The sequence below is a fragment of the Dicentrarchus labrax genome, unplaced genomic scaffold (assembly GCF_905237075.1).
Source record: "Dicentrarchus labrax unplaced genomic scaffold, dlabrax2021, whole genome shotgun sequence".
NCBI classification, from domain to species: Eukaryota; Metazoa; Chordata; class Actinopteri; family Moronidae; genus Dicentrarchus; species Dicentrarchus labrax.
The window spans coordinates 18751524-18823612 of record NW_026136710.1 but is presented as its reverse complement, the minus strand read 5'-3'; the positions used below and the strand labels follow the sequence as shown (position 1 = coordinate 18823612).

Here is a 72089-nt window from a genome sequence, read left to right as displayed (position 1 = left end):
GTCATAACTGTTTTTGCCCATAACGTAAGTCGTCTTGCAGGTATCGTGCGTGGAACAGTTCAGTGATCTTGAATTTTAGTTTTAGGAGAGCTTGAAAGGTCTTGTATGATATCAAAGTCATTTTTGTTTTGGGACTAGACTTGCAGAAGTTGTGAGAGGATGTGTGTACATGTATGACCACACACATTTTCGCAACGTCTGCCTTCTGTCTAGAGTTCCAACATCATTTCAGTTATGCCGAGAGTGACTTTCCTTATACAGGTGCTACTTCTGAACTACTTGTGTACTTGCGTGTGTGGGCAAGGAAAGAAAAACAGTACACCGTTTTGACATTCCACATCCTATAGTTAATTGTTGCTGAGGCTTTCTGTTCAATTATCAGCCAATGATTTTAAACTTGACCATCTTAGTTTATCTCAACCACTCGTGCATCATTGTCCAGGCCCATCACAATACAGTTAAAATATGGGAAACATTGTGAAGCAAATTAAATTGTATGTAGCAAACCTCTGAAATTTTATTTGAATGTTTATTTTTATCTCTGCAGGACCTGGAGGTGACATGCAGTGGTGCTTCTCTCAGGTGAAAGGAGCCATCGATGACGACGTAGCTGAAGGTATGAGCTCTGCCAAAAAACATTTACTAAGTATTTATAAGCGCAAAGCACAGATGGGAAGGTGGACATTTTTTTTTTTTTTTTTACAGTTATTGAGTAATACAAACAGCTTGCAGTGAGTGAGCAGATAGCACATCAATATCTTCCTCATTTGTTCCATTTCCACCAGTTAGATGTAGCATAATTTGCTTTCCGTCGTTTGGTGAGCTGTGATGCTAGGCATTTCAGCCAGGCACACCTTGCAGCAAGACAGTAATATAATGGGTCTTAACCCTATCTGTGACTGTCAGTTGACTTGCTCATCATGTGTGGCATCGTCGTCATCACCATCATGCAGATGACTAGAGACAAAGTGCCATATTTGAAATGTTTAACTCAGAAATTTTGCTGCTCCCTTGTAACAAAAGTCTCTGTGGTTCCACTCCTACGTTCTGTTTCTACTTTTATACAGCAGCCTGTTTTCTGAATCCTTGGCTGTGTATTGGAGCTATGTGTTAAGGTAGTGCTAATGCAAACCTAACACTTCCTGCTGTTGCTGCTTCACATTAAATGCTTTCCCCTGGCAAGCCACTGAAAGACTCTTACTGCTACGGGAAGCGCAGCCTTATTTGTCCCCGAGGTTGGTGTCTGACTACAAAGTCCTTGTATAGTTGATTTTAACTTGTGCTGTGCTTTCTTCGTGGATTCTGATCTCAGTTGCTCATGGTGCGGAGCGGGTGTCCCAATTAGGCAACAGAGCCTTCAGTCGGCCAAATATCTGGTAATGGACAGACGTTCAGAGAAGCTGAATGATATATTTGTGAGGGACTTATAAGACACCGTAGATTAAACTCACAACAGACATGATTTATCACAGGAGTTACCACAGCAGCTGCAATGTCCCACTCTGCCTCAGTGCAAGGTAAACAATAGCACAATGCTACACTGTTCATGGTATAAGGTATTTTACCTTGAATGCTTGCTTACACATGTATTCGACTGGATAGTGCAGTACGTCGGTGGATCATTTTTCACTGCGTTACATTTAGTGACCAGTTTATTATGTACACCAAGCTAAAACTAATGCAGTCTAATACAGCAGTCCTGCAATAAATCCGGCCACATTGAAGGTTAAAATGTTTTTCTAGAAACTGTTTTAGAGAGGTGTTCTTTCCTCATTAATGTGAATGGGGTGGGGAAAAAAGAATAGAAACACCTGTCAATGTAACATAACACAATTCAACCGCAGCACGAAATGCATCCTGCAATATGACCATACAGCTGAATCAAAACATCCCTATTTATAGCAGGGCTGTAGGCTGCATTCGTTTTAGCTAGGCGTACCTAATAAACTGGCAGTTCAGTGTACATCAAAACAAACCAACCATTTTTGCTGGAGTCCTTTTTAATTATTGTATATTGTTTGATTTTTAGGACACAGCACTTTAGTTGGTCCTTTTGTCAGAGTATGGTTGGTGGCTGTTCCTGAGATGCAATATTTTCACCACACCTGATGCACCTTTTGAGAGAATATTTAGTATATTAAGTTTTGAAGCCAGTGATAGAAATTGTCGTTGTAACTTAGTGTTTTTAGTCTCAAATTTAAGAGAAAGAAATTCCTATTTAATTCCGTCACTTTTTGTGTGTAGTCTATAGGGCTGTCCGAGTCGAGTAAACTGTAATTCGACGAGAAGAGTCTCAGTCGACGCAATTTTGATTAGTCGCAGAAAAACAGCGTCAGAGGGAAGCTGTGCCTTGTCACCGGGCCGAGTACCAGGGGCTTGTTGCTACACGGACCTTTTCTCTTGTAACACAGCACTGCTGCATGTGCTTAAGTGTGTGAGCTGCTGCCAGTAGCTAGCTAGCAGTCCTATTACTTGACTGTAAATGGGCCGCAACCTTAAAGTACCGGGGCAGGTTTGTTTACACCACTATCATAGGAGCTTTGGACTGCCGGGGATCCGGGCTCAGCAGCCGCCCAGTGGCCACGACACCGGGACGGAACACCGCCTCCGACACCATTGGAGGCCAGGTGATTAACAGCAGCTCCGCCCAGGACTAGATACAGCGGGTTCAGGCAGGGACAGGAGGAGCGAGGTTGTAGCGAGTTGATTTGTAAGTAATGTTATACATCATCCATCGTGTTGATAAGTCGGAGAGTATTTGTTGGAAGACATTTTTCTATGTTTTGAAGGAGGCTTGTGTGATGTTGTACTCTGTTGAAATTGTTTATTTTAACGTTGGACAAATAGTCGACTATTGGCTTGAATTAACAACTACTCGTCCACTAGGAAAACTTAGTCGGGGACAGCCCTAGTAGTCGAACACACTAAAGAACGCCATGTAGCTGGAATTTAAAGACTGCCAACGTGCTTTACATTATGAAAAAAAAGGTACATTATCCTCTGCATTAATATTGAATGTGTTTTAGTAATGCGGGAAGTTGCTTTGCTGTTGAGCTTTGTTTTTATACCTGTGATGGGCATTGCTCATTATTTTGTAAATTTTATAGGCTAAATTGCTTAGTTAATTACATTGAATAAATTAAATGATTGCTGATGGTTAATGAAAAATAATTACTTTCTGCCCTAATAGAAGAGCAGTTTTCAGTATTTCCTCTCAAGTAGCCTTGCCTCTAGTTAAAATATATTACCCCCTACTTTGGGCCTCAGGGAGTACGACGTACACAAAGACCTCCTACTACAACCTTTTGCAGCATTGTCTTTCTGCTCCAGTGGGCAAAAAAGGGTTAAATAAGTGTGTGAGAGAGAGCGAGAGAGAGATGGTTTATAAAGCAACATACTGCTGCTGGGGGAACGTGTAAGGCTGTCTGAGTGAGGGGGGGAAGAGAAAAGGGGGAAAAACTAGGTTACTGATCATTTTCCGTCTGCTCTACATGCTCTGACATCCTTCTGCATCTCCGGCCTACACGCTTGTCATCTAGCACCCTGATTCCAAGAAATCCAGGGTTAGTTGGGATTAACTGAGTGGTGCTCGTTGTCTTTGGTATTGGAGAAAAAACGGTTTTATCTCTGTACACAATTTAAAAATAACACTATTGCAGATGCTAGTTTAAATGTTTCTTTTTGTTGATATTTTTTTTGCAGCGGACATCATATCCACAGTTGAGTTTAATCACACAGGGGAGCTGCTGGCCACAGGAGACAAGGGTGGGCGCGTAGTCATTTTCCAGCAGGAAATAGAGGTACAGCTGCAAGTTTGTCTTCTGTTGAGTTTTATTCCCCACACACTATTCATTTCAGAAAAGATCACCCTCTGAACTCAATTACTCAGTTAAAAAAAACTGATGATTTTATTCTGAAAACTATTCTGTAAGCAAAAAGTTAAGAAGTGAGAGTTTTTAAGTTTTAAATAGTAATATGCTTCTTACGTGTGCCAGTTTTATTTCTTAGTAAAAGTAGCTGTCACTTCTTATTTAAGAGATGGGTATGTCTTTTTGGAATGAAACTTGTCAAATATAGAACAAAAATGATCATTGTTGGCTTGTTCTTCTCTAACGTCGGCTCTTTCTTTATCGTTGTTTGATGTTTCGCCCGGTTCCTGGCAGAATAAAAATCAGCCTCAGTTCCGGAGCGAATACAATGTTTACAGCACTTTCCAGAGCCACGAGCCCGAGTTTGACTACTTGAAGAGTTTGGAAATAGAAGAGAAGATCAACAAGATTCGCTGGCTTCCTCAGAAGAATGCTGCCCAGTTCCTGTTGTCAACTAACGGTAAGTAAGTCATATTTGTCATCGGCAGTCTGTGGAGATTTTAATTTTAAATCCAAAAGGCTGACATTGAAACCCTTTTTAACAGAAACTAATTATAGCCCCTTTCACACTTTAGTCAAAACAAGAGCTGAGAGAGTAAACGAGCTGGAATTTCAGAAAACATAATGTAGGGATTTCCTCTGCAGGAAATCTTTCTGGTAATTTGAATAGTTATAAGTAATGTTTTTTTCCGTTGTCTACCTCAAACACAATATATCCAGGCTCTCCTTGCCTTTCTCGGACGATCCGGTATGTAGGCATTCTTTGCAGGTACTTCATAGAGGACCGATAGCGCTGCACAAAAAGTTGTAAAGCTTAATAAAATCTGCGGCCATAGACCAACAACTGTTTTTAATGAATGCCAAAGGGGACTTATATCGATTTGAATATTGCAAAAAAAGAAAATATTTTCTAATATTACTATGTTTACTGTCCGAGACTTCGCTCTGCCCTGCCTGTGTCTGTGCTTTCACCAATGTGAGTAGAGCAGGTACGCGAAGACAGACACGGGCAGGCTTGTTTACTTTTTATAGATGAAATTGTGGTCAGTCCTAAAACAAAATCCGAGATTAACGCAAAAGCAGCGCTTTGGAGATACAACTGGGTAGAAAATTATGACTTTATGCATAGAGATGTACTCTTGGGTTTGTCATAAGTACCAAACAATAAGTCTGATAAGTCAGGACCGTTTTTAAAGGGACAGAATTATTGGAAATCGTCGCTTGAAAACCGGCAACATTTGATGTGAAATTTGGGGTCAGTAGAAATTTTGTTTAAACTCGTAGATTGCCATTCTGAAAATTTCCTTTTAGCCATTCCCATTTTATATTACCACCTTTTTACCTCTAAAATGTAACCGTTGTTTGACCCCTTCACTGCATGCTGAGGATCTTCATTTGTCCTTTTCAAAAGAATTAGTGCTGTTGTTATTTACATATATATTTTGTAATTTTTCACAGATAAGACAATCAAGTTGTGGAAAATCAGTGAACGAGACAAGAGACCAGAGGGCTATAATCTCAAAGAGGACGATGGACGCTTCAAAGACCCCAATAATATCACATCACTGCGGGTCAGTCCTTGCATTGAACACAACCTGAGGGGGATTTCAGAGGGTGGGATTACTCAGCCAGACTAGGGTTTCGACACAGAACTGAAAATAATCTCTTCACATTAATTTGATACTTGATATAGCGAGAGAGCGGTGCTGCCCAGTTTAGTAGGTTTGCTTCCGTAGGTAATGCAGACTGCTCAGATTACCTGCCCAGTGGCTATACTTATGGTTGATGAAACGTATGAACCGACCTGAAGACCCACAGTTATTCTGGCTGATTACATTTTTTTTTTTAGGTTCAGCTTCATTGAAACTGCTGGCAGTTTGCTGAGATCACCAAATTATACATTTAAAAGAATCCTATAGGTGTAAGTTTTCCTGCCCTAACAGGTGTGACAAAACTAACAGTTATCTAACAGGACTAGCTAAATGTCAGTCATGCTAACACTGTCCTGAGATGTCTAATCAGCCAAAATAACTGAAAACACCTTATGTGGGTTTAACATAGTTGTGTATGGCGGCTTTTTATGATGTACAAGATATAAATGGTTGTGCCTCAAGGATCTAAATACCAACCAAACTGCAAAAGTAATAAACATGGGTGTGTTGCAAGTTACAATGGACTACTGGTTTGACTTCCTTTTCTGTTGCTAACAGCAGAGATAACTCCCATCTCGCAATGTGTTCTGTTACAGTTGCTCTTGAGCTAATGTTTGGACTTCTGTAAGAATCAAGGAATTCAGCCTAAAGCCTCATGTTTCACACTTGCATGTTGGCACAAAATTGAAAGAAAGGCAGTGAGAGTTTAAATGCAGTTTAATTTTTAGTTAGAATTAAGAATTGCTTGTGCTCCTGCACCCAACAAGTGCAGCACAGATGATCGATTTCACATCTGTTATTATCTTATGGCCTTTGTAGCTTGCTGTATTGATTACAAAGAAGCAAATCTGTTTGTCAGACTCACCATTAGATGAATGGCTGAAGGAGGCAGCTGAAATTCATCCTGTACAGAGAGGGTGTTGATGCTTATTATTTCATCTAGCTAACTGAATACATAGAATACTGTGTGACACAGTAGCATCTGCTACAAGCTCTGGTAATTATAATCAATGAAGAGCTTTGTGACAGATGAGAAATGAGCCATGAGGAGCTTTCAGAGCTTCAAAATCTATACCTGTCTTTTATTATGAGTTTTAAATTATATCCTGTTTGTTCTTGTCTCAGGTACCAGTTTTAATACCCATGGACCTCATGGTGGAAGCCAGTCCACGGAGGGTGTTTGCCAACGCTCACACCTACCATATCAACTCTATCTCAGTCAATAGTGACAATGAGACCTACCTGTCTGCAGACGACCTCCGCATCAACCTCTGGCACCTCGAGATCACTGATCGCAGCTTCAGTATCCTTCAATATGTGGGCATTTGTGTCTGTGCACTTGACTAATCAGTGAAACTCTCATCTAGCCAAACAGAAAGGTCTGGCTGAATCCTTTATCATTCTCAGAATGATCATCTGTTGGCACCCATTTGCAGGCACCCTTGCCTTCCTTTTCCTTTATTTTGCACAAAACAAAAAAATTGTGTTAATCGTTTTTAGCTTAATAGTGTATATGAAGGGTAGTTTAAATTGTTATGAAATGGGGGGGCAGGGGTGGCTGTGGCCCTTTGCTGTGTGTCACCCCCTTCCTGCTTCCTGTCACTCTTGAGCTGTCACTATCAATTAAAGACAATAAAAGCCCCCCAAAAATGTATTGTTATGGAACAACTAGAAAAAAAAAAACCCAAAATAATCTTGCGGGCCGGATTATGTTATATTTTGACGTCATTTTGTTGGCCTGAGGGAGGGGGATGGAGGGCTGGCAGTTTGGGATCCCTGGTTTTTTTTTGGGGGGGGCAAAAACACAGACTTGTTTGTATTTCTTTAAACTAATCCCAACCATACTCTTGGGCAGCGCTATGCCCAGGATGCAGTGACAGTACTCTTGCAAAATAGCATCAGAGGATATCGGCAGGGGAAGAGAATTCCAACTGAAATAGTCGGCCAATGGCAGGCTTATACACACAGCCTACTTCCTGTGAGTCAGTATAATGCCAGACTGATCAATGTCAATCTCAGGTGGAGCCAAATGTTAGTTAACACCAGAATCAGCAGGTTTTTATATTTTCATCACCTGACATGAAAAAGTGATATTTTACACTCAAAACCTTCGATGACGAGAAGGGAGAGGATAATGGGAAATTAACGATGTTGAGGTCAAAATAATTCTGTACGCAAGTGGAAAAAAATCTGAATGGGTAGTAACTGTCAAGGCATCCCATTAGCTGTCTTTCATGTCTAAGTAATGAATACCGTGAAAACACTTACAGTCATCTTTGATTTTTATTTTGTCTCCAGACACAGCACCATCGTTAGTCTGATGATGGTTTTTGTTTTCTTTTTTCGCTGTGCGAATGCTCTGTCTCTCAGGGACATTATCAAACATTTGACACACTGCTGCAAAAATGCACTCTACACATTATCAGGCTTACTTAAACCAGGTAAGTCATCCTAATCACTTCAAAGGTTTATTCCTCTTAAGCCTGCTCTCATCAGATATTGTTGACATTAAACCGGCCAACATGGAGGAGCTAACGGAGGTGATCACAGCAGCAGAGTTCCATCCTCATCAGTGTAACACCTTCGTCTACAGCAGCAGCAAGGGAACCATCCGTCTGTGTGACATGAGGGTTTCAGCGCTGTGTGACAAGCACTCTAAATGTGAGCACCTACTTTGGTCACGTTTAATCACCATTCCTCTACCTAGACAGGTGTCTTAACTACTTGATTCATTCAGCTGAGCCCTCCTGATTGTCAATGAACTACACTTTATCTCATACGATCCCTTTGGAGAATAGATGTAGGGAGGCACACACAGCAGGGAGGTAGAAAACTATTTAGAAATAAAACTACTTAATTGATACCAGTCAAATTACAGTTTTTAGAGGTAAAAGTATATGTGGTGGATGTCTGTCAGCTCTGGGTAACATGACACATATTCCAGTGAAAAAGAGCAGCTAGCAGTAATAATCTTAACCAGTGGTTCTCAAAGTTTACAAGATTTATGATATTTGTTGATTTATTGTTTGATTACAGTGATTATCTTTGTTTTATTCAATGTTTTCAAACATAAAAACAGAAGAAGAAAGCAATATAAAAATCTATTACAACCTTCAATACCAAATTATGCCACAGCTATTGTAAATGCATGACTACTCACTGTTGATAGTTGTCATAGTAACACAACATGCTTTCTGGCACTGGAGTTTTCCAGGAGCTCAACAGTCAGAAAAATAGTGGCGTTGGAGCAAGCGATGGAAAGATTTGACTTGGTAAACAGTAGATCAAAGAAATGCTGATAGATCTCAGTCCACACCAGTCTGATCCCACCGCCAAAACTAAGACCACACTGAACACTGCGGACTAGCTTAACAGTCAGTGCTTGTGGAAGAGGGATACGCATTGTTTTCAATAGTGCGTTCACTGTGGTATTTTGCATTCCCAACATCATATATGTAGGATCTGGCTCCGTCACATGAAAACAGGACAAGACACTGCCTGTTAGTGGAGCCAGACCTTCGGGCTGTGTTCTCTACCCATATCAGTGTGTGCACAACAGTAGACTCGCATGTCCCATTACAATGCCTGCAGCCTTTTTTTTTGGGGGGGGGGTATTTTGCCTTGAACACCCTTTTTTTTTATTTTATTTTTTTTTTTTTTTATCTTATTTTAATTTTTATCAGTATGTATGACACTACTCCAGCCAATTTGCCATAACCCCTATCTGGTATTATATTTGTAACATCAGTATGTATGATGTAGTGTGTGTGTGTGTGTGTGTGTGTGTGTGTGTGTGTGTGTGTGTGTGTGTGTGTGTGTGTGTGTGTGTGTGTGTGTGTGTGTGTGTGTGTGTGTGTGTGTGTGTGTGTGTGTGTGTGTGTGTGTGTGTGTGTGTGTGTGTGTGTGTGTGAGAACTGCAAAAAACCCTGTTGGTGACAGGCAAAGCTTTGCTCATAGCACATCATGTCAATAAAGGATTACCAATCATCAGCCTCACACAGGTTCATAGAAAGACAGTCTGTACACCTGCTTTTTTTTTTTTTTTTCTAAAAAATTAAGTAATGGATTTTCCATCCAGAGCCATCAGTTCACACCTCTATCAGCTGTCACTAGTTGTGCACACGCACACACAAAACTCTAAACACACATCAAACTGATCAGCAAAGCACTGAACAGAGTCTCTCAAACGTTTGGACAATTTATTTAGCAGCCATAACACAGCAACAGCTGTCTTACCTGCAAAACTGTCTAACTGCTTTGCACTATACGGTCCAGGGCTCTGACCAGATCCCTGTATGCTAATGGATAGATTCTGCTCTACGAACTAACAAGGTGATAGTCTTCTTGGGACGATGGACGTTTTTCACCCATTACTTGTGTGATTCGTGCTGTTTATGGCATAAAAACAACTTTCCAAGTTGAGCTCCTCGTTAGCTCTTGTTATCACCTCATTCACATCTAATATTGCTCAGAAAACTATCTATACTGTGATTGGACTAATATTCACTCACGTTTGTATCCTCTTCCTTTATCTTGTCCAGTGTTTGAGGAGCCAGAAGATCCCAGTAATCGCTCCTTCTTCTCTGAGATCATATCCTCAATCTCAGATGTCAAGTTTAGCCACAATGGACGCTACATGATGACCAGAGACTACTTGTCTGTGAAGATTTGGGATCTGAACATGGAGAGCAGGCCAGTGGAGACCTATCAGGTGAGACTGACATACGCATGCACAGTAACAGTGTGTGGTGCCGGGTTTGTTACACAAGTCAAGTGTAAACAGGTTATGAGTTATTTATCATTAGCACTGGATTAATATCATTTGAAGTCATGTTGCTTCAGACCCTGTGTAGTGTGGAGCATCAGGGATCCAGTAGGCCAACACTTTGAATGACAGTCCTTGTTTATTTTGTAACATTATCTTGTTAGTGATATTGTACTATCAGCAGCTTTAGAGACTAGTGTCTAATCTGGCCCTTTCCTTTTTTTTTAAGCAACCACACCTAGTTTTGAATCATTACTTGTAATTTCACATGGTGACCACTAGGAGGCACCATAAATATGTGTAAATAAGTTTGCCCCATCGTGATAAGCTTCTAAATAATGTAAGCACATACATAGTTTATGTGTAGGATTGGTTTAAGTAAATTAATCCAAACAGTGGTAAGATTCACTGTGGATATTTGTGTCTTAAGGTAGTTCCTTCACACCTGCCTTTGATCTTTACAGGTTCATGAGTACCTGAGGAGCAAGTTGTGCTCGCTCTACGAAAACGACTGCATATTTGACAAGTTTGAGTGCTGCTGGAATGGCAATGACAGGTGAGGACATGCAGGGAGCGGACCAACATATCACCTAATGGAAAAGAGTTGTACTTTAAAGTAGCTCTGTCTGTGCTGTTGCCTGTTATCTGTGTTTGGATTTGGATTTGTTTTTTTCACTGATGGGCCTGCAAATTTGTGCAAAGATGACTTGACCTCCAAAGCTCTGTTAATCTTTTAATGTAATTATACTAAACTGTGTGCTGATTGTAAGACCTACTTTTATAGTTGACTAATTGCTTTACTTTTAAATTTATTTTAACATCAGCTGAATACAAATGTGAATTTACTCTAGGCCTACTACTTTCTGTTCATGTAAAACAAGAAAATCTTTTAATTATTGGACTTTATTCCAAGAGTACTTGTGTTAAAGTCTCACACACCTTTCTCATATCCCTCCATCAGTGTGGTAATGACTGGCTCATACAACAACTTCTTCCGGATGTTCGACCGCGGCCAAAGGCGGGATGTAACTTTGGAGGCATCCCGTGAAAACAGCAAGCCCATGCAGGTCCTAAAGCCCCGCAAAGTGTGTGCAGGGGGCAAACGCAAGAAGGACGAAATCAGCGTGGACAGTTTGGACTTCAACAAGAAGATCCTTCACACTGCATGGCATCCCCAGGACAACATCATCGCAGTGGCGACGACCAACAACCTCTACATATTCCAGGATAAAGTGAACTAACTACGGGGTGTCATGAGATCTGGTGTGGGGGACTTTGTGTCCCACCTCGCAGCCTCGCAGCCTCATCCAGGGTGATCTGTGGTTAATGCCGACAACCAGCATCCCTGTCCGTCGCTACTGGGTGACCAGTCTTTGCCACTTTGTTCTAGATGTGGACAGAGGAAGCCTTGCTCTTGCCCATCATCAGCCCGTCAGTGGCAGAGTAACACCCGCCTTGCTGTTTAAGTGATGTGCCAATTTATTTCCCCCCCCTTCTTTTTTTTTTTTTTTTGCCAGCTCACCTGCCCTTTTTGTCTGGATTAACATGGGTAAACCAGTTTAGTTTCCTTAAAATTCTGAATACAGACACACTTATTTTTATAACTTTTCCCCAATGGCTCTGTGGTAGAAAATGAAAAACACTTATTTAGTATTTCCCCTTATTGTCCTGTGCCATCCTAGTGTTTATTTTTCTAAGAAAAAAACTTTTTTTTGTGTGTGTATACACCTTTTTATTAATTCATCTGTTATACTGTCATAGTATTCTTTAAGTCTCTTCACATGTCCCCCCCCTCCCCCCATTTCATTAAACCATGCATACTCAACCGTCACAAATGTATGCTCACAGTTTTCTTTACACACTTACTGCTCATACTGGACAGCAACACCTCCGCGGTTGCCTCCACGAGTTTGAGAAGTGCAGTGTGTTTTCACAGATTGAAAGCCCGGACCAGCGAGGAGTTTTCCTTGCTCGCTCTCGCTGTGCCTCAGGCTCTGGGTGGCCAATCGAGTCCAGACTCCAAAAGAGATTTTTTTTCTTATTTTTTTTGTTTGTTTTTGGATTGGCTGTGTCTTGACATCTTCTTCTTGTGCGTTGGTTCCTCGTCCTCCTTTTGTTTGTGTTCAACAATAGTCAGGTATAAGAGATAGCCTATTCAAAGATAATTATTATGATTGTCATATTTATATTAAAAAAGTTAAAATGTCACCAGATTTGTTCCGTCCTGTTTTGTGAAATGAAGCTGGACCTTGCGCATATCTTTTTGAGTGATCTTTAAGTATTGTCTTCCCATGGTGTACCACAGCCTCTGAAGCCGTACTTCACAACAGGGAAAACCTTTGATTTGACACTGGACTCTTACTCCACCAACTAAAGTACTTGGATGTTATAAGACTGCAGTTTTGAAAGAAAAAACATTATTTGAGGCATTAAGTCACTTGAAGTGTTTGTTCAAACTACTGCAGACATTATTACTGCTACTGTATGTGATGGTACAATAAGCTGCATAAGGAATTTGCAGCAGTTGATGTTCCCACACCGTATTTAAAATGTGGTCAGTTCAGACTATATTGATGCCTCTAGTAATGTATAACTACAATTTTAATCTATGACAGTGAAGATAATAAAGGAACTACTTTTTGCATCCTTGTGATTGCCTCATCGTTGGTGGGATCTCCTCAATGCTATGCTCTCATTTTATGCAATGTGTAATCCGTGTTGATGACTCTCAGGTAACAGTGACAATCTGTCCTCCTCAAGTTTGTACATCAGTTGCAAAATCGATATGATATCCTAGATCCATGTTTATAAATAAACAAACAGGACCAGTTTGTTTTACGCATTAGAACCCCTCCAGCTGGAGAGGAGGCATGTGTTGCAGTGGTTCTCCACTCGGGTTCCCGGTGGTTCTCAATCAGTAAAATTAGCTTGCACCTGACATTGAAGGTGTAACTCCAGCTGTGAGTCTATGGACACAATGAAAAGCAGCCGCTCTCTGGGTCCTGAACCAGCGAGGGTGTATTGACATCAGCTGATGTGGTGTCTGGTTGCTGAAAGCTAGACTTGGGCACACATCTGCCTCATGTCTTTACTGGCGTGTGCTGTGTACGTGTACGCACGCACGCCTCCTCCTCCTCTGGCAAATCGGGCCAATCGTTGCTGGATTTTACTCTCTTCGATCCACATTCAATGCTAACAGTTCATGCATGCCGTAACCTGTGCGGGTGTTTTTCTTATTTATTTTTCGCTACTGCTCATTACGTAATTCCACGTCCTCGCCCTCTTTTGTTTATCAACGGGACAGTCTGACGTCATCACCCAGCTCCGGGGGCGGGGGGCTCGCGGCTGCTGCTTCCAGACAAGCTACTAGAAACAAACCGCAGCGGTGCTTTAGCTTAGCTAGCCGCTGTCTGAAAAAGGAGACCGAAGACGACTGTGGTCAGTGGTACTAAGGCACGGCTGAATGTGTGCAGATAAAGTAGTGCGCGCTTTGCACTGACTCGAGTCTTTTATGCAACCCGTCCTGCTCACCAGACACAACGATGTCCGAGGCTGCTAACACTACTTCTACAGACAACAACGGAGACTCCGGGCTGAACGGTAAGCTAAATGTTACCACATTTCTGGACCGTAACAGTCTTGTCAGTGTGTTTTCTCTCAGAGGACCGTGTCGGGAAACGTGGCTTTATGTTTGCAATAAGTTTATTGAGGGTTTTTAAATCATTAAAGAGTTTATTCTGCCCGTTTTGCTTTTTTTTTCCGCCGTGAAGCTACATTGAAGGGGGAGAAGTAAGAACGCTATGTTCCGTGTGTTTATTGACAGTGGACGCACCAATGGCGTTGCGACACGCTTGACTGACAGGCAAGTTAACCAATCAGCGTGCCAGGCGGAGGGGTGGAGGAGGTGGGTTCAAGCATTGTCAACAAGGCGAGATGGAAGAAGTCAGAACTGATAAAAATGGGGACAGAAAAATGTTGACAATTTACACGTTGCTGTTTTACAGACGATGAAATGTAAACACCACAGAAACCAGCCGACACATCTAACGTTTATATCTTCTTTCATCCTTTTTATGGGTTATATTTTCAGATTTCAGGCTGTGTTGATGTACCGGGATTAATTAATTCAAGTATTTAGGGTCTATTTATATTTAAATTACTAACTCAATTAGTATCTGGCAGATATTATTTTTCACAGCGCGTTCACTGCATAAAGTAAAGTGTGTGGAAATGTATCACCTGAACATTCAGTTGTTGAAATGGGATATGATGGGCTCCATATAAGAGCTCGGCTTGCAAAGGCCATTGGCGACATAAACAAAGGCTTGTTTATTACACTGTTGCACTGACTCAGGGGCCTGCTGGGAGAGCTGCTGTGGTTGAAGTTTTACCACACTTTGGGGGGGCAGTGACTCGGCATGCTATTTATGGCCACAGTGACAGGGGGGAACATACGTTTCGGACGTGAGGAAGGTGGGAAAGTGTTACAGCACACAGCAGTGTAGGAACATGGAGGCTGGTTGAGTCAAAGCCACAATCTGGGCAGGAATCAAAGTTTCCAGCTACTTGTCTTATTTTAAGAGACAGGATTGGATAGCCAGTGATAGTTACCTTTTTAAAAATGGCCTGTGGAGTAAGAAAGTTTCCAGCATTTGGCTGCTGGATGGTAATAATGTTATACCCCAGATTTACCTATATATTCCCTCTGTTACATGATATGGAAAGCAAGTCTTCCTTTTATCAGAGACAGTTCTGTCATTATGTTAAAGTTCTTTTAGTGTATCTTAGAACAGTCCAACCTTTTGTATATACTTTATCTGGAAAGATCTGGCCTGTTATGCCAACAACAGGAAAAAGACTGGAGAAAGCTCTGCAAACATTTCAGAAGGATCAGACATTTTATTTTGTCTGGCGCCCCATAATCCCTTGCTACCACAACATTAAATCGGCACCAATTTTTGATTAACTGACTTTTGCATTTGCCTGATATAGTAAGCTGTCACTCACATCAGATTTTATTGGTGCGCGAGGACACATTAAACAAGGGGTCTCCAACCTTTTTGAGAGTGAGGGTTACCGAATGGAGAAGATGGGAGGACTACACTTTATACATGACAAACATCCATGTTAAATTGATTTTCATGTGCAGGGTTGAACCGATTGGATTTGGATTTGTAATGTGGGTGTGGAAGTCATTTTTTTCTCTGGTCGTGGTATTAATACTTAAAGGATCTTATGACAGTCATATCTACTGATAGGATCTGACAGTCAATTTAGTCAGCTAGTCTAATCAAGGTAAGACAATTTATTAATAGATCATGAAAATCTAAAGTCTGGGAGGGTTTAGGCCACCATTTGGGGCACATACAATGAACGCCAAATGCAGTAGGGTAGAATAGGGATCAAGAATGTAATAAAGGAAAGTCTCAATATATATTTAAATGTTTTAACACAAGTGAACCCCTTGGGAAAAAAATATGAATAGCCTAATAAATAATAGGCTAGTCATGGGCTACCAGATGTCCAAGGCCACCACGTTGGAGACCCCTGTACTAGAATGTAACCGTCCATGCTGAGAGACAGCTATAGGCACAATAAGACCTTGCACTTATCAGATGGAGAGGCCAGCAGTGTCCTCTGTTATCTGAGACTATGTTATTTTTGGCAGTTCCTGGAGCTCTTACAGCAGTGTCATAAACATTTTTATCTAATACCTTGGATCTTCAGGCCCTAGGCAGTCCTGCCCCCCCACCTACTGCCTGATCCTCAGCATCAGTGGATCAAAGAGGTCACATCATGTCTGCTTCCTCTAAACCCACCCAACAGCTGATAACTGCTCGGTGGCCAGAATGTTCGGGAGCGTCAGCGGCTCAGTGCCATGGCAATGTGGTTTTAGTCCACGGAGCGGAGACAATGGCCTGTCGACAGCAGCTTGGCTCGCAGTCCGCTGTGTAATCTGCAGGATGAGTGCGAGTGCTGAGTCCAGGCCTGTTTATGGGGGGAGGGGTGCATCGTTTGGGTAGGGGGTATAAGTGGCCTGATGCCTGAACTGTGAAAACCATCCCCTGAAAGCTCATGTGAACATGGTGTTTACTAACTGTTATGGGGTCACGTGACCTGCTCGGTATGCCTTCCTCTTTTTCATTTGGGTGAGCACAGAGGGAGAAAGTGGTTTACAGGGAATACTAGATATTTTTCCCCCATTCTCCAAATTCTTGCCCTGGCTAACCTGCACCTCCTCTATCTTTGCTCTAAAGTGCTGTGCCTCCTCAGCTGCCAGTCCATGCCAGAGCTCAACGGGGAGAGCGTCGTATATCACACTCAAGGTCTACAAGAAACCCCAGCACATACACAAACAGGCATTTACTGCCCTTTCATCACACAGCAGTAAATAGAGCTTTACTCTTGAGCTTCTTTGACGGACAGGCTCAGGCTGCCCGTCTTGTTGACTATCCCAGCTTAGGCTTTTTGTTACACGTTGTGGGAGGGCTGTGGCTCCTCGAACATCCCATACCAATAAAAAGAAGTCATATTTAGTGATGGCAGGAAAATCACAGGTGCAATTAATGACATTAATGAGTTGAAATGAATTAATTTAGGTGTGCCAGTTTTCACACGCCTGTATTGTACGTACTGGCCAGGGACCACAGGTACAAATGGAAAGCGTTACCATTAGTATTACTAGTTATAGCTATGCTTGTCCTGCTGTGACAAATCAAATACCTGCTGTGAAAAAGGCCATACAAGGCTCCAACTATAATTTTCTCTCCCCACTGATAATATGTCAGAAACGTATCACTTTGTGGAAACAAAGAAAATAAGACTTAATACTTTCACTACACAAAAAATAAAAATAACCTGTCATAGCAGCAAAAGCAGGTGTAATTGATATTTTAATGTTACATTCCATTTGTGTCAGGATCCAGTGAACTTGCATGTTTGCTCGCTTTGTTAAAGCGTACAGACGGGCTATTATTCTGGAGATGTTACGAAAATGGTGGTAATATGCTTCAAAATTAAAATGGACACGGTTTAATGACGCTTCCCATTTCCACACTGATGATTTTAGTGGCCAGTGTAAGCACACCGCCTGCTCCCTGTGGAATAACAAGTCTTGCACTGAGTCAGATACTGGTTTATTAGTTTAATGACATGACTTTACATTGTCTCCAAATTATCAGGCGGTCCTGACTCTTGTACCCGGACATGTTTAAACAGATACTCTTTTAAAAGCAATGCCAGATTTTCTGTTGATGTGCTGCTAATATTTATGTTGTAACTTACTCATGCAGTCCAGCTCTTTTATATAAATTCAGTTGAAGTACTTCTTAGAATAAGAAAATGGCCGTGCCAAATATTTCAGACTTGGGTCCAAGTTTTACCATTATATTATCTGATAGTAGTTCTCTACTCTTGTATGGCATGTGTTTGCATTTTAATTACAGTTCATTTTTAGTTTTTATGTTGAGGAAACAAAAAAAAGTTTGTGGGAATTAATAGATCTGTGTTTATTCTTGGAACATTAAGATCAAGTGACTTCGAACTATTTTTTTTTATTTATTTTTTTTTATTTACATGTTTCTAGGGATTCTTGTTTAATAAAAAGAAAAACAACCTTTGAGTATGTTTGTGGGGACATAAAATGTGGGTCACAATTGTTTCAACTAAAAAACCAAAACATGAAACACTGCCAGCGCTGACTGAGGCGAGACACTCAAAGATGTTTGTCTGCTTCTTCCAACAGGGTCCTGGGTGGAGTTAGAGATGAACAGAGGCACAGCCGGATCAGCCCAGCCATCCTCCACAGACGGGCCGGCCCCAGGCTTGCTGCCCCTCCCTCAGGTGGAAGAGGAGGAGGCCATGGTGGGGGGACTGGAGCACGTCCCGTCCTCGTCCTCGATCCACAATGGAGACATGGAGAAGATCCTGCTGGATGCCCAGCACGAGTCGAGCCGCAGCAACTCCTCCTGCGACAGGTAGTGTTAAGAATCTTCTGAAGACATTTTGATGCAGTTGTTCAAAATATTCCATGCACCCTGTCCCCAGTAGCTCCAGCATTGCTGTTCTGTATCTGAACATGACCTCTGACCCCCTTGTAGTTGTACGTGTTATTGGGGGGAAAAAATAAATAAATAAATAAAGGCTACTCATATAATTAGATTGCATAAATAACATGATAGAATAAACAAATCCTCCTTAAACTCTGAAACTCACAAAATAGAATAGGTTTAAGTCAAAAGGTTGCTATATTTCCTAATCTGCTTAACATTACATACAGATGAAGGCACAGGAATTTCCACCACTGTTTAAAAGCTCAAAGGAAGTCATGAGTTCTTGGGCTCATAGAAGCATATGTGTTTATAGTTGTGGAAGATCGAGGCCACGTGGTGAAGTTGGTTCCTGTCTGATGCTCCTTTTGACTTTCACTCACTTTAGTGCAGCCTGCTTAAGAAGTTACATTTAATTTTAAAGCCACAACAAAGTCTCTTGTTTGTTCTTGTTTGCTGTTTTTATTTTGTTAACCTGGTATATAATCAGCAGCTCACTTGCATCTCCCTCCAGTTGTTTGAACAGTGTCTCCTTGCAGCAGGAAACACAGTCATGATTGGGTGACATAAAATCCAGTAGGAAATCATCTTAATCCAATCTCGCTCCACCCAACAGTCTGGGTGGGTTTTCTTTGGTTTGGTGTCAGTCAGTTAAAACTATAATTGTATGATGGTTCAGATGTTGAGAAAACGGCAGTCCTCAGTAGCTTAACTCAAACAAAACCTTTCAGTCAAAAGCTTTCAGCCTGGATAGATGGCCAGGTGGCTGTTCATTTGCTAATCGCCCAATGAAAGCTCAAGGGGAAAAGTGAAACTTAAAACCTTTTTTATAAGAGGCATTTAATATTGGTCACTTATCTTCTTAAACCCCTTCAACTTCCCTTAATATCCCAGTGGAAAACTGAAATCAGCCCATAAATCAGGAGTGGCTTCTCTCTCATTATTGCAGTGTCAACATGTTGAGTCAGCTTTGACTGTGATGTGACAGCTGCTCAGGAGCTGAGTTGGCTTCTGGAAATAAAATGACGTCTTCTCGCCTCCTGTTTTATTGAGCACGTAAGAAAGATCCCTGACCCTTCAACTCTCAGCCACATCATGTGATGGTGTGTGCTCCTCGAGGCTGAGATAAAGTCAAGCTTATCAGAGAGCCGGGCAGTCAGCTGTCAGTGAGTCACCAGAGGATGTTTGTGAGTGTTTGAGCAACAAACAGGAGCAACAGGAGTAGCATTTGTCATCGTTGCTTTATTGGGTTTATTGTTTCAACCACCACTCAAACTTAAAACATTTTTAATGATGCAAGATGGAGAAAAACTGCCCCCCATAACCCCTCTAATTTGTATATTTATTTTTTGGTAGATTTTATAAGAAAATGTTTGATCATCAAAATAGTTGTTTTATTGCATTTTGTTTAGCCATATATAAATAAAATGAAAAATCAAACCATGTAACTTGCGAAAACATAAATACAAGCACTTTTACCTAGCTGTGTTCAAATCGTGATACAGTTTGTTAGTGGACCCTGTACCATCCTTCGTGCACTGATTTGGAATGGTTGTTCAACATTTGACCTGAACTGTGTTTGAGGTGTTCTGTCACACGATTGCATTGAATGCCAACAAATATTTTCCACTCCCATGGTATAAAGCATACACCTCACACATGAGTGTGTTTCCAGCATGACGTTAAGTTTATAAGGACTCAGGAGTTCATGACTTTGCAAATAATGAGGCCTCTGATTTTTTCTTGACTCTGCCCACAGCCCTCCGCGACCCCACAGTCCCCAGGATGATGGACAGATCATCTTTGACGTGGACGTGAGCGGCAGAAGAGACAGCCAAGTAAGAGCTTGTGTTCCTCGCCATTTCTCCATCAGCCTGTTGCCATGGCAACCTCAACCACTGGCCCTGAAGTGGTGTGTGTGTGTGTGTGTGTGTGTGTGTGTGTGTGTGTGTGTGTGTGTGTGTGTGTGTGTGTGTGTGTGTGTGTGTGTGTGTGTGTGTGTGTGTGTGTGTGTGTGAGACAACTGCTTCCTGCCTTTAGTTTCCATGGAGATGTCTGCCACACCCAGTGGATTTCTGTTTCTTTCACCCAGCATTTGTGTCACCATTACTTTCACTCTTTTTCTCTTTCAGTCTCTGTCAGGGAATTCTGTAAACTAAACTTTTGTGTATGTTTCTGTAGTTATGAGTCCATGACCCACCTATACATTAATATCAACAACATGCCTTATTTGTTTTTAAAGAATATACCTTTTTCACAGCAGTCATTTACGGTCACATAAAATAGTAGGGTAAACACGGCTGTTACCAATGATACTAATTAAGCTTCCATTGCATTCAGTATGGCATAGCCTTTCTAGTCAGCCAACATACACAACAGCAGCCCCCTCACTCTGTTTGACCTGAATGGAACAGAACCCTAATTAGTATCATTGGCAACGCCTGTGTTTACCCTAAAATTTCAGGTCAAAATGGCTGCTGTGAAAAAGGTCTATGGTCATCATGGACATAAAGCCTGAAGGTTGCTAAATTACGTGTGTTTGTGTCTTTAGTCAGAGGAGGACGTCTTGGACAAGGAGAGGGACATGGACATCCTGATGAAGGACGCAGATTGGGTTGCTGACTGGTCTAGTCGACCGGAAAACATTCCCCCCAAGTAAGTCTCAACTCAGTAAACACCAACGTAATGTTTCCATGGCAACCGAACACACACAGCTGCTTGTTTGTCCCGAGTAAGCGGTCAGTCATTATGGCAATAAAGCACAAACATAAAGCCAACTGCAAGAAATTGGGAATGATGTTGATGTACGTTTTATTGACTTCAAGGTTTATTGATCTACAAAGAACTCTATTCATATTTTGTACTTCTCAGACGTTCAGCCCCGGTTATGCTTGACAAAAGGAAATATTTCTGCCTTACAGCTATGATTTTAGCCCAGTCATATAAGCTGGTGATTGAGTGTTTCTGATCACTTTAATGCTCCCATGAAATGATAAAGGGTTTATGTGCAGCTCCTTATTTGTCTGTTTTTTTCATTGTTTATGTATTTGTTTATCATAAATGTATTACAATATAATCCTAGAATAGTCTTTACACCAAAATGGTGTACATCACATTTTGTACACACAAATGTTACCCAATGAAATATGATATTGTGTATTAAATACACTGAATATGTGTCCGTTTGCAACAATATTGTCAACATAATCAGCGGCCCTCTGTGCTGCCAAAGCCTTAAACATATATGTGATGATTACTGCTCTTCCATCTGTTCAGGCAAAATAAGTGATTGCTGAAGTTATCTAAAGATGAAGCTCTTGTAATGATTTCTACATTATGACCTCAAATTAACGATCGATTGTAAGGAAGGCAGAAGTGAATCCTTCTAGAAACCCAAAGTCGATTTTTTTCCCCCCACAAAAGGTGAGACCTAAGAGTTAGTTTCAGTTGTGTGATTGTTGTCTTGGTGTCAGCTTTGAAAACTACTGTTGGGTTACAACTAATTATTACCTTTTATGTTTGAATAATCAGTTACTTATTTGTCAGTTCAGTTCACTTATTTTATTATCCCAGATGAGAAACTTGATCGGGGCACTAACATAAAAAAACTAAAACAAGAAGTCCCAAAAACACAAAAATGATTCCTGTACAAACAATATATACAGTAAAACATCATACAAAACCAATGCAAGATGCAAAAATGAAATGCTAAAATTAAGCCTAAAACTAAGCAGGGATATTGCACAAGGAAGGAGTTTTCACTCCTGTTGTCCTTCTACCGTGGTACTCTAAATCTACAGCCTCAGGGAAGAGTTTTCAAACTCAGTGTGAAGGTGGTTTGTACAGTCTAGTATGGACTGGTCTGTCTTCAGTTTACATGTTTTATCAGACAAACTGTTTGCAAAAGTATTAAATGTACAATGATTAAAAACAGAGACACAATAAATGCTTGATGCTTGGTGGCATATTTACCGTGATTGACAGGTATGTTGTTAGCCGCGCTCTGTCTAAAGTGACCATGATCTGTGCAGGGAGTTTCATTTCCGTCACCCTCGACGCTCAGTAACACTCAGCATGAGGAAGACTGGGGCCATGAAGAAAGGAGGCATCTTCTCCGCAGAGTTCCTCAAGGTCTTCATCCCCTCGCTGCTACTATCACACATCCTGGCTCTGGGGCTGGGGTAAGTCACAGCTTCACCGAGTGCAAGCCTGATAGTAGTTTCCTCAATGAACAATCAGCATTTTGGTTTTTTTAACTAACACTTTCTAACATTTCCCTGTTGTACATAAATATACCCAGTAGGGGGAGCTGTATAGCCGCAGACAGCAGTTAGCTATCCCTCTGATAGTGTCTGTCTGACAAAGTGGCAGAGCAGCTGCTGACAGAAAGCTGCACACCTGCTGTCTCGTAGAGAGCTCTGTCACTCCCAGGAGCACTTTCTGTTTGTGATAACACATGTTCCAATAATCCTGGCTCCTCAATCAGTTATTGTCAGTGCGATGATATCTTAGACGCCAGTCTCTTCTTGTACGTGATGTGGCTTGCAGTGGGTGTCATTAACAGACCTGTCATAATCACAATATCCCCCCTGGCCATTCAGCAGTTTATATGGTTGCATAATAAGTTGCTGTAGTGTTCTCACTGAACTGGAACTGTTGTTCATGAGAAAATGTGGCAATAGTTTAAAAATGTATTTCTCTTTCTGTTTTAATCTTTTATAATCCCCTTAAAGAACTCAATTAAGAGTTTCTTAAGTTATCTGTTAGTCAATTGTGCAGGTTTTTGGGTGGTTTGAGTTTCTTTGTTGAGAGAACCAATATATTGGGCTGATATTAGCTATTGAAAGATGCACTGATAATCACCAAATATAAATTTTACTTATGATACTATTGATACTGGATTAACTGCAAAATATTGATTTAAATGCCTAATTTCCATGTCTATTTTCCTATTAGTTAGTCCCCTAATACAATTGTTATATTACATAAACATAAAGAACTAATAATAATGCTATATAACAAAATCCTTTTGGATCAAGTCAGTGTTATGGAGAAACTACTGGTTTAATCTATTGGCTTCAACATCAGAACCCATATCTGTGTTTCTCTATCTGCATGCCAAACTGCAATACGGTGTAATATAAACTGAAAATATATACAGTATAGGTAGCTAAACCTTTAGTTAAAAACAACACATTGTCTTATAAAACGTCAGTATTAAACGGTCTAGGAAAAGTTGGTTCAGAAAGAATGTTCTGGGTTCATTGCTGAATGGTTTTTCCAGTGGGTTTGTTTTGGGCCTTTTGGTGCAACAAATTTCATGCCCCTACAACTAATAAACTGGATGCTTTTTTTTATCAACAATGAAGTTAAACATTTTGTAATTAATTGATTAAAATGTCACATCTGTCTGGAGTGATGAGGAGACTGTAACCTTCCTCAAATTGATACATTAAACAAACAGAAATGTCATACTTCCGTCCCTTTTTCACATTTTTCCCTGGGTTGAAATTTGACTTTTATAGTTACGTCAGCTTGTTGCACCTTCTTCTTCTGCAGTTGCTCAGTGTCAGCCAGCTGGAGAACAAGCACCACCAACTGCATAATATAATAGTATTCACATAACAGTAGTGGATGGAAACGCACATTCATTTGGATGGATTAAATTTGGATGGAAACGAGTGCAGGTGAAACTAATAACATTAACGATGGCTCTGTTCCAGCAATTATATCAATGAAGCAGTTCATGTTATTAGTTACAGCTGTGTACGTCAAAATGTAGTTGGAAAGGTCCGTCCAGCTTTCGTTCCAGTCCACAGTTTTTCCTCTGGTCCTGTCCAGTTCCTTGTAATGTCTCCATGTCCCAGCAGTCAGGCAGTGGTTCTGTAACTGGGGACAGGCGCGGGGCCACCCAGCTGAGTTTTCCCAGTCGCATTCAGTCGCATGCTGCAGCGAGGCGGGTTGTTGGATGGTGATATGTAACTTGCTCCTTGTCTGTGTACCTTCTCCTCACCAGAGTCTACATCGGAAAGAGGTTGACCACGCCACCCGCCAGCTCTTTCTGAACCCGAACCTGAAGAAAAGTGCCTGAGAAGTGGCCACGAGTTGTTGGAGAAAGTTTTGCTGTCGTGAGAAGAACGCCTGTCTCTCCTCCCTCTGTTCGCCGCCCTGTCCCCCGTCCCCGTCCCTGAGATATGACATGTTCTCAGGAGAAATGCATCTGCCTTTCCCTCTATCTCTCCCTTCCTTCGTCCGCCCCCTTTTTTCTTGATCGCTGTTCTCCGACTGTCTGTAGATATCCCCTCTCTGCCCCCTCATATCCTTCACTCATTTGTATAAGCTTTTCAAAGAATGAAATAAGGTCATATTCCCTTTCCCCAGCGTTTGGGTTTCAGTGTTTCTAATGGGTGGGTTTGCAGGGAGGGTCACGGCATCAAACCAAACTCTTGCCCTTTGATCATCTGACAACAAGTTTTAGAACCGACCGCAGATTGTGCCACCTACACGAGTAGCCCAGCACTCAATCTCGAAAGGGTTCGACCAAATTCAGAGTCGGCTACGCGAACTGAAAACGTGATCATGCCTTTTTGAAAGTAGCCATTTTTGTTCAGTTTCTTTAGGCTTTTTTAATTTATTTTTTTCAACAGTGGTGGTTTATTGAAAAGTTTTAATGATGCGAGGAGTTACCATAGTGGCCATCCCAAACCACAAGCACTCATGAATTGCACTGGGGGGAGTCTCTGGCTCTGTGTGCCAGACGAGAGAGATTTATGTGACTTTTTCTGTGATGGAAACTAGGAATTCTATTCAATTCTGCATCTGAATGAATATTTCTGCAAAGTGACAATAACTGGAAACCAGGGTGTGGGTGTGTGTTGTGCAGGCAGCGTAGTCCCTCTCAGCACGTACGCAAAAACAGTATTTTGTGGTTGGGTCTCTGTAACCGACTGAACTGTCCAGAAAGGTTCAGTCGTCTGTCCAAACGGACGGTGTCCACCTTATCCTTCCAGTGAGCCTTCTGGTTTGTCCGTAACATATCCTAGAGCTGCTTTGGTCCTGACCGGTCAGTTCCCACTTACTCTAACTCCAAACTGGGCTGGATATTACATGGTACTCTGCTTATTGTTTCATATTTTCATAGATTTGAAGTAATCAAAAAGGGCCGGGTACTAGAACACCAGATTTAAAAGAGAACTTGTTTTATTATCATTTGTTTGAGTACTCCTTATTTTTTAAAAAGTGAAATATTTCATCAAAGATAAAGTATGAAACTTGAAACTTTTAAGATATTGGTTGGATTAGGAGAATTGTTTTTAAAGCCGCTATCTTTGAGAAAAATTGTCCAGTGGTAGCCAGCCCCGCCTTCTAACACTCCAACAACATTTTGCCAAAATTTCCACAAAATAAATATTTTACGAAGCCGCAGATGAGGGGATCTGATTCCAAGGTCAGTCCAGGTCAGTCCTAGTGTGAATAAGCAGAAGGTAGCAGGTTGACATTCGCTGGAGTGACATTGCAGACGTGAAGCAGCTTCTAATCGACTGAAGGGAAGTTTGTTTTTACAAGGCTCTACTTTATGTGTGAACACAGGTACTAGCATGTTCAGTAAGGTGTCGGCTACGCTGCAGTATCTCTGAGGCTGGACCGTGGTCAGTTTCGTCCCTGTGGACCTTCCATAGCCAGGCCTGGGTCAAATTATATCTGATTTAGAAATATGCCAGATCCCAAAAAGTTATTCTTTATTTCTGCAGGTCATACAAGGACATTTTTTGGTGCAAACACTCATCCCAGCCAGAAGTAAATAATACCTTTTTAAAGATCTGGTATTTCAGTTAAATAAACATCAGTCTTTCTTCCACTAACTGGTTTGTTGCTGACTACATTGTTGACACGTGTTTTGACATATAGGATGACACAATGAGTTCCAGTTTTAAATGTGAACATTATGCTTCCTATATGTGACATCTTTGACAGAAAAAGTCAATAAGACAGATATGGATGTTTGTTGCCTTTACAACAAAGCCTCTCCATGAAATAATTGAGCTGCAGATACTATTTAACCCAGCAGGACGTATTATCTTTTAGTTTTTTCCTTTATGACAGACTCATGAACTACCAGCAGTGACTGTTGTCTCAACCACAGAGGTACTGCGCTGTTGTTTAGTGCGACATACGTGTCTCTGCCTGTGTGCGTACAGCGACATTTCAGATTGTTCTTTCCTGTTTTGTTTCGAGTCGTCTGTTTTGTTTGTTTGTTTTTCCTGATGTTGCAGAAAGATTGTGAACTCACAGAGCGAGTTTGAAAGTGTGAAAATAAAAACCCCTATTGTTGATGGCAGGGCCTAATGTGAATAGGAAATGGAAGGTGTGGAAAGAGATTTCCCTCAGACTGCGATGGTCTAACAGTAGTTATTGTAATGATGCGTTTGCTTTGATTTTCTTTTTCCCACTACATTGGAAAAAATGATAAACATTTTGTCATTAAAGATTACCTGAATGAATCTGTTCACTGAGTGTGCCTTTTTAAATGTTCACTGTTCAAAATAAATGACTGTTTTAATACTTTTATTATTATATATACTTTTAATAGATTTGTTGCTGTTATTGAATATTTATTTAAAGGTCCAGTGTGTAACATTTAGGACGATCTATTTGCAGAAATGGAATATAATATTCATAGGTATGTTTTCATTAGGGTATAATCACCTGAATGTGAGAATTTTCCTTATCTTAGAGTGGGCTGTTTTAATCTCCAGATGCAGTGGGTCGTCTTCCATGGAGTCTGCCATAATGAACCGCCATGTTTATACAGTAGCCCAGAATAACTGGCCGTAGATAGCGCTGTTCCTGTTTTTTGCATGTTTTACGACCACCTACAGGACTAAATCCTACACTCTCAACCTTTTAACATGATACATAACAAATGGAGGAATTTTAATCATGCTGCTAAAAAAACATGGAGTAAGTAAAACATGTCAGGAAAATAAAGGATCTAATTTTGTTAAATGCTGCTCTAAATTTCTAAATTGAATCACCTTTTTAATTAAAATAGATTTCCCTTAAACTAATCCTGAAGGACTTCTATTACTAATTAATTAAACTATTATTTTCATATTTGTTTTGCACATTCTTGTCATCAGAGCTCAAAGTGATAAGTATCCTAAAAATGTTTATTTTGCTTGACCTGACTATAATATGAAATCAATAGAAGCAACCATATCTCAAATCTGATCAATATTGCAACAGAAGTCCTGAAAGTAGACAGAAAAATCGATATGTGCAAGTTAAGCGGTAAACAAAACACTGAAGTATGGTTTACATTCAGTATTACCTTATCTGCAAGAGCATTACCATCACTTCATTGTTAATTGTTAAAACTGTGTTTTGTTTTTTCCGTTTTCTTGTTTTCACACCCTGCCAGCCTCAGCAGCTGTCACAGGCCACAGCCATTGTCTTGGACATGATTCCACCGCAGCAGAGGCTTTGCGCGTGCCTAGTGAGTTCGCACACATAGCTGAGACCTGAGGCATCGGGCCTTTCAGGAAGTCACAAGATGTTTCCTAACTCGCTGGAAATTCCAATCAGCTCTGCTTGACAGTTACAGCATGTGGATACTCAGATCAGTAAGGAAAGAAAAGCAGCTGAGGGAGAGAAGACACTGGGCTTGTCTTTCAGGCGTGTGTTTATTAGGTAATGACAGCCAAAAACAATTACATTTAGCTTGAAATGTTTGCAAATTATTCATGTTAATGGCTCTGCAAAGGGTTAAGTTGACCGAAGAAGCACTTGAGATTGTTTATTGTCTTTTGTTTTAAATCTGTACGTATCCTGAGTTGCCCTGCTGTTTGTTTTTTATAGCCCTTCCTGTCAAATATAACATTTCCAGAAGTGTCTTGTTCTTTGCAGATACCCCTTCCCCATCAAACCTTTGACCCTGTGTGATGTGGATGTTTTAGCAGCTTGAAACCAGAGCAGGGAGCCCTTCAGGGTGACACCATGTCAGCACTGATTTGAAACTGCTCAGCGAGGCCCCTGAAGAATACCGCGTCTATGTCTCTCCCCCTGTGTGCTCTCTCTCTCACAGGAGACAAGAGTTAATGTGTTGCAGGGAGCTGACTGTGGAAGCACTGCACTCCAGTGGCAGACCCTCTGCAGTGCTCATGGTCAGTGGCGCTTTCTGTTATTTCCTTGGAAATATTTCCCCACAGTTACCATAAACTCTCATTTACAACCCATATATTCTACAGTAAGCTGTGCCGTATCCATGTTTTTCGTTTTTTTCCCCTTAATGTTGCTAAAATGTTGTGTAGGAACCCATCTTCTTCACACACTCCTGTTTAAGCATTCTTATTAGTGTCTACAAATAGCACAAAGGGAGACGCTTGTCACACATCTATTGTTGACCTTAGTATGGATCCCAGAGTACCCAGCTGTAACACTACATTTGCATTATGGCCTTAAGCGTGATTGTACTCTTGCTTTTAAGATGTTTAATTTCCTTTGTCACACACACAATCTATGCATAAGAACATCTGCACAGGTAATGTACTTTTCCCTTTAGCTTTATGAAGCTTTATGTATAATTCTACTCTCACACTGTCACACTGGGGCTTTACCTCTCAGTTATTACTAAAGCTACCCTACATATAATCTCCCTGTTGTCTCTGCCCCTCCAACACCAACCTACTTTCACTAGAGTTAAGAAGACCCCATCCATAATGCTCCGATTTCACTCGCCCAAAATCCAAAGTAGATTTATTGAAAGTAAGCATCTGCCTTTTGTTCACCTGGTTGAAAAATACTAAATATAATTCTGTACTCCACAACAATTCTTTAATCATTGTAGTTACTGCACAGATACAAGAAAAGCATACGGAACATATATTGAGCTTATTCAAATACAATCATTAATTTAAAGTAGTTTAACTTATAGGATAACATACAGTAAACATAATATCAGTGGTGGAATGTGATGAAGTACTGTACTTAACTTGATTATTTCCTTTTTCAGCTACTTTCTCCTACTGCACTACATTTGAGAGGGAAATATTAGACTTAACTACATTTGCCTGACAGCGTTAGTTACTAGTTACTTTGCACTTGCAATATGATCAACTTATATATAAAGTAGGTAAAACTGCAACATTATTTGTATTTGTTTTACTATTTGATGTTGTTTGGCTGCTTTTATGTTTATTCTATTTTTTATTTTATTTTTTTATGTAAAGTGTCTTTGAGTATTTAGAAAAGCGCTTATAAATAAAATGTATTATTATTATTATTATTCAGTGATCTGTAATTATAATCCAATAATATATATTATTCTGAAATCAGCCAGTCTGCATAATGAATACTTTTTCTTTTGGTACTTAATACTATGTTGATGCTAGTACTTTTGTACTTTTACTTAAGTAAAACTTTGAATGGAGGACTTGTACTTGTAACAGAGTATTCCTACAAGTAGTATTACTACTTCGACTTGAGTAGAAAATCTGAGTACTTCTTCCACCACTGCATAATATACAGTATACTGTATATTCACACAGAGGCACTTCAGCAGGGTCACAGTTTGATTGTGGGGATAAAACATCTCTTATAGAGGTTCTTTTCACCTGCTGGTGCTTTGAATACAGAAACAAAACACAACAGAATAAAGATTGTTACATGTCTGTTTGCTAAATATGAAACTAGAGCCAGTAGTCAGCTTAGCTTAGAATAAAGACTGGAAGCAAGGGGAAACAGGTGGACTGGATCCGTCTAAAGGTAACAAAATCTGCCTACCAGAACCTCTAAAGCTCACTAATTAACGTGATCTCATTTGTTTAATCCATATAAACACTGAGGTGTAAAAACTAAATGAAAAATAGAAAAGTTATTTCTTGTCTGGGAGCCGCTGACACTACACTGCTGGCTCCAGCTTTATTTTTACCGTACAGACATGAGAGTGCTATCTATCTTCTCATCTAACTCTCGACAGGAGAGCTAATAAGTGTTTTCATGAATGTCAAATTGTAGGCTTTTGAATCATAATGTTTTGCGCAAAGAGGCTAAATGAAAAGGAGCTACAGAGGCTGGTTACGTTTTTTGTTATTCTCATAGGTGCAACTATGTGTAAAATAAAGATAATGAGACTTTAAATGAAGGCAGTGCATTGAGTCAAATGTAGCAGAGAGTCTAAATGAATGGAAGAAAACCAAAAAGGAATGAAGAAAATGTCAAAAACCCCCACTTAATGTTCAGTTGATTGAGATGCAGCTGGATGTGACTTCAGGGACATTTCAGTTAACCCATTTAATACAATATATATAAATGTCAGAAGGTCACGTGATCAAAGTAAAAAAAAAAAGTGATGAGTTACGTCAGGTAAACAATAAGTGATGTGAGAGTAAACCCTCCTGAGCCCTGCTTCCTCCTCAACAACCAGTCCTCCGCCATCTTCCCTATATGGAACCTCAGCACACCTGTTCCCGGCCAATCCAGACACAGTGAGACGCGTAGCTCCTCCCACTGCAGCTGATGGCGTTACCATGGGTTACAGGGTGGTGGCCAGCGCCGTCTCCATCCCTCTGGTGAGGAGACTTTTCCTCCTCATTTCCTCGGGATTCATCAGCACTAACGCTGCAGCAGCGTTCACTGACACACTGTGATCCACTGAGAGGAAGAAATCAGAGTCCTGACAGTCTTTCAATAATTAGTCATAATTCAGTGTACTCAGAGCGGCCATGTGCCAGATTGGCTTGTTTGAATGCTGTGTCTGCAGATCAAGACAGCTGTAATGTGTCGTAAATGTGAAACATCAGCTGCGTTCATGCTTTATTTATAAAGTATAAACTGATCTAACAGCTAACATAAACTGCAGACACACAAAGCCATAAAATACAGCAGCAACAATTTCTAGTATTCATATTTATTTATAAAACTAACTCAGTGATGTACAGCTTTTGACATAAATGTCTATCCCGTTTGTTCTGTTTGTCTTTTCTTCTGCTTGTTTCCATCTTCCACAATGTGGGTTAAAGTCCCACTCAGATCCCTTTTGTCACCCTTTTTGCAGTTAAAGTGATGAGTTAATTCATATATTTTATGTTATTGAAAGAAATATTTTCTGGGTATATATTAGAAACACTCCTTTAACTTCTAAAACTGTGAGTGGGATTGACAGCAGAGCCTGCGGGCACCATGTAGAAGAGACCGGGGGCAGTTGTAACAGTTTTTGGTTTTGATTGATTGAAACCTCTTGAACTATTTAGATATAATAATGTGTTAACAGCCATCAAATGTTTCTATAGGTAATGTTAGGATCACAATATTGATTGATACGCTACAAGTTAAATGTTACATTGTAACATTTGTAACTAGCATTCTAGCATATCAGAATATGGATCTATTGAATCCACTAAACAATTATTTCCAATTTAATAAAAACAGTAATATTAATCATATGATTATATCAATATAAAAATAGTTTTCACTCAGCATGTGCAGAAGTCCATGGTTGTGTCTCGTTTCTGATTGGTGCAGTTTGAGATGTTACAGTTGCCCCGAAAAAAAATCTTAGTCTTAGTTAAGCAGGTTAGCATGCTAACATTAGCTAATTAATGTCATTAGTTATTGCAGGTCCAAAACCAAAGTGTCGACACTTTAAGTTTTGCCCAAGGACCCTTAAAAAGTGAAAGAGGGAAGAAGACTAAAGTGAACAGTGTTTCTATTCTATCTTTTTCCTTTTACATTTGCACAAGCTTCATGATACATGCTGACTGATTTCAGTTTCTTACAGGTCTGGATCTGTTTTCTTGCAAAATCAAGCAAATACTAAATTGACTTCAGACTGACAAACTGCGGTGTAAACTAAACAGAACCAATAATCTAATCTAATGTAATAGGCAGTTCCAGTATGTCTTCAGGAGGAGCAGCAGATTAGAGAATCCACGCATATTGCTGATCTCACTACTTGTCCTACATCTGTTCCTGGATGCCAGGACCGTGCCCTTCCTGTCCAGAGACCAGACTCCCCCTCTGCCTCCTCCAACTGTTTATTGGGCACGCTGCCAACTTTCCCCTCTAATTATCTAACACTCCCCCCTGTCTCTGCTCTCAGCGGGGACGTTTGTTTTGTTTGTGTGGGTGAAGGGGGGGGGCACTGTCTCTGCCTTTGGGTGTGGCTGCTCCTCCGACATTTTCACTTTTCAGAATCCACCTCTGACATTTCAGACATCAGACTTGGTCATCCTCTCCTGCAGAGCTGACCACCCACCCACCCACACATGCACACATGCACACATGCACACACGCACACACACACACACACACGCACACACACAGAGCGGCCCTCTAGGAGAGGAAATAGTAGCAGCAAAGCCATTTGCTGCCCACCACGTTGTTATGGAAACTGGGCCGGCATGGACTCAGTGCTGAAATGTTTTCCATGGTCACTTGTGCAGGAGAGGTTTTGTCTGTTATAATACGAGTCAAGAATTAACAATGAGTATTAGAGTAAGCTGTTCCTGCCTGCCCTTATTGATCACCATGCAGCACTGATTTATTTATACCTCACAGCGATCTATTCTCTGTGAGGTTCAACTGAAAATGGAAAATGTCCATTACAAACCATAATTAATGAATACACATAGTGCTTACAATGACAATCTAACTTTACTTGGAGCTACATGAGAAGTTCATGGAGGTAAATCTGCATCTGTATTTTAATTACTCTTTTGCTTTGACTTTATATGGTGACTTCATTTATTGCTTAAACTCCAGTACATATAACATAACTTATAATACATACAATTCCTAATATAATAATGTTATGCACAGATTCCAGTGGTTAATACAACACTGATAACATCTTAAAAACCTCATTGTGTTTATAGTCATAGTTTTATTTTGCTGTCTCGGCCAGACCTTTTCTTTGTTGAATAAAACCCTATATTTTAAAAAAAGATACATTATTGCTTATTGGAAGTGTTTTTTATAGTTGTTATCTCAATATCACAAATTATATATTTAGTTATCTTGTGAAAACAAGCTTTGTTATCTGCAGATAGCGAAATAATCAACCTATTATCGCAAAAAAACAAAAAGTTAATTCTAGTTATAATAGGCTTAATTTGAGCAGAGATGGGAGTTGGTCAACCTGTAGTAAACAAATGTGTGCCTTGGCCTCAAGATATTGATATAATTAACTTGTGATCGCCCAATAACAACATTAAAAAGAAACATTTGCAAGCATGGTTGTTCTCGGCTTCCACAATATTATGATGTCCTTATTCTAATGTGTTGATGGATATTTAAAAGAAAATAAATACAATCACAAGACTCAAGTAACAGTCAGATGACATTTTCACACCAGATTCATGATGCATGTTTATACAGTACATTATAATATTTTCTGATCCGGCTGTCATGCATTGATAATGTGCTTACAGGGTGTGCTTGATGACTTGAAGGGCGTTAAAAGCAGTGATCAAAGAAGTGTTACAGTGGCAATAAGAGTTACACGCCTTCAGAATGTTGTTAGGATTGATTTATAGTTGAAAACAGAGAACTGTGGGCGAAAAGTATAGGACTTAAAAAACACATTTGTAGTTTCTGGCATAGTTTTAAATATTGTTTTTTTGAGAATTTGAGGAAAAACACAGGAGCCACACAACACTCACTTTAACATGAAACATTATTTGTAACAATACAGATTTTCTGTGGTGATAGTATAGGGATTAATACTGTAACTGCAGTGTGGTATACTGTGGTTGTATATGTATATAGCAGTGTAAGAGTGGCACAGGCAGCGCATTACCCTGCTATTCAACAGCACAGAGTAAAATGCATCAAATGAATTGTGACCTTGTGGGAGACGACAGTCCGATGTAAAAAAGTGTCACGTTTGCAAAGTCTGAAAACACTGGTCTAAGCAAAAGTTTAAGTGCAGGGTTTTGCAGTGGTAACAATCAATACTAGGAATGTAGTCAGGTTTACAGCTTTACTGGATAGTGAGAGATTGTAGTTGTTTTTAATGGTAAAACTGTGTAAGTAGGATGGAAATTAAACTGGGAAATAAATAAAACCATGTTGAAGCGATGGGCAATCATGGCCCCAATAGACTGGCAATGTATCCCACTCTAGAGGAAGGTTTTATGAACAGAGGTTTCTAGGCAAAACATTTTACCTGGTACCTACAGTAGATCTATGTTGACTACCACAGGCGGGGTTGATTTAAAGGAGTACCGCAGCCATGAAGTTGGGAGAGTCACAAGAGACACATTTAAAAAAAGGAATGGTCAAAATAAAACCAGCAGAAGGTGAGATATCATGCATTTTAGTCCCTTTATGGCAGAAACTCTGGATCCTACATTTCCTAAAATGCAACTTATAGCATCATTTAATTTGACTATCTCTACCTGGTACTTTTGTCTTTCAAACCCCATGTTCCCATGTTAAAACACTGCTCACCTATCACTATCACTATCATTCTTCACTCTGTTTTCTGTCCATTATACTCACATGTCATTAGAAATAATGCGTTTATGATTCAGCAATTTCTCTGTCCTTTACGACATGTGTGCTATGTGGCTGCTGAGACATCTGAGCTTCCCAATGTCAATCAATACAGCATCATTATAGCTTACAGGAAGGCGATCTGATACTGTTCATATTAACTGTGTTATTTGTGAGTAGGAAACATCAGATATGTTGTAAATTAAAATCCACAGTGCCACTTTGTAACAAGGCATCTTTTTTTATAAAGGGTTGTGCCTAATGGCTTTATTAATTTTTAATGAATAATTTCAATTTTTTAACTTTTTCTAGAGTTGTTGTAAGAAAAAATCTATGGTTTTCAGGTTGTGAAAAATCTGCTTTGTTTCCTCCTCCAGGGTAACTTGCTTTGTCTCATCAGTCAATGGGCCATTTGACCACTTACCTTTAGGGAAAGGGCTTTAGAGCATCTGGACTGGTAGCTAATTAGAAAGTGAGAAACCCATCATTACCCTTTATTAAAGGCCCTGAATATTATTTTAACAATCACATTCTTCTTTGAGTGACGTGGTCCGTCATGAACACACACATTTCTTCAAATGTTAGAGCAGTTTTAGTTATTTGGGTATTGAGATATTTCTTTCACTGGTTTCAAGTGGGCGTGGCACAGTTGGAAAAATGTGATGTCATGCAGTGCGGTGCAACCACCAACCAATCAGAATTTAGTAACATTTGAATCAAAACCTGATTACTCAGCAGTGTAGCTGAGTATTTAAGTGTTAAACTCTTTATAGATAACAAGAACTTTGATTGCTTCTTATTTAGTCTTGAGTGTGTAATGTCATTGAGATTGTAACTGCAGAGTGATGGCTTTTTAGAAGTGGTAGAAATAGACTACAAACTACTTTAATAAATGAATAAACAAATGATGAAATAAAATAAGTTAAGCATATATAACTCATTATTAGTTTTACAAAACAGAATCCTCACCGTCCTTTTCCACTGTGTAACATTGAACGTCCTAGTCTGAGTTGGTATGTGCCAAGTGAAAGCTGCCAGTGAGACATGCAGCTGACACTCTATGTCAGTCAAACAAACCTAAAAATATGTAGAGGTATGTGTGTGGGAGGCAGGGTGTGGTGCTGAATGGACAGCGCCCTTCATTGTTGGACTGGGTGTGACTTTGAGGGAACTCTCCATGGTGCTGATCGCTCCTTGACCTCAAACTTTGTGCCAGAAACGCCCCTCAGAGACAGACACAGCTGCTTGACATGGTCTTGATTATTAGATTACACGGCTTTTAGGCTCACTGTCAGGCAGGTCAGAGTACCCCTGATGGATAGAGCATCAAGTCTTTGCTTTGGACAAGAAAGGACCGATCATTTCCGGAGAGTCACATCTTTTGCGCTCCTGCCACCGCCAGTCTCTGGACTGGTTCACACAGGCTACAGGTAATCCTCCTCCTCCTGTAGCCCATTGGGTCTCTATTTTGACAAAGCTAGACTGTTAGCTCTCTCCCCTCATATGCTGACTTATAACTCGGGAAATCGGCTGCAGTCTAGAAGCTAATTTAGACTCATGAGTAAGCAATTCAAAACTGTTTGCTGATCTGTAGGAGGATCATAGACTAGGAGAGATTCTCTCGTATTTGTGCCTAATATCAGATAATATTACGTGGATTCATCTCTCTCTACAGTGGGAGTGTTTTCATGCACCATTAGCCTTACAGATTTTTTTTTATTTTTTGCGCTTTTGTCACAGTGCGACCACCTGCGCTTGAAAACCCCGGCGAAGGCGGTGGCTGTCCAGGCGTGCGGAGCTGAAAAAAAAAAAAACATACAAGGAGCTAAGACTCTGAGCATCTGTGCAGCTTCTCCCCGAAAAACCCTCGCAGCACCCCCCCACGCCTGGAAGGCATGTCGACCGCCGGGGAAGTGCCAGCCTTCTTCAAGAGTATGGGCTCTGACAGCCCCGCCAGGCCGAGGCAGAAATTCTGTGGCATGTTCTGCCCGGTGGAAGGCTCCTCGGACAGCAAGACGCTCGACTTTGATGCGCTCTCGATGTGCAGGGGCAAGAGTGACGGGCGAGTCATTGACCGGCAGACCGACATCTCCCAGCCGAGGAAGGTGGAGATAAGGGAGAGCACAGGGAAGGAAGCTCTACAGAATCTGGATGATAAAAGGGTAAATTTCTGCATTTTGCATGCTTATTGTGCATGTTTTCGTTCCATTAAGTCTCTTTTTTTTATCTTTCTTTCTCTCCGGCTCTAATTTCTGCCATCCAACATTCGGATCTTTGTACAAACCTGCGCCATTCTCATCTAAAAGTGTTCCAATTACAGCCTCTGCCACTCATCCGAGTTTATTTAAGCTTTTAGCCAATGTATGCCAGACAACTTGCCCTGACTACATTTCCCAGAAAGCACTGTGATGTAACAGACAGAGGGCCCACCATGCAGAGCTGCCAGAGGGAGTGGCTCCTGTTGGTTCCAGCTTACATGACTGTTGATCTGATCCCTGCTGCACTGTGCAGCTGGTTGGGTGACAATACAACCCCATAGAGTGTGTGTTCATGGGCTGCTGAAGTGTCCTTAAGCATGGCTGTAAACACAAACAACGTCTGAATGAGGACAATGAATAACAAGATTGGTTAGATGGGACACATACATGTGAACACACAGCTCTGGGTGATGTGGTGCATGGTTGCAGCATTATGTTGCTGTGGTGCATTCAGGTTCTCTAACAGCAGAGTGAAGGGTGTGGAGCCGTAGGGATGGCAGCTCTGACTTGCATGACTTGCAGGAAAAAAATCTATCAACTTTTCTGCTGCTGCTTCAAACTCACTATCCAGGTTTTACAGCTGGGTGGTCAACTGTGGCACGAACAGTATCAGTGCTTCCTTTACTTAATATTTAAGCACTCAGGATGCTGTTAAAAGCTTTGGGTGGTGGTGTGGTGTATCATGGTATCATGTTACATATTGATTGGAGGCATTAGCCACACAATCAGCTCTTTACTCTCTTCTATCTAATTCTCTTACCGATTTCATTCTTACATGTATAGTAGCTTGCCCCCCTCTTCTGAGATAAAATAATATACATTGGACATGTTTAATTTGCTCCTGCATATTAATATTATAAGAATTTCATTTATGGGATGTTTAAAAGCTAGCCTGCATCTGAGGACCCTGCCTGATAAGAAATGTGACATAAGCAGACTGCAGTGGTAGAAAGTACATTTCTATTTGCATTTTCTGCTCTAAATGTATTTGGTAGTTACTAATTACTTTACAGATTCAGATTAATAATAGAAAATATATTTATGATGTAATCTTATAGAATAAGATAAGACTTTATTGATCCTTGGGGGGGGGGACACAAGCTACCCAGCAGTGTATAAATAAATAAAAATAGGCCCCACCTTTACCAGCTGCAAAGTGATCAAATAATAATATAATAAGATACTCTATATCCAATAATACAATATACATTATTTTGAAATTGGACCATTCTGCATAATGAGTACTTTTACTTCTGGTACTTTAAAGGACCAGTGTGTAGGATTTAGTGGCATCTAGCAGAGATGTAGCCGATCGCAACCAACTGAATACAGTTTTATCTAAGTAAAATACCCTATTCCATCACCGGCAGACTGCACATCTTTATATCTTAGATACAGGTTAAACTTCATATAACAATCCCACACGCCGGTGCAGCATTTTTAAAGGAAGGCCCTTAAAGAAACAACACATTCTTCTGGTGGTTAGCTAATATTTGCATACTTGTAATACCTGTACTGCTCTGTATATATATACTGACATTGTTTAAAGGTCCAGTGTGTAACATTTAGGAGGACCTATTGGCAGGAATGTAATATAATATTTATAGGTATGTTCTCATTAGTCTAGAATGAGCGTTTTTATTTTACACCATGTTTTCTTACGTCAAGGGTTGCTTTCCATGGAGGCTGCCATGTTGAATTGCAGTGTTTCTACAGCTGCCCAGAAGGAAAACGACCAAAAGACAGGGTGCACTTGTGTTTCATGCGTTTTGCAGGTACCATAGTTTTTCTTTTGCACTTGGAAGGGGAGGGTGAGCCCTGCTAGATGCCACTAAATCCTACACACTGGCCCTTTAAATAAAAAAATAGTTGTTGTCCATAACATGCAATTGGAGCCATTCAGCTAGGAAGGATACTGCATCTCATTTACTCTGAAGTCAACCATGATGAGTGACTGCAGGCCACCATAGTCGCAGCCTTATGACATCATCAGTGTGTGCCGCTGTCAGTAATATGTGTTTGCTAATAAAAATAAACTGTGTGTGGAAAATAATTTACAACAATGCAAGTCCGTTTTTAATTGATATTATGTTTGTTAAAATATAAATTTTCTTCAAGCAGTAGAAAAGATCAACCCGTGTCCCCTCTGTGCCGCTCTCCCTGATCCCCACAAGTGTCCCTTCTTGTTTTTAGTCTTCATTAAACTATGTTGTGACTGTTTTATTCACAAAATTGTCAAAACAAGTTGATTGGAGCTGGAAATAGATCTGGAAATGATCCTGTTTGTGCACTGGCTGAGATCATTCTCTTATAAAATTCAGCTTTTGATCAGATGAAGTGGAGTTAAGATGGCTGCTGGGTGTTTCTCCACTTGTTCACTTGGTGCACTCTCTGCCTCCTTCACTAATCCAAGGAAGGAGAGCAATTGATGGCATTAGTGGCTCTCTCCTGTCAATGGAGCAGGGCGAGGCTCTGCGCATGCTCCGTGGGGTTCTTTTATGGGGAAGAGGCTCGCGAGTGGTCCCTCCCTCCCCTCTTGTCTGACTCCGTCTGGGAAGGAAAGGTTTGGTGCATCGGCGGAGACCCAGGAGGCTGCCAGGACGCGATCCGGAGTTGAGAGATAGTTTGAGTCTTTTACGGTTTGTGGCCTCCCAAGGAGCAACTGCGACCATCCCGACTTCTTCTTCTTCTTCTTCTTCTTCTTCTTCTTCTTGTTCCTCCTCCTCCTCCTCATCATCCTCGTTTCAGCCCGGCGAGCGGCAGTAATCCGTACATCCCGTTGCATTGATTGCGGTCCACGGCGCAGCGCAAGACGAACCACCGGTGAATATGTCTGGCTACCAGGGCAAGAAGAACATCCCCCGCATCACAGTGAGTGTCGGGGTGTTTTTTTTTAATGTTGAAGTAGCTCAGATTATATCCAGTCTGGCGTCCGGTGGTCCTGGTCGGTGTGGGCCTGGCTGCGGGTGTGGGTGCAGGATGTCACCGGGGCGGCATGGTCCCTGCATGCGCCTCCGCTGCGCTCCTCTAAGAATCTGAGCTCGCGAAGCTGCACGAGTCGCTTTTCTTAAATGCATTTTGCAGATGCATGTCGGTTTTATTGTAAAAAAAAAAAAATAATAATAATAATAAATAAAAGCCACCCTGCTTTCGCGGACAGCAAACGCGCACTGGGGGTCGATAAATCAATGAGGCCACCGACACTGTGGTGAGGCTGAAACATTTTTAGATTTTTTTTGCAGCATCTTTGCGACAAGTGCTGAAACCGAGCCACCACTTAACCTTCAATATTCATGTGTGTTGCAGACTCACTCTCGGTCTGCCATTCTTTGTCCGCGGTATGCATGACAGTTGAGATTTCACGCCGGTGGTCTTTGTTAGGCGGTGTGTCTGGTAGCCGGGTATCACTGCACACCAACTGCTGGGGCAAATGCTTCCCTGCATCCGCTGTAACGCTCAGCACCCGGCTGGGGTTGTTGTTGTTGTTTTTTTCAAGCTCTCTCTTTAAACTAGCTTCGATTTTTTTTTTTTTTTTTGGTATTGAGTTTTTAGAGGGCGCAGAAACATTTAATGGTGTCACTGTGGGCCAGATTATTTCCCTGAATTCATAGCGGAGCTGCGGGGATGGTGGTGGTGGTGGAGGTAGTTGAATGGAAAGTAGAGAATAGGGAGGGGAAGGGAGGGGAGCCAGGGGAAGGGAGGGGACAGTGGGTCCTATTTCCTTCCATGTTTCTCCCTCAGCTGTGTAATGAAGGGAAGATGCATGTAGCTGATCAGGAAGGAGGTCACAGCTTTAGGGAAATAATTGGGTTAAAATGGCAAAAATTGCTCAGAACAAAACCATCATGGAGGGAGCTGCGTGTCTTATTTTGGGCTTTGTATGCAAATATGAGTGAATGCTTTCTGAAGATAACAAGATGCATTACTACATAAATAATCTGTCTTGTACTCATTATAAAACAAGTCTACAAGGAACAGGCCTAGGGCCCTAGTTTCTAGGAGGCCACAACCTACGGCCTTTGTGTTAAGTGGCTAATTCCAATCAAAAGTCCTGAAAAAACTGAATTCACTTTCTAAATTCCTAACAAAGAAACTCTAATCAGGACAATGGCATGATGTGGTGGCTGTTAGGGATCCTTCAGGGATCTCTGCACAGGGCCTCATCATCTCAAAAGCCATTCATTTTCATTTATACTATATTAGATGAGGTCTAAACCTCCATCCATCCTGCACCTGGTGGACGTCATGCAGCCAAAGCCAGCCATAACCGAGCTGACCAACAACGTATCTAATCTCAGGATTAATCAAACGGAGTCATTCTGGCACCAGAGCGTCCATGTGCATGCAGGCGTCCTAAACTGGAATTATAGTTCTGTAAAAGATATATGTGAACCACGCAGAGAAGGGTGTTGCTGTAGGTCGCAGTCCCTAGGGGGGTTAAATAAAATAACCAAACACACTCACTTTAAATCTAAAGGACTCAGAACACCAGTGTATGTGTGCTTATATATGGATTCTGGAGATACATGTTCCAGCCCTTACTGTGTATTTGTGCTGACAGCATTAGTCCTTAACTGACAACAATTTTTGATAACTGGCTAATTGTTTGGTCAAGAACGAATCCAAACACTGTGTTTCTTGCCTTTCAAATGGGAAATTTGCTACTTTCCTCTATTTTGTATCACTGGGTTTGGGAATTCTCAGTAAGACAAATCAAGCAATTTAAAGATGTCATCTTGGGCTCTGGGAACTTGAGAGGGAACATTTTTTAGACTAAAGATTTGTCTAAACTGTGTGTTTATATGGAAAAATGTGTCTTATTGAAGTGGAGGAAACTAATCAGAAAGAGCAATGTCTCACCTTTCTGTTTCACTAGCAAGCTTAACCTAAGCTTTAAGCTCCCACTGAAACTAATGCATAAAACAAACAAGTCATATGATAATAACAGAAAATAATCTGAAGCATATGTTGGACTGTGTTGATATCAGTGTGTCCCTGGTGAAAACAGAAGACCTCTCAGGTGAATCCTTTTCCTCTCAACTCTCTGCAGAGTGCTTGAGATGCAGCAGCCAGTTGGTGGAGAGATCAGAGGATTAGTAGGGGGGTGGTAGTCCCAACAGTGATTAAGTCAGACCTAAATGGATAGACTTCCTATTCTTGAACAGTGCATGAAAGAAAAAAGGGGGTCAGAGACAGAATTCCTTAAAATGTAGTTTAGGTTAATAGTTGAGTGTGATAAATGCATTGCATAAGACTGTGGGAGAGAGTCTTTCATTTTTTTCCAGCTGGTCCTGGGTCTGTGAGCTTCAGGTAGCAAACATACATCCTGGAACCACCGGACTTCTTCACTGAACAGGCGTCAGAGTGTAGAGTGGATGAGCTTGTTAAACCACACAGAGGCTGCAGAGGAAATGAATGAGGTTAAATTGAATAAAAACTAAACAGGAAAGGCTGCAGCAGTGACAAAGGAACTGTACCTTTGTGCACAAGCCAATCAAATTTACAGTTCAGATCACACGTAATGCTGAAAATGTTTTATCCATCCATCCCCAGTCATTATGGATGTAGTGCTGGTAGAGCTGACTGTTTTGCCCGGGCCAGATGGAGTCGGGTCAGCTGCACAGGCAGGGATGTACTTAAGGCAGATCTCATCAAATATGAATGAACCTCAAGAAGTTCACCACCTGGGTTTGAGGCTTCTGTGAGTCATGCTTCCATATTTCTGATGCATACAGCTACATCAGAGCAGAGTTAACAAGGTGTGCGATACAAGTGGACATTTGGTCAGGCATGGCTGCAATTAAATGATTAATGGATTGGTGTGAAAAATGTGAAAAAAAGGAAGGAAAATTGTCTGTCACTAGTTCCCAGAGTCCAAGGTAACATCTTCAAATGACTTGTTTAGTCTGACAAACAGTCCAAAACCCAAAGCATACACACTTTACAGTTATCAGATCAACCATTTTGATCATTGATGAGTTATGACATTTGCTGTTCAGTTCAATATATATGGGTTTTGAACTGTAAGTTGGACAAAAGTAAGTCATTTGAAGATGTCTGATTGGACTCTGGAAACTGCAAAGACTAAAAAACGAATAAACACATCAGCACAATAAACAACAGATTGAAGAATAATTATTAGTTGCAGCCCTAAATTAGATTAAACAGACAAAACCAGCAATTCCTCACATTTGCAGAGCTGTCATTTTTGCTGAATAAATACCCTAAACAACACATCAATTATCAAAATTTAAACATTTCTCTCAATTAACTAATCGATTAATAGGCTGATCATTTCAGAACAAGACTGAAGTTATTTTTGCCCCAAACAAGAGCAGTGTGTCTTTGAAACTGAAAGATGAGATGAAGTAAAAAAAACAAGAGAAAATATGATGTTGTAGTAAAGTAAATGCCCCTCTAATGTCCATGTTAAAGGCAGGTAAAAATAGACTGAGTCTATAATAAGACTGTCCTGGATTAAAGTCTCTGTCACTACAATCCTCAGCGGATGAGAGATCATTAGGCAGTCTGCTAGTATACCTGTAGCACAGTAGTTGTCCCCAGTGGCAGCTCAGTGTGTGTGTTGTTAATGTTAAGGTTGCCTCAGCCCGTTCATGCTGTTATCGCACCGTGCACAGCGGTCCGGGGCACTGTCTGTTCACACATCACACGCAGCATGCTGCTCTTCGAACCACCCACCCACCGGCTTGGCCTCGCTTTATTCACGGTCGATATATTCCCGAATTCCCCCATTCATAAAGCCAGAAGTCAGAAAATACACAGCGTGTGTCTGCGTGTGTTTGTCCGTAAGTGAACAGAAGGTGAACTTTTTTTATTAATCAGCACCTGAACAAAGGCGAACACTGTTGAGTAAAAATCTGTGACAGGATCGTGGTGCCTCCAGCTGCAACAGACTGCAGAAAGAGGTCAATGAGCGGATTTTTCATAGTGAAAGAGAACTGAAGTGATTTTTACATTGCCAAAGAGAGAATATAAAGGAATTCTTAAGTCAAGGAGATAATTTTTCATATTCAGAGAGAGAATTTGAGGGAACATTTCATTGGCACATTTTAAACAACCAGTGCAGGATTTAATGACAACTAGAGGTTAAGTTGCAGATTGCAACTATTTGAAAACAACTCAGCCTTACAAAGGGTATAGGAGAAACTATGGTGGCTGCAAGAAACGCGAAAGGCCCTGTCTAGAGCCAGTATTTGGTTTGTCCGTTGTGAGCTAGTGTAGAAACATGATGGTTCAACATGGTGGACTCCCTGGAAAGCGGTGTTTGTAGATAAAAAAGGTCCCATTCTAAGGTAACGACAACTAAACAATTCCTATTTTCAGGTGATTATAAACTAATGAAAACCTATGAATATATTCAGTTTCTGCCAACATATCCTCCTGAATGTTACACACTGGACCTCTAAGTGAATATTTCACAGTCAAAGAGAGAGTTCACTTGTAGATGCAGTTAATGAATGAGTCCAGTTTGTGTAAAAAGTCATATCTTCATCTTCTGATCTTATATCTATGGATTTCTGTGGTGATGTGAGGTCTATCCCAAACTCCCAATACCTGCACACATACACACAAACATCACTGTTCAGTTTGATTTTTGTAACCAGTTTGTGCTGAATTTTCCAAACCAACGTCCTCTCTGGGGATCTGTTTTATTCCTGTTTAACCAGTCAGTCAGCAAGTGTTTTAAATAAAGAAAAATAAATAGCGAACATGTGTTTTTACAGCAGTTGTCCCAACATGTATGGAGATGATTTTGGTTGCAGATGGGTTTTTGAATAATCCAGAGCACACATAAATCATAATGCTGAATGTCTGACCTGGCAGCGTTCTCTACCTGACTTCACAAATGTTCCCAGGATATTTTCCATTTGGACAACAACACAAGATGTTGCTGGGTTACGTCTAACACTGGCAGACGTTTTCATAGTGCCAGAACGGATTTTGTCCTGATTTTATGAAACTCCGTCTCCTCAGTCACCAGGCGGCTCTTTTCCACTGTTGAGTGTTTCAGTTTTCACCTGTGTGGTGTGCAGCTCTGTTTATACACAACATGTTTTAATAATGTGTCATAAACTGCAGGAGTCATATGATACAGCAGATTGATCTGACTGGCTATAACAGAGAAATAATCAATATTCCCACACTCCCATCATCAGTAGTCTGTTTCTTTCATACTCAGAAGCCTTTAGCATTAGAATTACGTATTTATAAATACGTTCCTTTAAAGTTGCTATAATCAATATATTTATATTAACGATGGGTCACAATGTGTAATGAGAAAGGACTCACGCATTATAATAAACTCATAGAGAATTACTACATGAATCTGCAGTTCTCCTCAGTAGGGTTGGGTCGATATTAACCCAAATACCAGAGCGGTAATACCGTATTCTGCCTCTAGGTGTTGCGATGACTCAGCCGCTCCAGAGTGGAACGTAATGAGAGCCATGAATGAGAGTGGAGCTGCAAGTTTCCCAAAACACGTTCCTATAAATGTTTCACAATTAAAGCCTTGTTAAGAAATAAAGGGTTTCTGTCCACTGAAACACCAGAATTTAAAAATGGATACAGGAAGTGTTGAGTGTTTATTAAGCGTAATGCAGCAACTTTAACAGGGCAAGCAGGAGCCGAACCAAATGTGGCTACGTTATCGCCTGTACTGACAAACTATAGCTGGCTAGCTGCCTTGCTAACACAGCAAACAGACGTGATAAGCATGAATGACATGACGGTGGTAGTTATGTTGAAAAGGCAAAGTGATGGGCTCAGTGTTCATTAACTTTCTAGGAATGTATTTCACACACTAGTTAGCAACGTACTGTGAAGACACCACTTCACTCTGCACCTCATAATGGCAACCTGTAATGGCAACCGCCCACTAAAGGGTTGACAATGCTGCTGTCTTTTCAATTTATCAGAATGGCTCATAATGGCAAGTGTCAAACATCAATCTGGTTTAAGCGTGTAAACTGGACCAGTTCTACGTAGCGTTTTATCTCCTATGAGATCATTGTTTTGGTTTTACGACCCACAGCTGAACTGTTTTGGTTCGCTCTCACCGCTCTCGTCAGCGGCAGGGAGCTGTTTTCAGTGAAAAAGCTCTAATAAACCTGCTGTAGGTGACCTACGCAGCACCCAACGGCAGATAGACAAAAGACTAGCTAGCATTTAGCAGCTAGATACTTTTGTATTTTGTTCAGGAGTTGGTGGAGAGTAAATAAGAAACCTAAAATATGGACTTATATTTGCCAGGTCGTCTGAAACAAAACTCCAAATGAATGCTAATGTTGCTCGGCCTTCTGGATGTGTAACTGTTCACCATATAAACTGCTATGCTGAACCAGAAGAAGATCTTTCTGTTAAACGTTTAGTGATCCATTTGTTTCAAACCTACGTGTTTTGCTGTCTAAATCACGCTAACTTGAATCTACAGTAGCTAGCATTGCTAGCATTGGAGCACACTTGTTTAGTATTGTTAACACATAAAACATAAAACAAATTCATTCAGCTTTATTTCCACTCCACTTTTTTCCCCGTGGTCCCTCGCAGTGTTTCTTCATCCCCCAATTTCTATTAGAACCAGGATGTTTTCTTTGAGGAAAAGGATGCAGGAGGAAAGTTAAGGAAAGTTACTGCCGTCAAAAATAGTCAATGAATAATTAAACATTTTATAAATAACTTGAAAACAGTGGTTGCTTTATTCATGCTAGATAAGTGGCATTTTGCTGGTATGATATTTACATTAGCAGGGTTGAACATTGTAGTCTGGAATGAAAACACAGCAGTTTAAGAACAGTGAACCCATTGAGCATTGTCCACATCCTGTTTGTGAGGCCCTCAGAGGTTCCCATGAAGGAAAGGTCACTGTCATGTTTGGCTCTGATCCAGTACAACCAGACACTCTCTCCAACCCCTGTGAGCTCCAAAACAATTAGATCATTATACAGTACAAATCTGGATGGAAGGCAAATAATTGTTATGCTAATTTCTGCATCTGAAGCTACAGAACTGAAACATTTAAGACAAAAAACACCTTTTTCGTGGGACTTTTTTCAGAATCATCTGCCTTTCCCTCATCGAGTAACCCAATAACCAGCCCTTTTTAAAGGATAAAAAAATTAGTAATTGTTTCTGAAAAGATAATTTTGCCTCTCAGTCTTGGCTCGCACAGTTTTGGGCCTGTGTGAAAAGTGTCGACTCGAGAACCAAAGTCTCTTGGCGAACTCCTGTAAGTAATGTGATAATGACAGTCATGATGAGGCACATGATGTAACGGCATATTTCAAAGCAGTTGCTGGGATGAAATAAGGCCAGTACTGGGCTGGAGCTAGGCCAGCCGCTCCACCAGAGCAGTCTGTTGGGCATAGATCGAAGATTACCACATAATCTATTTGCATTAGTTCCATCAGTGCTGTCAGAGCGTCGCCACACCTTTCAGATGACAACTGCAAAGCATTTTCCAGACCTGCTGCATTTTCCAGACCTGCTGCAGTTAGCTGAAGTGTGTGTGTGTGTGTGTGTGTGTGTGTGTGTGTGTGTGTGTGTGTGTGTGTGTGTGTGTGTGTGTGTGTGTGTGTGTGTGTGTGTGTGTCTGTGTCTGTGTGTCTGTGTGTGTGTGTGTCTTCTTCCCTTCATTGAAAAGCCATAAGTGCTTGGCTGCCAAAATAAGAAGTTCAAGAACACCAAAAGCGGAGAGGATATGACTTTATGACTCATGTATGTCCTCCATGAGTCTGTCTGGTTACTGTACAGCTGTAGTAATAACAAAAAGATCGGATAAGATACATTTCATTGCAGCTGTATACTCAGATACTGCAACAATAAAGAACACTTTATCTTTTAACCTAACTGACCAAACAGGACTAAAATAAATGCCTGCACTGAACCTTTTTTGTTTCACATACAGACATTAGGAGCTTTGGATGGATCTGACCTTTACATACCGTAGTCACATGACAGATACAGAGTTCAAGGCTTCAAAGGATCAAAGAGGAAGTGCGCTGATTTTACATATCAGAGTATACAAAGTTAATATGTTTTGGTATGGTATGCATGTATGTGAAAAGAGCCTTTTGTGGCTCCAGAGGGAGCTGCACAAATTCTGATAACCTGTGTGATGTCACTAACCTGTGTGATGTCACAGGAGCTGAGCACTACAGATTTAAAAATGAAAGAAATCTGGGGGTGTGGAGTTAGAAAGGAGGGAGCTTACCAGATCTCTGTAGCCTGCTCCTAATCTCTGCTTGGGGCCAGAGCCTTAAAGCTATGTCAGCTGCTACTAGCGTAACACACCCAAAACTCTGACTAATGTATTTATAGTTAAGTTGCATTGTGGGTAATGTAGGCACTAGGTTCGGACAAGGAAGAAGAGTGTGTGGAATACAAAAGGTGATATCTCTGGTTCTGCTGCATTGATCATAAGTTTACTCTTTTAAGATTACTTTTGCAAAAGAATTATGGTTATTAATCAATCCGTCGATTATTTTTCCAAATTTCCCAGAACCAAGGTGACGTCTTCAGATTGCTTCTTTTGTTCAACCAACAGTCAAAAGATATTCAGTGTACAGTAATATGAGACAGAGAAAAGCATCAGACCTTCACATTTGAAAATGTTTTTTTTGGATAAATTTTTATATTATATTATTATATTTTATTCAGAGAAAACCACAAAGTGCTGTACTGCTGTACAGTTTATACATATCAGTGCATGTATGAAGCAGAGTTTGCATCGTCTACCAAAAAAACTAATTCCACCTGCACCATGCTGGCTGTACATGCAAAGATAAATGTATTATATAATTTACATCTGCAGCCACTCAGCATGCTGTTTAGGAGAAAAATATAGAAAATTCAAAATAAAACCCATTACGTAATATTTCAAAAAGCTGAGTTGTGCAGTGCAGAGTTGTATGTGCTGGTTCAGACGCTGGGCGGGGTCTGACTGGGAGCCTTTGCAGAGCAGCAGTTGTGCTCGGGGCCAGAGCTGCTGGCCGGTCAGCAGCTAGCGGCAGCGGCTCGAACAGAGCAGCCTTTGTTAGAAGGGGATGCTGGAGTCCTTGTGACCAGAACTGCCACTCCCTCTTTGGACAGAGGACCCGGGGTGACTCGAGGGAGGGATGTGGGGGTGAGGGGCTCCGGGTGTGAAGCCCCCCCTCCCCCTTCACAGAGACAAGTGGCACAGCAGGCATGGATGATTGATTACACAGTCTGTGCTCTGATTGGCCCTCTCTCATGTCATCACTGTGACAGCTCAGCCACACGAGGAGGACAGAGGGGTGTGTCTGGAGGCGGGCTCCTGTCTTTATTGTTGCAGCAGTGAATACCTCCCCTCACTTTGTTGTTCCGGCAGATTAAAGCAGCAGAGAGAGGAGCAGTGATGAACATTTACTGTTTCTGTGGCTGAGGTTGCTCCCCTCTCTGAACGAGAGCGCCCAGAAGTTTCTTCTTCTTTTTGACCTAAAGAGAAATGTCAGATTCACTTATTTTGCATCTGTTAGTCCCATATAATACTCCAAGCAACCATGCATATTTACATTTTTGTATGTACTGAAGAGCCGCACTACTAATAAACCACCATTATTTAGTTTATATTAGAGGGTCATTCAGGTTAATACAGTATTTTTTGTCACACTTAACAAACCACTCAAGACCTTAAACAAAAAACATTTTTTTATTACGTTTAATATGGTCATGGACTAAAAGATATACTGCTCTGAACAAAATAAAATGGTAAACTGCAGTCACAGTATTAAAAGTGTTTTTACTGTCAATACTGCTCAGCAGAAGCCCGCCCGTCTTGCAATGTAATTTAGCCATATATCAAGCTACGGCAGTGTTTATGGAATGCACTTATTTTTGATTGGATGAAAAAAAACAAAAAAACCCCCCTAGGTTTTAACTTCTGTCCTCCCATTCTCTCTCCTCCATCTTCTCTCTCTGCACCTTTTGTTTTTTAAATCAGTCCCTATTCCCCCCCTCCCCTCCCCAATTATAAACAGTGTCATTGTTAAAGAATCCACACAGAAACCTGGTGCCGATCCAAACCTCACAGTTCTCTGTTCTTTGTGTCATCGCCTGTTTCACCCTCCATCCATGTATTAGCATATTAAGTGTGTGTGTGTGTGTGTGTGTGTGTGTGTGTGTGTGTGTGTGTGTGTGTGTGTGTGTGTGTGTGTGTGTGTGTGTGTGTGTGGAAGAAAAGCCTGTATCAGTTGAAAGACAGAGCGCAGCCATGTGTTTCTTATCAGAATTCATCCTAAAAAGGCCAACCACAGGCTGCAGTGTAAATCCAGCAGGTTCGGATTATTTATTTTTTGTTTGCGAGCACCAGTCCGCTCTTTCATGCGACATTTCCCAAAATGTACTTAATCCTGCATCCGATCGAGCCAAATCGGATACTCGCCCTCACAAGCATCTTTTTATAGTCGTCTATAAAACCCCAGAAGCGTGTTCAGATCTGCAGCGACCGGTTCCCACAGTTTAACTCCAGCTTCTCCTGTTGAAATATTTCTTTAAATGTAGTTAAATGCACAGCAACTTATCATCTTTATTGTTTTCCAGAGCGACCGTCTCCTGATCAAAGGAGGGAAGATCGTGAACGATGACCAGTCCTTCTGTGCTGACATCTATATGGAGGATGGAGTCATCAAGTGAGTGCACCAGTTTATCTTCAAGCTGCTGACGGTTTAATAAGACCACAGATTTCATCATGTTTACAAAGTTATAATCTATGAGTGTCTCTGATTTTTCTCTCTTTTTATTACAATACGAACATAAAACATACAAAAAGGAGTAACAGTGAAAATACAATAGTTTGCCTACATTGACTTGGAATTTGTTTAGGCATCTAAGTAAGTGCACAAACAAAAAGTCTCACATTATGGTCTGTTTAGTAGCTGTTCTGGAGCTTTCCATCATCTCACGTGATCTTCCTCAGCACAGGGAGTTTGCCCAGTTGTTGTGGAAATCATCTTCCATTTGTTTCCATTTCTGAGCCCTTTAAGGACTTCATGTTTGCTTAATAAATGGACGCTGAGGTTCGACTGTTTTGTTCCAAAGTCAAGAATAAACCTCAACAGTGTAGGCAATCACTCCCAACACAGCCCGCCAGTGGAAAACAAACAATAACACACACACAGAGGATTATCTACAGACTGAAAAGTTATAGACTGAAGCTACCGGTTACTGTGCCAACCCTTTCTACAATTCAGAACCGATTTGGCATCAAAAGCAATATCAGACAAAATAAATGACAATATTTCTAATATATCAATGTCAGCATACCGTTCTGATCTGATTCTGATTGTTCATTGACATTTGAATAAAAAAAACGTTTCACAGCGGTTCCATTTTTAAGCACAAATAAACTTAGACCCGCCCCCACACACCTCAGCACAAGGTTCTGCATTGCCGGATTGTGTGTGAATGCAGCTGAAGCGAACACTCACAGTCAAACGGACACACTGACCTGCAGCTCTTAAAACATCCACGACACAGACAGAGAGGCAGAGGAGAGAGACGGAGACAGTGATGTAACCTGGTCGCTAAGTTTTTATAGAGTCCCGCCCTCACACCCTGCAAACCGTAAAGGTTAACGCCCAGAAACGTCCTGAACACAGTAAAATAAAGAGAAAATACAAGCAGAGGGTCTCTGCAGACGCACACTGCTGGTAGATCATAAGTGATGATTCAGAGGGATTATTTTTGTAAAGTCTATATATATGGTTTTGTAGGAAAATCTTACTAAAGGCAAACTGAGTATTTTGAGCATTTGTTGTTGGCAGGTGTTGGACACTTCCAAGTTAAGATTTTTGGATGATTTGTACAGTTTTAGAATATACCAATTATAAGATATATATGCCTGAAATGATTATTCCTGGTTAAGTTAATAATAAATTAATGTTAATTTAACACAGTACAGCCTCTTAGTTTGTTTTTTGACATATTATATTGTTATTATTGCTATAGTATTGAGATGTCTGCGTGATAAGGTTTCATTAAATAACACTCTGTTTAATCTATATTCATCTTCTTACACATTGTTTTGTGATTTCTTATATTCTTCTGCAGACAAATTGGGGAAAATCTCATCGTACCCGGCGGGGTAAAAACCATCGATGCCCACGGGCGCATGTTGATGCCGGGCGGCATCGACGTGCACACACGTTTCCAGATGCCTGATCGAGGCATGACGTCTGCCGATGACTTCTACCAGGGCACCAAGGCCGCGCTGGCTGGAGGCACCACCATGATCAGTAAGTAATTCAGCAGCAAGATCGTGATTAAAGACTCATTTGAGTTAATAGTTAATCAGTTTATCAGTTTCCTTTTGAGTCCTTTCTGTGAGGGAATCAAAGCTGACTGTGGTGTTTGCAGTGTGTCTTTCCCTGCAGTGATTCTTCACTCACTGACTGGCTTTAATTGAAAATATCTTAATGAGACCAGGAGGGGTGCCAAGCCTGTTCATGGCCGAGCCAAAATATATAACTGTCCATCTGCTGTGAGGGGCTGTGAGGGGCTGCGAGGTGCTGCGATGTGCTGACTGCTGTTCAGCCTGAGCTAAGAAGTCAGACACTGCAGATTCAACATTGTTATTTTATGGATGCTTTTCTTTATATGTGTTAGGCTTCTCATTCTTGCAGTTCTGTTTTAATTAGTATAATGTTTCCTAGAGGTCTCAAGCCTGGTTTTTGCTGTGTGTGGTCGACTTGTTCTTCCTACGGTCCAAAGTCATGCTGGTCAGGTCAACTGGAAAAAACGCATGAATTAATTATTGGGTGTCAGTTTTGAGTATTCCTTTTTAAATAATTCAGTATGACTTTTATAACTGAAGATTGTTGAAGCTAAACCTGAATAAATTTGGTCAAATTGAAGGTGAAAGGATTTTGATTCAATGAGGTGATTTGCTTCTAGATTTGATTTTATCTGTACACTATGAATCCCCAGCCCTAACAGTGGCTTCATTTCATTGTATCTTATTTAAAAGATCCAAGGCTGTAAAGATAAAACAAGGTAATATATTATAAAAAAATAACAAAGCTAAATGAAGCTCTTCTCTCACTGGCCCTCCCTCTGCTGACTCAGCTGAACTCTCCTCCCCCTTGCAGCAGAACAAACACTCCCAGACGACTTGTGTGTCGTTGTCACCTCGGGCAAAATGCTGACTGCGGCAGAGTCAGACAGGTCTGGAACTGGGCATAATGTGTGGCAGCCTGGTGACTGGAATGTCAGTGGAGTGCACATCACAAGTGCGATGTGCACCAAAAATGGAAAGTGACAAGGACACAGTTTGAAATGCAGACAGAGACGAACCCTGAGAATATGGATTTGAATCAGATTTCAAACCACAGATGAATGTGTTTTAAATCTGATATAGATTAAAGCTCATGTTCCACGTGGTCCAGTCTAGATATGCTGGAAAACAGATGTGGGCTGCCAGTCTGAACAGAAGGACTGGGCTTGGATCACTCAAGTTTCACAGAGAGGCAGTTAGAAACACTTGTGACCATGAATTAGTTTGACATAATAAACTTTTATAAAGATATAAAATTAAACAAAAATGTTGATAATGGATTTTTTAGTCTGGTTTACTGGTGATAACATTTCACAGAATAAATAATAAATCATTTATTTAAAAGAAAAATACAAACAAATTGACTGAATTAAAAATAACTGTCATTTTCAGCCCTAACGTGAACGCACATTCTCTCCTGACTGTACTGAAGGACCCATTAAAGGTCCAGTGTGTAACATTTAGCAGGATCTATTGGCAGAAATGGATTATAATATTTATAGGTATGTTTTCATTAGCGTATAATCTATATTTAATATATGAATCAACAATGTTTTTGTTATCTTAGTATGAGCTGTTTGTATCCACGAATGGAGCGGGCCACCATGATGAACTGCAGTGTTTCTACAGTAGCCCAGAATGGACAAACCAAATGCTGGCTCTAGATAGGGCCTTTCGTGGCCACCGTAGTTTACTTTACATACTTGGAAGGCTGAGCTGTATTCAAGTGGTTGCATTCTGAAACTTCTCACTAGATGCCACTAAATCCTCTACACTGGTCCTTTAATCTGCTGTGTCCTCTGCATCAGTAGATGTGGGCCATTGTATTCACTCATATGTGTCTGAAGAGTAACATCTTGAACCCATATACTGTAATTATGTCTCTGTGTGGTGGAAATCATTAGCAGTGACAGGCGTCCTGTATCTGGTAACTTTCGAGTGGTCGCTTTACACAAACTTTGGAGCATATTCGGCCGCCTACAGTCGGTCTAGACACCACGTCATAATCATGGATAACAGGTAACATCACAGCAGAGTCAGTGTGTTTATGTTTGACTCTTTGTGTGTTTGTGTGTGTGTATCCAGTTGACCACGTGGTTCCCGAGCCTGGCGTCAGCCTCATCTCGGCCTTCGAGCAGTGGCGCGAATGGGCCGACAGCAAGTCCTGCTGCGACTACTCGCTGCACGTTGACATCACCGAGTGGCACAGGGGCATCCAGGAAGAGATGGAGGCACTCGTGAAGGATCACGGTATGACCATGCCCTGATGCAAAATCACATTCTTATTTGCTTTCATTTTTGACTCTTCACTGGTTAATTTTGAGATTTTGGGCTATTTTGCTTTGTTTTCTTTCAGACTGAAGAAATCACCCAAATACACATTTAAGTGTTTAATTTACTACACTTTGTAGATTTCTCTTAAATTCCCCAAAAGGTAGCATTAGATAATGCCTCATTTGCATATTTAAACAAAAAAAGTGTCTTATGTAAGTAATGAACTGGGTAAGTTTCCTGGTGATATCAGTTAGTTAAAATGTTTACCCTATTCAACTACAGTGTCTCCCCTTAATTCCCAGTCATGTAAACTGCACTGCAGCTCCTTAATCTTTAACAACCCAGTTTATTTCAAAGAATCCCATTGGGATGAGAGAGAAACGAGACTGAGCTCTGCTAGTTGCCTCTAGAACCCCACAATACCAAATAACGTTAGAAATGTGGCAAATCTCAGTTAGCAGGGACTGAATGCTTCACTGCTGCAGCCCAACTTTAGAATCTTGTCTCGAAAAAGTTTCGTACAGCTTTAAAACTGCTTTTGCAGCACACTGAGATCAACATTTGACTGCACCTTATTCAACCTCTTGTAGTAATCTGGATGTATTTTACAATTTGTCCTCTCTTAGCTCATTGTTATATTTTCTGTCAGGTTAAAGTGACTCTGTTATCACACTTTCACAATCAGAGTGATGTTTTGAATGTATTTGTTGTCTTTCAGTCTCCCCCTTCCCTCATTCACAATTTGACATCTTGTTTTTAGGTGTCAACTCTTTCCTCGTCTACTTGGCTTACAAGGATATTTTCCAGCTGACTGACGCTCAGGTGCGTTTCTTCTCTTCTCTTTTGTACTTTATCATGCCATGTATTGTTGGGAATAACAAGACAGCCTTTTTAGAGATGGCATGAATCAAATCGAATCAAATATAATATCTTACATTCTTCTTGTTCAGTTTGGATGAAACCAGGAGGTAGCTTGGCACACTGTGGCACTGTATTCTGCTGTTAACAATGACACTAATAAGATAATGACGTTGAGATGCAGTCTCTCCTACTCTAAATCCAATTACACTGGAATGATCTTTTAAAACGAAACTTGCTGCTGCACATAATTCCAAATGCACTAATGGCCATCAGTGTTATATGAGATATGAGAGGTGACAGCACGCAAATGAACACACAGACAAACATGATGCTGTTTACTGTAGAGGCAATATTTGTATTAGCCAAAATAATGACTGAATCATAACTTGTTTACTGTTACTGTCAGCAAGAATAGCAACTGTAGTAAAACAAGAAAAGTTTATATGTTATATCAGTCCGCCAAGATGTTCACCACATTATGTTTAAAGTGTTTTTTCTGGCAACACACTCTTTAGTGGCATTAAGTAATAGCTTGCACAGGCAGACAGAGAGATTGGTAGCTGCCTACAATAAGTCTGACATTATAATGTCATAGAAGTCACATCACAGCCTTGATTTTGGCTCCTGCCCTCATCCTACAGTGAGAGTCACAGTGTGAGTCTGTTTGTCTTGGCGAGGCGCACTGATTGTCTGTGTGTTACTCTTGGGAGAGTGAATGGATAATGAAAGCCCCGGCTCCGTCCAAGTCTCTCTGACTCATGTTTGAAATGAATTAATCCCACTTGAAAGCTGTTTTGAAACAGATCTGTGTTGGTCTTTGCACCTGTGTGAGGAATGCTTGCAGCCGCAGTGCAGCCAGAGTTTATCATTTTCTCTCCCGTGTCAAACTTTGATGCTCTTTATTGTTTCACATTTGGCAGCCGGGGAGGTGATGACTCATTCGACACGTCGGTTTTCCTTCAGTCCGTGAAGTTGCCGCGTTGCTTAATAAACAATCAGAGTATGGGAGACACCCATACTGTGTGAAAATCAGGGTCCAAGTTTCATTTCACCACAAAAATATGCAGTGACTAAAGTCTATCTACTGACTTGCTAAGTTATTAATTGAAATGTCAGTTTTCAAGGAAAATTGCCAAACCTTCCCAGGCTCCAGCTTCTCACATTTGAAGAATTTGCTGCTTTTCTCTGTTTTATAAGATTGCAGTGAATATCTTTGGGTTTCAGACTAATTGCTTTCACAAAACAAACCATTTCTTAGACATCACCTTGGCCTTGGAGAATAAATCGAAAAATATTAGTGATATTAATAATGAACAGCCTTACAGCTGATAACATTATTGAAACATATTTGTTATTAATGACATGAGCTCAACAAATGATTTCCTCCAGGAGAGTGTTTCAAAAACTTTTAATATAAACAAGTCTAAGAGTCCACAGCCATGCTCGTGGCTCTCTGAGACATACAGAGCTTTGAGCTGACGTCAGCATTCTAACATGCTCACAATGACGATGCTGACAATGATGTTGTGTAGACAGTATAATGTTTACTATGTGCACCATCTTAGTTTTGGCTATTAGCTTGCTACCATTTGCTAATAAGCACTAAACTGAAAGTATATCACCGAAGGAAGACATATTTAAGATTGGTAAAAAATACTCTTTTAAAGCCACCATGATCCACCACACATCATATGTCACCATTATCCTGCCCAAGATCACAGTGATTCACAGTATTATCCCAATAATCATCAAAATATATTTAGAACTCTTAAAATGGCACTAGTGGAATCACTTTACCTTACATTTCGTTCATTGGATCACAGATGGGACACCTCAGATAGGCACCACATCTCCGTCATTCTTAAGTCTGGAATTCATAGTATTTCCACACATCTGGTTTAACTTTTTTCTTTTGTGGGGCATACAATGGGTTTGTGGAGCCTTCAGCCATTTTGACAGTCTTAGGATTTTGAAATAAATGACTGGACAGATGGAGGCTCCTCCTTGTGACAATAGTGATTCAGGAAATCATATTGGACTGTACGTTAGCAGGCTAGAGAGCATTTTCAAGTCACTCGTGAGGATATTTGTGATTACCCCGTGTGTTTTTCACAGACGCCGCTATATTATATTTATGAACCCATCCCTACCATACATGCTTTCTCATAAAACAGCCAAGGACCATATTCTGTTGTCTATCTGTTAGATAGATTAAATATAGGCTTTTTTCAACTCATTCAGATAACCCACTGACTACAAGCACTCCTGAAATTGAAAGAAATTGACTTGTACATCACTGATCCATTTCAGAAACCAGAAGAAATACTGTGTTGTGGACATACAACAGAGCAAGATTTGTGTTGAAAGAAAGAAAGTGCATCAGAGATCCTAACTATGTCTTCCTCTTTGCTGCAGGTGTATGAGGTGTTCAGCGTGATCCGCGATCTGGGAGCCATCGCCCAGGTGCACGCTGAGAATGGAGACATTGTAGCTGAGGTACGACATTTCACTCCATACGAGCCGGGATCTGGACCTGAATGTACACGATTTTCTGCTGGGCGCTGGCCTTAATATTAGAATCAAATGGAAAATAAAGCCTTTGTGTGTTTCAAGGCAAACATGTGTCCACCTGCACATGTTTCAACATCTCACATTTTCGGGTGTGTGTGTGTGTGTGTGTGTGTGTGTGTGTGTGTGTGTGTGTGTGTGTGTGTGTGTGTGTGTGTGTGTGTGTGTGTGTGTGTGTGTGTGTGTGTGTGTGTGTGTGTGTGTGTGTGTGTGTGTGTGTTCATCTGTGTGTCCTTAATTGTGTGTGTTTAGGAGCAGCGCAGGATCCTGGAGCAGGGGATCACTGGGCCTGAAGGACATGTGTTGAGCCGTCCTGAGGAGGTAAGCCAGACTTTCTGCAGTGTGGACATTGATTGGCCTGTCGGGATTTCTGGTGAAAAGCTGGTTTGACTTTAGGAAGTGTGGAATCACTTTATCGCCGAGTTGTATTTGCAGAAATCTTTGTCACGCTGAGATGAGTCAGCCTCCACAGCTGTTGGTGTTACGCTGTTTGACAGTTTTACAGTGAAACCGTGGGTGTCTCACTGCCTTGGCAAATACTCAGACATCATCTTCAGTCTCACCTTCATATGTTTAGTTTGAGTTTTCCTGTTGGGATCCACAGAGTCAGATAAGAGCACATCCTTTACATAAGTCATTGTTACTCATGAACATCCAGATGTGCCAACAAAGTAGAGAATGACATTTGAAGTATGACTCATGGCAGCTGTGTTTATTGCTAAAACTTCTGTTTTTCTACTTCAGCTTTTACTTATTATTCCTAAGGCAAGGCTGAAATCTTCAGTCAGATATTGTTGGGGCAACTAGGTTGGGGGAATAGGTGGAACCCTCAAAATAAAAGAAATAAAAAGTCTGTACTAGTTCCTATTAGTATCCACATGCCCACACACCTGACACACAGTGTGTATATGAGCATGTTTTGTAAAAAATTGCCTCCCACGAGTGTGTGTGCATTTTGACCAACAGCACAGAGATAACTTGCTTGGATCATAGCGACACAGTTTAGTGGTAAATCATCTATAGACCCAGTTTACCTTCCAACCTGTTAAACTGACAAACACCCCACCAGATGTGCTCATCAGCGTCAGCAGTAACACGCTTGTTTCTATTCAACATGTGTTCATGATGCTGCAATTTCAACGGATCACTTTACCTGTGCAGAAGACCTATGAGTAGGCTGCACAGCTGTTCACTGCTGATTGAGATGTAAACCTGTGTGTGTGTGTGTGTGTGTGTCTAGTGTGTTTTAGAGTCAGTTTAACACTGAACAGTGAGGGGAGAAGATTAGCTTTCTTTTAGCTTTTGGAGGCGTTTGATGACTGCTTATTACAAATATTGGTGGGGACAGATTTCCATTTTTCTTCTACGGGTGGGATGTAACCCCCTGTCTCTGTGGTTGCCCTAAGGTAAAGGAAAAAACTTAAGGATTTCTCAGAGCCCTGCGGGAAGTTGCCATGGCGGTGCCGTTCCTGCTCAGGTTATAATCAAATCTTGACTGTTATTTTTTGTGAGATAGAGAATTGCTTCTAAAAACCTCAGACAAAAATCAAGAGAAAAAAATGCCAAAAGCAGAAAAAAGGAAGTTTGATCCAAAAGGAATTACAGACAAGATGAAGAATCCACTGTGTTCTCTGTTCTTGGAACATGTTGTTAGTGTTTGTCATTGAAAAGTCACAATCCTGCCATCTAATTTATCAAAGAAAGTTGCCAAGGTTCTTTTAAGTGGTTTACCTTATTTTGTTGCCATGGATGGAAAACAGATTTTACGGAAAATAAAGCATGAACACACTTAAAGGACGTTTTGGGAAATATGCTCCTTCGATGTCTTGCTGAGTGAGAAGATTAATATAACTCATATATACATATTTATACACATGTGCAGTAAATATGAAGCTAAAGCATACTGCCAGTTAGCTTAGCTTAGCATAAAGACTGGAATCATGGGGAAACAGCTAGCGTGGTTCTGTCTAAAGGTAACAAAATAAACCTACCAACACTTTATGTCTTAAGTACAAAAAACGAAGGGTTTCCAGTTCGTATGCTAAGCTAAGCTAACTGTACAAAATGAGAGTGGGATCAATTCTCTCTCTTTTCTATACATTCTTTTTCTTTGGGCAAGAAAGCAAATAGGCACACTGCCCAAAATGAGTTACTATTCCTCAGTGTAAACCTTCTCTGTTAGGATTATAGAATATAAAAATAAAGAATATATAAATATATATATATATATATATATATATATATATTGATTTGATTTGTTGTGTGTGTCTAATTCTCAACTCGCCTTCTTATTTTAACATTTTTTTGCCTATAAGCCCCTCCCCAAAGTTTTAACTCTTGGTATGCTCATGTGATATTTGGAAACAAGGATTTATTACACAGGACTGAGTGAGCAGAAAGGTAATATTGGTAGGAAAATGATATAGTAAGAAAAGAATGAAGTAGGGGTTCCCATTGTGGAAGAAGAAAGAGTTAGAAACATGTTATTCCTCCACTTTCAGTTGTCCCTCAATTGGTCACCAGTGAAAACTTCTCTCTTCTCCAGGTGGAGGCGGAGGCTGTAAACCGCTCTGTGACGGTGGCCAATCAGACCAACTGCCCTCTCTATGTCACCAAGGTGATGAGCAAGAGTGCTGCTGATGTCATTGCTCAGGCCAGGAAGAAGGGTGAGACTCTAAATAATCATTTCATCTTGCACTAATTAAATCGACATCTCTCATCTCACAGTTTGTCGCCATTTTAATGTTTCTTTTCCAGAACTATAAACCACAGAGATAAAATATAAAACAAAAGCTTAGGCCACTCCACTAACATCAACATACATACTTAATTTGCACAATTATATTTAGGTTACTACTTACTTCCACTGCTACAGTCCACATGACATGCATGAAATAAACTCCTGGAGCATAGTATCTGGTCTTATAATGGAATTGGACTTTCAGGCACTGTGGTCTATGGAGAGCCAATCACTGCAAGCCTGGGAACAGATGGTTCTCACTATTGGAGCAAGAACTGGGCCAAAGCCGCTGCCTACGTCACCTCACCTCCCCTGAGCCCCGACCCGACCACACCAGACTATCTCAACTCCCTGCTGTCCTGGTGAGAGGATGATCCAATCATTCCAACTGGGCATACAGTGGGAAATAATAGAATGAAAATATTGGACAAACTTCGTTTTCTGTACCATTAACACAATGTCCCTTCTCTCCTTGACCTTCTGTGTAGTGGTGACCTGCAGGTGACAGGAAGTGCACACTGTCCCTTCAACACTGCCCAGCGTGCTGTAGGCAAAGATGACTTCAGCTTGATTCCTGAAGGTGTCAATGGCACTGAGGAGAGGATGTCTATCATCTGGGACAAGTGTGTGGTACGTATATTTCTACGAGCTAGGGGTGGAAAATATGGATATGAATATGAATATGAATATGAATCTTCACGACTCAGTTTTAGATAAAATATCATGGCAACTGGATGGATGAATGAATTGATATTGAAGGTCAATAGAGGATCAAATACTTGCAAAATGAATGATATTTTGTCTGCCTCAGCTCTACTGTACTTAGTGCTGATAAAATATTAGCATTCTAACATGTTAAACTGAGATGGTGAACCTGGTGAATATTACTTGCTAAACATCAGCATGTTAGCATTGTCACTATGAGCTGCTAGCATGCCTATAGATGAAAGAGTATAGCAACTTGACAACACACATGCACCAATAACACAGCAAGGCATGCAAAAGAGAGGAAAAAATGGAACAAAAACCATGCATTATTAACCACACATTAAAGTCCACACTGAGCAAGAATGATGGAATATCCATGCAAGGAAAGGGATGGCACAGAGACGATCAGGACAAGCGGGACCAAATGAAAGTAAAACAGCGACCCCTGTACTGTTCTCACTCTCAGCTCTGATTTGTTGCAGGTGACGGGTAAGATGGACGAAAACCAGTTTGTGGCAGTGACCAGCACCAACGCCGCCAAGATCTACAACCTGTACCCGCGTAAGGGTCGTATCGCTGTGGGTTCTGACGCTGACCTGGTGCTGTGGGACCCAGACTTCACGAAGATCATCTCTGCCAAGAGCCACAACTCGGTACGAACTTTACACACTGAGACTGAGGCCTCTTAACATCAAATGTTAAAGCTACTGTGTGTATATATTTTTTATGTGATTGCCGTCTGCCACAATGTGTTCTTCATACCACCAGGGGGCCGACGACATAGTCGCTTTAAATTTTAAAATTCACGTTACTATTGTTGTAAATGCAGACAGTAATAGCTCTAGGAACGGATGAGTAGCTGAAATGAAAATGATACTAATTTATTTAGCAACATTGCTTCAGAGATGCAGCTCAAAGTGCTTCACAAAACAGGATTTGAATGAGAAAACAAGGTTGAGCAAATAATGATTAAGAATTCTAAAAGACTTGAAAGAGGTAAATAAAATAGGCTGGTTGTTGAAAAAAACGTAACAAAAAAATGCATATGATTTTGTAAAATTTCAAGTTGATTTACATTAGAAATGGGTGGAGAAAATACTGCACTGGCACACATGTTTTACTTGTTTTAAGGAAATAAAACCTCAATTACAAACAAACATTACTTTATGGCTTTGTGTACAGGGCAATTTCATATTAAAACTGGACAAACATCACATTATTGTGTGTGCAGCATTATGATTTCAGTTTATTTAAACTAACGGACCCAAACCATGAATAACAGCCCTGGACCACAAGGTACCGAAGTAGAAGTACAAAAGTATGTGAGCAGGGGTGTCCACACAGGGTAACATGGAAGCCACAAATCTAAAATTACTCACAATTAAAAAGTGTTATTCACTTTCTTAAAAATACCAAGCGCACTAGTGATTCTACACATCTTAGATTCATACAAAAACACACCTACTATGCAACAATGATTAACAGCATGCAACTGGTTTATTAGTCCACTTTTTGCTGTATGGCCGTGACTGTTGAACAGGGTGTGGGCCTCACACAGTGTCAAGGGAGTGATGTCATCCTTAGAATCTGCCAGAGAACTGGAACACATCGTTTCTGATTGTTAGCAGACAGATCACTGTGGATCTGTCTGTGTGTGTGTGTGTGTGTGTGTGTGTGTGTGTGTGTGTGTGTGAAAGAAAGACAGTGTATGTTCTTGGAATCCGTCTGCATAAGCCTGTCATGTTCTTTGGTTTCCTTTTATTCCGCTTAGTCAGAAAATGACTGACTTACGTTCATGGGAGAAACTGCTCATTTGGAGTGTGTGTGTGTGTGTGTGTGTGTGTGTGTGTGTGTGTGTGTGTGTGTGTGTGTGTGTGTGTGTGTGTGTGTGTGTGTGTGTGTGTGTGTGTGTGTGTGTGTGTGTGTGTGTGTGTGTGTGTGTCACAGGATAGCCCAGCCTACTGGTGATCTCATTTCAGGCTCTCAGAGTCCACCAGATTGCCATGACCTCAGCTCCAGTAGCTTTTAGGAGAGAGCAGTCATCCAGCTTCCAAATTCGTCACACAGCAACCTCCCCAACCTCCTTCTCCACACACGCACACCCTAACACCCGCTCCACCCATATGACCCCTGCTTCTGCTCCTTCCTTTTGGCCTGAGAACTGAGGCCTCTGTGCCATATCGGTTGGTTTTCCCCCAACGATTAGCTTTGCTGTCTTTATTAGTATTAGAAGCCAGCGGGAACGCTTTTAACTAAATCAGTTAAGCTCCTTTCACAAGTGCACTTTAATCCATAAACATTCTGCCAATTTTACATGGTGGCATCATGTGTGAACACAAACTGGTCCATCAACATCACTCTGGCAATTTTTCAGATAAAGAGTGAGTGAGATTTTCATAAATCTGCAACGTAAAGCTGCAACACTCCCAGACACAGCTACAGGGAGGTTACATCATCCTTATGATAGGGGAAAATCAGCTGGAGAGGTTGAATTACAACATCTCCGCTTTGAAGGTATTCCTGTGATGATTTAATGTATGTATATTCGTATTAAGAGATACAAGCAGCTGTAATAAAACATCACAGGAACACAGCTGGCAGCGGTCAGACAGGAACTTCAACCTCGGGTCTAAAACCTCCAACTGAAAATCACCAGACAATTTGATCTTTAACACAGGTCATAACTACAGTACCATTTAGTTGCATAATGTTGCAAAATCTCCCAAGAGTGTAAAATAATAATATAACTTCTGGAGTAAATTCTGATACTTCAGGCCAAAAACTGTGTTTTGGTGCTGCTTTCATTTATCTGATTCTCAAAGTCTCTCATCAGCATAAAATATGGATGTTTTACACATGTTACTTTTTCAGGCTATTTGAAAATGATAGAACATTTGATGTGAATAATCCCATTCATGATTAATGATAGACTGCAGATGTGTAGACTTAAGATTCACCTAAAAAATACAAACTGCATTTTATTGAAATGTTGCAGGTGTCAACTATAATAGCTCATTACAGAGCAATAAGTTGGTGGAATTGGCAGCTATTATAGGTTACAACAGCCTTCAAACAAGTGAAAATTAATTAAGTAGGACCTGGAATAGTTGACAAAAGCAAAGCATGAACATCGATAACAACACATAATAAGCACAAGTGCTTATTTTTCTTGTAAGAAGCAGAGCTACTCATATGCTGACCGGTAGGGCGATACCATGATTTCATGAGTAAGATAAGCCTCACAGAAACAGCTGGCGGGATGCTGGCACCCCCCTGGGACTGATAAGGTAGAATGAGAACATTTTTGGCGTGTTGTGACGAAATCCATAATTTAAGCAGTCTGCTTGAGAACTCAGAACACTCCTATATTGTGCTGTACTCCTTTTCCAACTCACTACTTACTGTTTCCTGCAGTGCTGCCACCCACGGTGACTATAAAATGTTTATCAGGAGAGGTACATGGAATTTACTGTGTGTGAGAACTTTGTTTGAACTCAAAACTATGACTTACTTAGATCATTTGATCTTACCAGTGAGTGAAAGGGTTTTTAGTCAGTCCCATGAATCCAACGCTCATAAACAATAAACAGAAATCTGAGCATTATGATTAAATCTAAGATGCCTCTCATGTATCATGTGACCTGATCATATGTGTACCTAAGTAACCCATGTAAACTGAATTTACTCACCTTTTTGTTATGAAATGATGAATAATGAGTCACAATGTGCTGGTTTTTGTATTAGGGCTGTGTATGTTTGACATCCATGTGTCCAAAAAATGGACCTTTTTCCATTTACTTTTCATACCATTGCTGTCCTCTACAGACTGTGGAGTACAACATCTTTGAAGGCACAGAGGTGCGCGGCGGGCCTCTGGTGGTGATCAGCCAGGGCAAGATCGTCTTGGAGGAAGGGAACCTCCACACCACCGAGGGCTCGGGACGCTACGTGGCCCGAAAACCTTTCCCTGACTACGTCTACAAGAGGATAAAAGCACGGAGCAGGGTACGATACTGCTTTTCAAACCCTGTCTAGTGAGGCTGTGGTTGTTGTTGTTGGAGGAAGGAGCAGGCATAGAGTCAGTCAAACATAAAGGTGGCTTCACACACGCAGCAATTTTTTATAATGACTGATGATTGTTTTGTGGAAATGCTGGAGGGAGGATGCAGCTTGTTACAGATTAGCCCAAAATGTGCCTGCACCCCTCTTAGGGGATGGAATATTTCCTTGTTTGTTTTCACTGAACCATGACCATCGTGCTTTTTTCCTGAAAATGTAGCTGGCTGAGCTGAGGGGTGTACCCAGAGGACTGTATGACGGTCCGGTCTGCGAGGTGTCAGTCACACCTAAAACCATGACTCCTGCTTCCTCTGCCAAGACCTCACCTGCCAAGCAACCCAACCAGCCCGTCCGTAACCTGCATCAGTCTGGATTCAGCCTATCTGGTTAGTCCTTAATCATTGTTCCTTTCTCACTACTCTTTTATTACTTAATTGTGATGACACATTGAAAGAAATGCTTCAACGTTGGGAGGGGGATTTAACTTTTTCCCTCCATACCCAGAATCAAACAAAAATAGAGGAAAACATTACAAAGCATGAAATATTCAGCATTGGAGAAGGTGTGCGCTGCTTCTTGATGCCATAAACATCGATCAGTTGAGCCAAGGTACGCTAAGGTCACCATTCAGCATATCTTCAAACTGCACGCAGATACATAAAGAGCGGCATTCATGAGATGTGTCAAAGGGCACGGCCACATCAGAATTTATGAGTGAAATTTTGCACCAAATTGAATCCATTTGAACAGAGTCACCGCAAACAGATAGATTATCTCACGGCATAGTAACGTGATATCCATGCAGAGTTCAGCTTAGGTGAACGTTGACACAGAATTCATATGTTTAGCCTTTGCAAACAGTTTTTACCTGAATGCTGGACTACTGGATACCGGGGATGCCACCCACTCATTCTAATAAAGGATGCATACTCCTGATTTGCTTTTGTCTGCTCCCATATTGTGCAGCCCACTGCACATGTTAGTGTTTCTTTTCCTGGTTCCACCTGTTTGGTGCTTGTCAGTGCTTTCCAAAGTCCTGGACATTTCTTCTGTAAGTGCGGTCCATGTGGAACATATTTTTTGTGCTGCAGTGGATTATTTTATGACATTTTTTATTGCAGTACTTGGCCACTAGGAAAAAATTGACAGCATCCTCATGCAGAATCCATGAACAGTCACTTGACCAGCGGGGTTAGCTGAGCTAGCACTACTGCTAATGAGCTAATCTGTTATTACAGATTTTATGACCACATTGGTTGTGGGTTTACATTTTTTTTACAATTTCAGTAGGAACTGATGATTGAAAATGGTTTTTGTAGTCTTACAATACAACTGCAATACAGAATTTCGAAAGTAACTTGACATTGAAAAAGTTGTGTTTTTTTAAATCTGATAAACGATAAATTCTGTTTGCGTAAATATTCTTTAAGTGCATCTTGTCATATTTTGGAGGGAGGTTACCTTGTTTCCTTTATAATCATTACGAATACATTTGAATTTTTTTGTATTCATTACATTCAACCCTCTGATAATGTACTGCTTTGTCAGAAGTACCAAATAGACTAATAGCCTACTAGATAGACCTACAAGTTGATAAGCTAGCAGAGATTCTGAAAATGAGCCTTTGTCTATCATGTGACCCTTGCCTAATAAAAATAATAATAAATTACCCCCCAAAAACTGTTTACGTTTTATTTCTGCAGAGTATAAATACAACGTTGATTAACCAACTTTCCATTCTCACTCACAGGCGCTCAGGTTGACGACAACATTCCTCGCCGGAACACCCAGCGCATCGTGGCGCCACCAGGTGGCAGGGCCAACATCACCAGCCTGGGTTAGAGCTCCGCCCTCGGCCGCCGAGGAGGAAATGAAGATCTGAGGAAGGACGGCTGACAGGAGCTTCGGGGTAGAGAAAACCACGTCACGACACCCTGAGCCGAACCCTTCACAGCACCTGACCGGGCCATCCGTCAGCCTCGATCTTTCACCTCCTCCTTTGCCGCTTTTCCCACGTACCCACTCTCCTCCCCCCCAAACCCTGATCCTAGAGGACACAGTTAGAAACAAAAACAAAAAAAGGTCTGCCTCATATGATGAAAAAAAGAGAAAAAAATGAAAACACTCCTTATTTGAGCACTTTTGACTGCATTATTTTGTTTTTTTATATCGTACTTTCCCTGCCATGTATCCTTTTGATGTTTGTTTTACTGTTGTTTTAATAGAGGGGTCAAGTGAGACTAAACTGAATTGGTACAATTGAGAAAAGATAATTTTCATGCCGGATGTCCATTGTATCTTCATTTTGGGAGTAGTTCAAATAGAGCATGGGTACAAAACCAGTATTGTTATTCTTGCTTTTCTTAAATAGGCCAAAAAAGTAGGTTGATTTGAAATTGAACAGTCTTACAGTTTATTCAGCCGACAAGAATCTAATACTTCCTTCAAGCTGTTGACTATCTGTGATTTATATTAGGTTGCATTTCAGTTGGGTCACTGTCCATTGCATCGCCATCTGTCAAACTGATACTGTCAATATCTAATTGAGTTTTCGCCATGAGGACGGCCTTAAAATTTGAAAAATGTAACAATCTTTTATTGGGTTGTAGACTCTCCCTGCACTGGCTCTCGTCTCATGTTTTCCCACCTGTGGCTTTGCTGAGGTTACATAAGTAAAAAAAAAAACATAGTCCATATTTGGCAGCTGCCTTACAGCTTGTGAGTCTTGTGGAGCAGAAGGAACTTTGGCAGGTAGTAAATAGGGCTTTATGCCTCATCTCTGAGCATTAGGCCATCGTTAAGTGGGAGAATTGAAGAGAGGATTGAGGGAGGAAAGAGAAAGTTGTACTCGCTGTCACTTCAAACTAAACCTTTCCTTGCCTTATTGTCTCTTAATGCCGTCCTTTTTAGAGAAGTTTTAAGACGTGCAGGGAAGGTGCCATTCACTACGCAGCTACATATTTTCCAGCTTGTTTGCATTCCTGTGAATCATAAAGGTCCAAAGTTCTGATGGACAGCTGTTGAAGCACCTGATGACCGTCCATCACCAACCAGTGCATTTACATACAGAATGTTTCTCCTCCAAATGTGACTGTTTTATACTCATCAGAATCCCTCTTTCCTTTCTACTCTTTATGTGCCTGAACCCGCAAAAGTTGTACTGATAGTTTGAATTTTTCTCGTTTTGTTATTCTTATTGAGGTAAGTGAAGGATGTAAGATAAAAAGATGTAAAATAGCCAGGATTAACCGATTCAAAGGTGCCAGATTTTGCGCTTTCGTAGGGCCTATTCTGTCGGTAGAGCCCCTGTAAAGACGAAAAATGCTCGATATCTTGAAATGTTCTAATGTTTTAGAGTTTTTAACTTGTTGTCAAACTGCTTTTTAGTGTCATTCTGTAACTAGGTGCCTAAGGGCTGAGCACTATTGATTTACGCTTGAAAGTAGACATGAGCTAATGTACTTCTGACTAGTGTGCAGTGTTGATATGTGAGGGATGGGACACGCACAGCAGGCTCCTGTACAGCACTCCTCACTGTTGTGAATGTGACGTTGCTCCGGGCTGTGCTGAGCGCTCAAAAGTTCTTGTTCCTTTTTTTTTTTTTTTTTTGCATGATCTGGTTTTCATTAAGCCAAGCAACTGTTTTCCTGTGTTAGCTCTTGTGTCAATGAAAGCCTTGGTCACCAGTCACCATCTTCCTGCAGCCTTTTTCTTCCCCCGTGACTCGACACGGAGCAACAAGCTCACGCTGACATAGCCAGGGGCCAGTTACATAAATGTAGATTAAGACTAGATTAAATCTCGTCTATGCTGGTCTTAAATTCCTTTAGTCTGCTGACGACTGCTGCATAGACCTACTTGTCGCTATAGCAACACCTGAAAGATAGCTTTAGCTTTAGTTAGCTATTGGACACAAGTCAGTGTCACAAGTCTTTGGTTTGTCATTTGATGAAGTCATTTGAAGTCTGGCTTAAAAGTACGGACTTAAATTTGAATTAGTCTTTATGCAACCGGTCCCTGACTCACTCACACCTATACATACATACATACATACATACATACATACATACATACATACATACATACATACATACACAATGTAGATATACACACTGACACCACCTCTGTGTTTGTGCTTTCAACCCCAGTTCCTTATATCTGACTGGAAGCCTATAGAAGGCAAAGTCTGTCAGCGTTACGAATGGTGTATGTATTTAAAGAATCCAAAGCAGGGGGATGAAGCAAATGCATGTCCCTGAAGCGTTCAAAGATTAGACAAGATAGGAATGGGAAATGGAAACTTGATCTCCACGGCAACCTACACATCACACAACAACGTTTTTGTAAGTCAGGAGTGTGGAATTCTACCCCCTCAGACTAATTAACATTGTATTGATATTTGTAGCCTATTTGAGGTCCACTCTCTTCTTATAAACACACCACTATATTACTACACTACTACACTAAGGGATTGTGGGTGAAGATATGGGAGGTGAAATCCTCAAACATTATACAGTTTGGCTCTCGTGAGAGTAATAGTGTGCTTCTTGTATTTTTGTATTTTCCATGTCACTCCTTCCTTTCAGTTAGTCTCTGTCTGTATTTCTCCTCCTTTCATTCTCCCCTTCCTTTCATTCTCCCTCCCTGGCTCTTTCGTTGTTTCTGGCTGTTGCCGTGGCGACAGACCCCTCCACTCTCATGGGTTTCTGCTTTTTGTTTGTCATGGCAACGCTTGTCAGATTGGAGGTTGCCATTGGCAACCCGTCCTGACCTGGTGCTATTAGAACAGCTTTGCGCCTGCACACACACACACACACACACACACACACACACACACACACACACACACACACACACACACACACACACACACACGTTTTTATAATTATTCTGTGACAGTGCTTCACCATTTCTACATAATCCTGTGCTGAGTTGCGTGGAATCCAGAATCCTTTGCTGCTTAAAAAGAATCTATTAGAGTTGAAAGCACACTGCAGACTATAGTTGAAACACACACTCTCTCTCTTTCTCTCTCTCTCACTCACTCACTCACTCACTCACACACACACACACACACACACACACACACACACACACACACACACACACACACACACAGACACAGACACACACACCAAACAGCCGTTGCCATGATGCAGCACCCATGCTTGAAGAATTGACTTGGATATTAAAAACCAGCTGCCAACGCTGACACCCCTGCCGTGTCCCATGCCTCCTCGATTGACACACACTAAAACACACACCTATACTCCTTTAATGCTCTGTCAGCTTGGATGCTTTTCTATGCCATATTATGCTAATGATATATGAGTGATATGTATGTACGCAACGTGGTGCAGACTGAGAGGAGCTTCCTTCCCGTTCTGAGATTGTTGATGCTGTTGAACACCTTCTTGCCCCTGAACCCTTTCGTCCCCCTCTGTAAGCCTTTCCCCTTTGTGAAAGTGAAACTGTGTGATGGTATTTGTCTTGGTGGCAGTGGGGTTTCTGGGATGCTTGCTCACTATGGAAAAGTGTCAATCCCATAGATGGTGATGTAAAAAAAACAAAAAAAAAAACAACAACAACGAGGACTTCAAAGAATTAAAAAAAAAGGAAAAAGAAATAAAATCTCTGTTTCTTTTGTTTCCGACTTTTACGCTTCATGTTACTGTCTGTAAGTCATTAAATAGAGACACAAAAGGAGACGAGCACACAGACAAAACAGAAAAAAACATTACAACTACATTAGCAAGAGGATTTGCAGTGAACTACAAAAAACAAAAATGGGTTTGCCTGTAGATGGTAGCAAACAGGAGACAAACAAGATGACTGGAATGATAGGTTGGCCCAGCGGTCCAAGGTACATGATATCCAATTTGGACCACTTATGTGCTGAAGGAAATGCATTGAAGCGTAGAGTTTAGAGGTGCTCAGTACATGTACAAACAAAACCAACTGCGCCCTCAACTGAAACGAGTTTACTGAATCATCATTGTTACTGACAGAATCAGTAGTTTTTTCACTTTGTATTGTCAGCTCAGCTTTGATGCAGCATTTAACTTCAAGGTTGAAAGTCTACTGAAAGTCACAGAAACAATCATGATAGGATAACACTGTAGCAGATAGGTGGTTGCAAAACTAACCTTATAAGTAATGCTTACATAGGCCTAAAGCTGCAGTAGTTCACATTTCTTTATAAAAATGTTATTAGGTGCACTAGGACAAGCCAGAGGAACCACAGACAGATCTGTCTCATGTACTTCACTGGAGGATATAATGAGCATTTGAGCAAATATGACTAAAAGTAGTTTTTTAAAAAAGTTGCCTACTGCAGCTTTAAGGCCTTAGCATGCCTCAAACTAACTAGGCTTATGTTGTCTGATATAAAGGCAGCTCTAGTAAGAGTAGAGACTCTATTAGTCTTGACACAATGAATCGTACAAATGCCAATAACTCAGTGTTCAGTTTCAGAAAACC

At 40.8% G+C, this 72089-nt stretch overlaps 3 protein-coding genes across 5 annotated transcripts in view; all 3 read left to right on the top strand.

Moving 5' to 3' along the window:
- The window catches only part of ppp2r2ab (protein phosphatase 2, regulatory subunit B, alpha b), a 14884-nt gene extending 1956 nt beyond the window's left edge, over positions 1-12928 (top strand). Inside the window, exons 2-10 of the mRNA XM_051412737.1 lie at positions 548-616; positions 3703-3800; positions 4164-4329; positions 5328-5440; positions 6647-6824; positions 8018-8182; positions 10063-10232; positions 10751-10842; positions 11248-12928. Of these exons, the coding sequence (XP_051268697.1) occupies positions 548-616; positions 3703-3800; positions 4164-4329; positions 5328-5440; positions 6647-6824; positions 8018-8182; positions 10063-10232; positions 10751-10842; positions 11248-11527 (1331 nt within the window). The 3' untranslated portion in view covers positions 11528-12928. The remainder of the gene's footprint in view (positions 1-547; positions 617-3702; positions 3801-4163; positions 4330-5327; positions 5441-6646; positions 6825-8017; positions 8183-10062; positions 10233-10750; positions 10843-11247) is intronic.
- A 489-nt stretch (positions 12929-13417) lies between these two features.
- Positions 13418-24504, top strand: bnip3lb (BCL2 interacting protein 3 like b). The gene is made up of 6 exons (XM_051412746.1): positions 13418-13886; positions 18031-18262; positions 20094-20172; positions 20886-20989; positions 22366-22515; positions 24351-24504. Exons 1-6 carry the CDS (start codon positions 13829-13831, stop codon positions 24397-24399), a joined length of 672 nt encoding a protein of 223 aa, XP_051268706.1. The 5' UTR covers positions 13418-13828; the 3' UTR covers positions 24400-24504.
- Positions 24505-36068: 11564 nt separating this feature from the next.
- dpysl2b (dihydropyrimidinase like 2b) lies at positions 36069-71255 on the top strand. Of its 3 annotated transcripts, XM_051412734.1 has the most exons (15): positions 36069-36258; positions 36569-36990; positions 50668-50756; positions 52177-52361; positions 54485-54649; positions 55434-55495; positions 57950-58030; positions 58355-58423; positions 60648-60768; positions 61048-61204; positions 61331-61472; positions 62033-62203; positions 65376-65555; positions 65830-65995; positions 67360-71255. In XM_051412734.1, exons 2-15 carry the CDS (start codon positions 36724-36726, stop codon positions 67449-67451), a joined length of 1947 nt encoding a protein of 648 aa, XP_051268694.1. In that variant the 5' UTR covers positions 36069-36258; positions 36569-36723; the 3' UTR covers positions 67452-71255. The 3 variants fall into 3 exon arrangements, with proteins under 3 accessions (XP_051268694.1, XP_051268693.1, XP_051268695.1); XM_051412733.1 differs by lacking the exon at positions 36069-36258 and having other exon boundaries at positions 36296-36990; XM_051412735.1 differs by lacking the exons at positions 36069-36258; positions 36569-36990 and adding an exon at positions 39616-39957.
- The last annotated feature ends 834 nt before the right edge of the window (positions 71256-72089 follow it).

Coding starts and splice junctions, on each gene's coding strand:
- bnip3lb (XM_051412746.1), top strand. CDS start 13,829: ATGTCCGAGGCTGCTAACACTACTTCTACAGACAACAACGGAGACTCC. Junction 13,887..18,030: donor CGGAGACTCCGGGCTGAACG/GTAAGCTAAATG, acceptor TTCTTCCAACAG/GGTCCTGGGTGGAGTTAGAG. Junction 20,990..22,365: donor CCGGAAAACATTCCCCCCAA/GTAAGTCTCAAC, acceptor TGATCTGTGCAG/GGAGTTTCATTTCCGTCACC.
- dpysl2b (XM_051412734.1), top strand. CDS start 36,724: ATGTCGACCGCCGGGGAAGTGCCAGCCTTCTTCAAGAGTATGGGCTCT. Junction 54,650..55,433: donor GGCACTCGTGAAGGATCACG/GTATGACCATGC, acceptor TCTTGTTTTTAG/GTGTCAACTCTTTCCTCGTC. Junction 62,204..65,375: donor CTGCCAAGAGCCACAACTCG/GTACGAACTTTA, acceptor TGTCCTCTACAG/ACTGTGGAGTACAACATCTT.